The sequence below is a fragment of the Salvelinus alpinus genome, chromosome 6 (assembly GCF_045679555.1).
Source record: "Salvelinus alpinus chromosome 6, SLU_Salpinus.1, whole genome shotgun sequence".
NCBI lineage: Eukaryota > Metazoa > Chordata > Actinopteri > Salmoniformes > Salmonidae > Salvelinus > Salvelinus alpinus.
In genome coordinates this window covers 31,268,316-31,331,295 of record NC_092091.1, presented here as the reverse complement: position 1 = coordinate 31,331,295, position 62,980 = coordinate 31,268,316, and the positions used below count along the sequence as shown (strand labels likewise).

Below are 62,980 nucleotides of genomic sequence, written 5' to 3'. Positions count from 1 at the left end.
GTGCTTGCCTACGGAGCTGTGAGGGGAACGGCACCTCCGTACCTTCAGGCTCTGATCAGGCCCTACACCCAAACAAGGGCACTGCGTTCATCCACCTCTGGCCTGCTCGCCTCCCTACCTCTGAGGAAGTACAGTTCCCGCTCAGCCCAGTCAAAACTGTTCGCTGCTCTGGCACCCCAATGGTGGAACAAACTCCCTCACGACGCCAGGTCAGCGGAGTCAATCACCACCTTCCGGAGACACCTGAAACCCCACCTCTTTAAGGAATACCTAGGATAGGATAAAGTAATCCTTCTAACCCCCCCCCCCCCTTAAAAGAGTTAGATGCACTATTGTAAAGTGGTTGTTCCACTGGATATCATAAGGTGAATGCACCAATTTGTAAGTCGCTCTGGATAAGAGCGTCTGCTAAATGACTTAAATGTAAATGTAAATCTGATTAATAACCAATAATGAAATCATTAAAATCAGTAAAATCTTCAAGCATTGTGTGTGTGTGAGTCTGTATCTGAAAACTAGATGTAAAATTATTGCTTCCTCTGTCCTTGTTTCCTCCACTTCTTGCCTCTAATTGAAAGTGCGTTGTAGCTTGAGGGGAGGAACCTTCACTCCTTTCCCCCAGTGTGTTTTGAGAGGGAGGTGAGGAATGGGGGGAAACAAGGGGAGAATCTCAATTGCATTTCATTGATTCCTCACGTCCTCTCCTCGCTTCCTTCCCATAACCTATTGGATAAGAAGTTGAGAGGGGAAGAACCTCTGACCTTCTCATTCAATGGGTTTTGAGAAGGAGACGAAGAGAGAGGATTCAGATTCTCCCAAGGACAGAGGAAGCAAGTATTTGACAGCTATTAAAGCCCCCATGCAGTCTACGTAATTGCAATTTTTAATCATCACTGTATGTCTAATAAATCACTGTTTGTGTTTACTTAATGAAAATAACTCCAAAATATATATATATTTATTTCCTGGAGCCTCCTTTGGCCCTTGCAATGCTCAATCTCTTGGCATTCTCTCAACCAGCTTCATGAGGTAGTCACCTGGAATGCATTTCAATTAACAGGTGTGCCTTGTTAAAAGTTAATTTGTGGAATTTCTTTACTTCTTAATGCATTTGAGCCAATCAGTTGTGTTGTGAGAAGGTAGGGGGCATATTCAGAATATACTGTAGCCCTATTTGATAAAAGACCAAGTCCATATTATGGAATGAACAGCTACAATAAGAAAAGAGAAACGACAGTCCATCATTACTTTAAGACATGAAGGTCAGTCAATGCGAAAAATTTCAAGAACTTTGAAAGTTTCAGCAAGTGCAGTTGCAAAAACCATCAAGCGCTATGATGAAACTGGCTCTCATGAGGACCGCCATAGGAAAGGAAGACACAGAGTTACCTCTGCTGCAGAAGATAAATGCCTTACAGTTACCAGCCTCAGAAATTGTAGCAGTAATAAACGCTTCACAGAGTTCAAGTAACAGACACATCTCAACATCAACTGTTCAACGGAGACTGCGTGAATCAAGAATTCATTGTCAAATTGCTGCACTGAAACCACTACTAAAGGACACCAATAAGAAGAAGAGACTTGTTTGGGCCAAGAAACACGAGGAATGGACATTAGACAGGTGGAAATCTGTCCTTTGATCTGATGAGTCCAAATGTGAGATTTTTGGTTCCACCCGCTGTGTCTTTGTGAGATGCAGAGTAGGTGAACAGATGATCTCTGCATGTGTGGTTCCTCCCGTGAGGCATGGAGGAGGAGGTGTGATGGTGTGGAGGTGCTTTGCTGGTGACACTGTCTGTTATTTATTTAGAATTCAATGCACACTTAACCAGTATGGCTACCACAGCATTCTGCAGAGATATGCCATCCCATCTGGTTTGCCCTTAGTGGGACTATCATTTGTTTTTCAACAAGACAATGACCCAACACACCTCCAGGTTGTGTAAGGGCTATTTGACCAAGAAGGAGAGTGATGTAGTGCTGCCTCAGATGACCTGTCCTCCACAATCACCTGACCTCAACCCAAGTGAGATGGTTTGGGATGATTTAGACCGCAGAGTGAAGAAAAAGCAGCCAACAAGTGCTCAGCATATGTGGGAACTCCTTCAAGACTGTTGGAAAAGCATTCCAGGTGAAGCTGGTTGAGAGAATGCCAAGGGTGTGCAAAGCTGTCATCAAGGCAAAGGGTGGCTACTTTAAAGAATCTAAATATAATAAGTATTTAACACTTTTTTGGTTACTACATGATTCCATATGTGTTATTTCATAGTTTTGATGTCTTCACTATTATTCTATAATGTAGAAAATAGTCAAAATAAAGAAAAACCCTTGAATGAGTAGGCGTGTCCAAACTTTTGACAGGTACTGTATTTACATACACATCCCTGATTGGCTGATAGTATGGTTTAGAGCCCACCCCTAACCCAGATGAACAGTCAATGGTCTATTATAATCAGATCACATTGTGATGTCATGATGTGGGCCAAAAGTTCCATCAGCACCTGAACAGGTTGAAATTCAAGGCTTTTTTTCCAAATAGCTCTTACACAAAAACCGCATTTATCATCATTATCAGAATTTCAGAGTTTTATTTCAACCTCATAGTAGGGACGGGACGATACCAGTATCGCGATACTCGTTAGTATCGTGGCAATCAAACACTAACGTTGTAAACAAACATCATATGTTGTCATCCAGAGTCACATTTATTAATTTTCCAACCTGTAGCACACAATATTTTTCATACAGCAGGTTATTAAAGGACCAAAGAGTTTGATCTGCTTCATGTTTTCATGTTTGCCATGGAAAAAATATTGTGATACTGATGTCGTCCTGGCCCTACCTCATAGTGTGTGTGTGGAAATACACTATATATATAAAAGTATGTGGACACCCCTTCAGATTAGTGCATTCGGCTATTTCAGCCACACCCGTTGCTGACAGGTGTATAAAATCGAGCACACCGCCATGCAATCTCCATAGACAAACATTGGTAGTAGAATGGCCTTACTGAAGAGCTCAGTGACTTTCAACATGGCACGGTCATAGGATGCCACCTTTCCAACAAGTCAGTTCGTCAAATTTCTGCCCTGGTCAACTGTAAGTGCTGTTATTGTGAAGTGGAAATGTCTAGGAGCAACAATGGCTCAGCCGCAAAGTGGTAGGCCCCACAAGCTCACAGAACGGGACCGCCGAGTGCTGAAGTGCGTAGTGAGTAAAAATCGTTGTGCAACACTCACTACCAAGTTCCAAACTGCCTCTGAAAGCAACGTCGGGAGCTTCATGAAATGGGATTCCATGGCCGAGCAGCCGCACACAAGCCTAAGATAACAATGTGCAATGCCAAGCATCGGCTGGAGTGGCGTTAAGCTCGCTGCCGTTGGACTATGGAGCAGTGGAAACGTGTTCCGTGGAGTGATGAAATCACCCTTCACCATCTGGCAGTCCAACGGATGAATCTGGGTTTGGCAGATGCCAGGAGAACGGTACCATATAGCCAACTGTAATGGTTCATGGTTTGGGCTAGGCCCCTTAGTTCCGGTGAAGGGAAATCTCAACACTACAACATTCAATGATGTCAGGTTTTGGCCAAGACTGTTCGGGTTTTGGTCACTAGATGTCCCCATTGCACCTTTTTTGTACCTTTTTGTTTTTCTTGCTCTAATTATTGTTTGCACCTGTGGGTCGTTCCCTTGTTAGTATTTAAACCCTGTGTGTTCCTCAGTTCCTTGCTCAGTGTTTGTAAGTTAGCACCCAGCCCCAGTCCAAGCCTTGTTTTATACAGATATTTCTCTTGTTGGATTTTCCAGAGGTTCTCTGGTTTAGTTCTTGTGTATTATTTGAGTAGTCTTTTGAGGTTTGTTTTTCCCTGCTGTTTTTTACCACTTTGTGGAGTTTCTTTTGTATTTTGGAGGATTTCCATTTTGTGCCTCTTGGCTTTATTTTTGGACATTGTGGATTTAGTTTCTTTGCCTGAAGATTTTGTTCTTTAATTAAACCACCATCTCTAGTACTGCTGTGTCTGCCTCATCTTCTGGGTTCTGACGATTATTAGTGACTGTTTCTCGCACCGGGTCCTGACAAATGACATTCTAGATGATTCTGTGCTTCCAACTTTGTGGCAAAATTTTGGGAAAGGCCCTTTCTTGTTTCAGCATGACAATCCCCCTTGCACAAAGCGAGGTCCATACAGAAATGGTTTGTTGAGATCGTTGTGGAAGAACTTGACTGGCCTGCACAGAGCCCTGAACTCAACCCCATCGAACACCTTTGGGATGAATTGCAATGCTGACTGTGAGCCAGGCCTAATCGCCCAACTTCAGTGCCCGACCTCAGAAATGCTCTTGTGGCTGAGTCGAAGCAAGTTCCCACAGCAATGTTACAACATCTAGTAGAAAGCCTTCCCAGAATAGTGGAGGCTGTTATAGCACCAAAGCGGGTACCAAATACATATGAATGTATTTGGATGATTTTGGAATGAGACGTTCGACGAACAGGTGTCCACATACTTTTGGTAATGTAGTGTATCGTAAAAAAACAGAAAAATCATGTTTTTATATGCACTGCCCCTTTAACATTTTTAGACAGTGCCAGACTGACTGACTGCACTACCATAATACCCATGGCCTGTCCAGAAACAACTCCTAGCCCCTACTGCCCAGAGTCTAGAAACTAGTTAGATGTGTCACCACTGACTAACTATATCTAGGGGCATGTGTCTAGTCTAGCAATAGATACTGTTGTTTTGGCTGTATGGCATCATTGAATAAGATTACCAATGGTTAGTTAGGTAACTAGGATATATCAGTCAACTAACCATTTACAGTAACAGCAGTTCATTAACAAGTCAATACACACTAAATCTTATGCAGAAATGGAGAAATCTTACTTTATCGTGGCACTGTATGGGCAGCTATTAATCGATTAATTAATAGATAATAGATTCATAGAATGGAGTTAAAAGGGTGAACTCCTACTTTGAAGCACAGAAAGTGTTGGCTATGCACTTAACCAATGGCAGGCATTCCACATTTAAACCCACCCACATGTGAAAATCCACATCTCACATTTAGTTTTGTTTGGTTTTATATGCAAAAATGAAATAGAAGCCATTTAAAAAAAAAATCGAAGCCGCTTTCACGTTCCCGATTGCTCCCTTTTAACTCGGAAAAACAAACGATCAAAACATACATGGACAGTAAACTTAGCCGAGGAATTTTTACATAATGTTGTCCATGACATAAGCTAATTATCCTGAAAGCAGTAACAACATACACACCAAAATGTTGTCAATTCCCTTCACTTTGGCTGTTGTTCAATCGCGTGCACTATCCAGAACCATATCACTGTGACCTTTCCTGAATCAGCTGACGTTGCACGATCATCTCCCCACAAAACTAAACAGCTAGACATCAAATACACCTCAATCAACTATTATGCATCATTATTGAAGAGCCCCGTTAATGACAGTATCGATTTTTGTTTGATCTTGTTAAAGTTACTCTTTCTATTAGAATTATTCTATTTCGCAATCCATACAATATGGAGATGTGCCCATGATAACTGTTTTCACAACATAACATACGGAGATGTTACGAGGTTACAGTGCACTTCCGAGAACTCCATACAAAAAACGAGTCCAACAGCAATATCCAGGAATTTCAACAGGATCATAGTTCATTGTGTAATTCAATTGTTAAATGCTTAGTATATGATATAATGACAAACAGAAGTCTTATGTAAGGAAAGAAAGGTAGTGTTTAATGTCACACGATTTTTGCCAAATCTGTGAAGACTCCAAGCATGAGAAATTGTTTAAACATAGGTTCTGATTTAACTCATGAATTAAATTGAAGGTATCTGTGTTCCCCCTTATATCTTAATGTATTCGTGTAAAAAAACAAGGAAAATTATTAAGCTCCAAACAGTTGTCTATTACAAGAAATGGTACCCTAGTTTATAGAAAGACCCATATGCACAGCAACACAGCTGCCCTAGGGGCAGAGAGAGGAGTGCAGATGCAGCAGCAGCAGGGAGGGAGAAAGGCACATGAAAACAAGAAAAAGTGTGATTTATAATGATCTCACTTTGCTTGAGGACACTGCATACTGAATGAGGGACGGAGTGGGGGAATAAGACAGGGAGAAGGAGAGAAAGAGCAATAAAAGCAAGATTTATATGGAGTTGGCCCTCTTCTGTCACTAGTGATCCCATAGGAGCTGGCAGACTCTCAGGTCTGGTTTCATCGTCATGGAGACGGAGACAGTGCTCCACTCTCCCTGGATGTGTGTAGGGCTAGGACTATAACCCCTGCACTCCTTTCCTGCACGAACCCAATCATATTTTACCCTCTCTGCCTGTGTGACGTCTGGCTGAGCCTCAGGTATGGATTATTTGTAGCAGTAGAAAGCCGAATGAGTGATTCACAGACCTTGAGAGGTAATGACCACTCAGAAAGGCCCAATCTGAAGAACAGAAAGAAACGAGTCCACAACCATGTTATTGGTAATAAACAAGACACACACACACGTGCACACGCACGCACGCACGCGCGCACGCGCACACACACACACACACACACACACACACACACACACACACACACACACACACACACACACACACACACACACACACACACACACACACACACACACACACACACACACACACACACACACACACACACAGATGATGGAGGTGACATGTGCTATTGCCTAGAGGCAGGGGAGAGGAAGGATGAAAGAGACAAGACAAGAAATATGGAGGGAGAAAATCTGACAGCCATGATAATGCATCCAACAATCAGACTCATGTACAGTAAACAGTAACATATACAGTACCAGTCAAAAGTTTGGACACACCTACTCATTCCAGGGTTTTTATTTATTGTACTATTTTCTACATTGAAGAATAATAGTGAAGACATCAAAACTATGAAATAACACATATGGAATCATGTAGTAACCAAAAAAGTGTTCAATAAATCAAAATATATTTTATATTTGAGATTCTTCAAAGTAGCCACCCTTTGCCTTGATGACAGCTTGGCACACTCTTGGCATTCTTTCAATCAGCTTCTTGAGGTAATCACCTGGAATGCATTCCAATTAACAGGTGTGCCTTGTTAAAAGTTAATTTGTGGAATTTCTTTCCTTCTTAAAACTTCTTGCCACTATAGGGGGTGCTGTTTCGCATTAGCATAATTTGCTCAACAGATTAAACGGCTTCCTAATCAATTCTTGCTCGTACAATATGCATATTATTGTTATTATTGGATAGAAAACACTCTCTAGTTTCTATAGCCGTTGGAATTTTGTCTCTGAGTGGTACAGAACTCAATCTACAGCACTTTTCATGATAGGGAGTCAGATTTCAGACATCCTGGCCCCTGATCTGGAGTCAGTTTAAAGGTCCCTGTAAATGCTATGGAGAAACAGACACTTCTTACGTCTTCCCCTGGATGTCAGTACGTGATGACGCTTTGAATGGAGTCGATTGCGCAATCAGGGGCTGCATAAAAGAGCAAATACCGGAAGTAGCATCCCTTTGCTGCCTGCGCCTTGCGCACGGAGGACGTCGGACTCGCCTCCTTCCAAGCGTTTGTTTAGCCAGTAATATTTCTCTGGTCATGTTTTTACTCGTTAGAGGTGTTAAAAACATCATAAGGTAGTTAATTTAAACCGTTTTATAGCAATTTATATCCGTTTAGTGCGATTTTGAGCCATTTATTTCTGAGGCACTTTGAACCACTGGGCACGTTTCCAGTTCATGCCGAACGTTAGTGGGCATTTCCACATGGCAAGAGGACAGCTTTCGACCAAAAGACGATTAGACCCAAGAAAGGATTCTTTGCCCAAGATTCTGATGGAAGAACAGCTCACAGTAAGAACAATTTATGATGATAAATCGTGTTTCTGTCGAAAAATGTTAAACGCTTATGCCGCCATTTTGTTTTGTATAGCTTCGCTTGGCGCAACCTGTATTGAAAAGTAAGGATAATTAAAAAAATGTAAATCAGCGATTGCATTAAGAACTAATTTGTCTTTCGATTCCTGTCAACCCTGTATTTTTTAGTCAAGTATATGATTAGCTTTTGATTAAACTAGATCACTAAAAGATGGCGACCGACATTTCCAGGCTTGTTTTGCTACTATTTTCATTGTATAACCACATTTTTTTATGGCTAAATATGCACATTTTCGAACAAACTCTATATGTATGTTGTAAAATGATGTTACTGGAGTGTCATCGGAAGAATTCTGAGAAGGTTAGTGAAAAAATTAATATATTTTGGCGATGATAACGATATCGCTCTCTTTAGCTTGAATTCATGCTGGGGTAACGTTTGCATATGTGGTATGCTAATATAACGATTTATTGTGTTTTCGCCGTAAAACACTTAGAAAATCTGAAATATTGTCTGAATTCACAAGATCTGTGTCTTTCCAATGCTATGCTTTGTCTATTTTTAAGAAATGTTTTATGATGAGTAAATTGGTAATACACGTTGCTCTCTGTAGTAATTCTAGTCGCTTTGGTGAGATTTGTGATGGTGGCTGCAATGGCAAACTATGATTTATACCTGAAATATGCAAATTGTTCTAACAAAACCTATCCTATACCATAAATATGTTATCAGACTGTCATCTGATGAGGTTTTTTCTTGGTTAGTGGCTATCAATATCTTAGTTTAGCCGAATTGGTGATAGCTAGTGGTGTTGAGAAGAAATGGTGGACAAAGAAAAGTGGTGTATTTTGCTAACGTGGTTAGCTAATAGATTTACATATTGTGTCTTCCCTGTAAAACATTTTAAAAAACAGAAATGATGGGTTTATTCACAAGATCTGTATCTTTCATCCGGTGTCTTGGACTTGTGATTTAATGATATTTAGATGCTACTATTTACTTGTGAAGCTATGCTAGCTATGCTAATCAGTGTGGGGGGGTGGGGGGTGCTCCCGGATCCGGGTTTCTGAGGCAGTAAAAGTTAATGTGTTTGAGAATATCAGTTGTGTTGTGACAAGGTAGGGGTGGTATACAGAAGATAGCCCTATTTGGTAAATGACCAAGTCTATATTATGGCAAGATCAGCTAAAATTAGAGAAACAACAGCCCATCAAATCAAATCAAATCAAATTGTATTTGTCACATGCGCCGAAGACAACAGGTGTAGACCTTACAGTGAAATAATTACTTACAAGCCCTTAACCAACAATGCAGTTTTAAGAAAAAATACGTGTAAAGTAAAAAATAGATGAGGTAAAAAATAAAATAACAGTAACAAATAATTAAAGAGCAGCAGTAAAATAACAATAGCGATGCTATATATACAGGGGGTACTGGTACAGAGTCAATGTGTGGGAGCACCGGTTAGTCGAGGTAATTGAGGTAAGATGTACATGTAGGTAAAATTAAAGTGACTATGCATAGATAACAAACAGATAGTAACAGCAGCGTAAAAGAGGGGGGTCAATGATAATAGTCTGGGTAACCATTTGATTAGCTGTTCAGTAGTCTTATGGCTTGGGGGTAGAAGCTGATAAGAAGTCTTTTGGACGTAGACTTAGCGCTCCGGTACTGCTTGCCATGCAGTAGTAGTAGAGAGAACAGTCTATGATTAGGGTGGCTGGAGTCTTTGACCATTTTTAGGGCCTTCCTCTGACACCGCCTGGTATAGAGGTCCTGGATAGCAGGAAGCTTGGCCCCAGTGATGTACTGGGCCGTACGCACTACCCTCTGTAGGGCCTTGCGGTCGGAGGCCGAGCAGTTGCCATACCAGGCAGTGATGCAACCAGTCAGAATGCTCTCGATGCTGCAGCTGTAGAACTTTTTGAGGATCTGAGGACCTATGCCAAATCCTTTCAGTCTCCCGAGGGGGATGACAGTTTGTTGGTGATGTGGACACCAAGGAACTTGAAGCTCTCAACCTTCTCCACTACAGCTCTGTCAATGAGAATGGGGGCGTGCTCGGTCCTCCTTTTCCTGGAGTCCACAATCATCTCCTTTGTCTTGATCACGTTGAGGGAGAGGTTGTTGTCCTGGCACCACAGGTCTCTGACCTTCTCCCTATAGGCGGTCTCATCGTTGTCGGTGACCAGGCCTACCACTGTTGTGTCATCGGCAAACTTAATGATGGTTTTGGAGTCGTGCCTGACCATGCAGTCATGAGTGAACAGGGAGTACAGGAGGGGACTGAGCACGCACCCCTGAGGGGCCCTCATGTTGAGGATCAGCATGGCAGATGTGTTGTTACCTACCCTTACCACCTGGGGGCGGCCCATCAGGAAGTCTAGAATCCAGTTGCAGAGGGAGGTGTTTAGTTCCAGGGTCCTTAGCTTAGTGATGAGCTTTGAGGGCACTATGGTGTTGAACGCTGAACCTGTAGTCAATGAATAGCATTCTCACATAGGTATTCCTTTTGTCCAGGTGGGAAAGTGCAGTGTGGAGTGCAATAGAGATTGCATCATCTGTGGATCTGTTGGGGTGGTATGCAAATTGGAGTGGGTCTAGGGTTTCTGGGATAATGGTGTTGATGTGAGCCATGACCAGCCTTTCAAAGCACTTCATGGCTACAGACGTGAGTGCTACAGTTCGGTAGTAATTTAGGCAGGTTACCTTAGTCTACTTGGGCACAGGGACTGTGGTGGTCTGCCTGAAACATATTGGTATTCCAGACTCAGTCAGGGACAGGTTGAAAATGTCAGTGAAGACACTTGCCAGTTGATCATCGCATGCTCCAAGTACACGTCCTGGTAATCCATCTGGCCATGTGGCCTTGTAAATGTTGACCTGTTTAAAGGTCTTACTCACATCAGCTACATAGACATGATCACACAGTCATCCGGGACAGCTGGTGCTTTCATGCCTGTTTCAGTGTTACTTGCCTCGAAGCGAGCATAGACGTAATTTAGCTCATTTGGTAGGCTCGTGTCACTGGGAAGTTCGCGGCTGTGCCTCCATTTCCCATTACTTGAAGACATGAAGCTCAGTCAATACGGATCATTTCAAGAACTTTGAAAGTTTCTTCAAGTGCAGTCGCAAAAACCATCAAGCGCAATGATGAAACTGGCTCTCATGTGGACCGCCACAGGAAAGGAAGACCCAGAGTTACCTCTGCTGCAGAGGATAAGTTCATTAGAGTTACCAGCCTCAGAAATTGTAGCCCAAAAAAATGCTTCACAGAGTTCAAGTAACAGACACATCTCAACATCAACTATTTAGAGGAGACTGTGTGAATCAGGCCTTCATGGTCGAATTGCTGCAAAGAAACCTTGATGACAGCTTTGCACACCCTTGGCATTCTCTCAACCAGCTTCATGAGGAATGCTTTTCCAACAGTCTTGAAAGATGTCCCACGTATGCTGAGTACTTGTTGGCTGCTTTTCCCTGACTCCGCGGTTCAACTCATCCCAAACCATCTCAATTGGATTGAGGTTGGGTGATTGTGGAGGCCAGGTCATCTGATGCAGCACCATCACTCTCCTTCTTGGTCAAATAGCCCTTACATAGCCTGGAGGTGTGTTTTGGATCATTGTCCATGTTGAAAAACAAATGATAGTCCCACTAAGCGCAAACCAGATGGGATGGTGTATCACTGCAGAATGCTGTGGTAGCCATGCTGGTTAAGTGTGCGTTGAATTCTAAATAAATCAATGACAGTGTCACCAGCAAAGCACACCCACACCATCACACCTCCTCCTCCATGCTTCACGGTGGGAACCACACATGCGGAGATCATCCGTTCAACTACTCTGCATCTCACAAACACACAGCGGGTGGAACCAAAAATCTCAAATTTGGATGGTCTAATGTCCATTGCTCGTGTTTCTTGGCCCAGCAAGTCTCTTCTTCTTATTGGTGTCCTTTAGTAGTGGTTCTTTGCAGCAATTCGACCACGAAGGCCTGATTCACACTGTCTCCTCTGAATAGTTGATGCTGAGATGTGTCTGTTACTTGAACTCTGTGAAGCATTTATTTGTGGTGCAGTTAACTCTAATGAACGTATCCTCTGCAGCAGGTAACGCTGGGTCTTCCTTTCCTGTGGCGGTCCTCATGAGAGCCAGTTTGATCATAGCGCTTGATTGATTTTGTGACTGCACTTGAAGAAACATTCAAAGTTCTTGAAATTTTCCAGATTTACTGACCTTTATGTCTTAAAGTAATGATGGACTGTCGTTTCTCTTTGTTTATTTTAGCTGTTCTTGCCATAATATCGTCTTGGTCTTTTACCAAATAGGGATATCTTCTGTATACCAACCCTACCTTGTCACAACACAACTGATTGGCTCAAATGCATTAAGAAGTAAAGAAATTCCACAAATGAACATTTAACAAAGCACACCTGTTAATTGAAACACATTCCAGGTGACTACCTCATGAAGCAGAGATGCAGAGTTGAGTTGCAAAGAAAAAGACCTATCTCAGACTGGCCAATAAAAAGAAAAGATTAAGATGGGCAAAAGAAGAAAGACACTGGACAGAAGAACTCTGCATCCTGGAGTCGCCTCTTCACTGTCAATGTTGAGACTGGTGTTTTGCGGGTGCTATTTAATGAAGCTGCCAGTTGAGGACTTGTGAGGCGTCTGTTTCTCAAACTAGACACGCTAATGTACTTGTCCTCTTGCTCAGTTGTGCACCGGGTCCTCCCACTCCTCTTTCTGTTCTGGTTAGAGCCAGTTTGCCCTGTTCTGTGAAGGGAGTAGTACACAGCGTTGTACGAGATCTTGAGTTTCTTGGCAATTTCTCGCATGGAATAGCCTTCATTTCTCAGAACAAGAATAGACTTGTTCAGAAGAAAGTTCTTTGTTTCTGGCCATTTAGAGTCTGTTATCGAACCCACAAACGCGGATGCTCCAGATACTCAACTAGTCTAAAGAAGGCCAGTTGTATTTCTTCTTTAAGCAGAACAACAGTTTTCAGCTGTGCTAACATAATTACAAAAGGGTTTTCTAATGATCAATTAGCCTTGTAAAATGATAAACTTGGATTAGCTAACACAACGTGCCATTGGAACACAGGAGTGGCGGTTGCAGACAACGGGCCTCTGTACGCCTATGTAGATATTCCATAAAAAATCTGCCGTTTCCAGTAGAGGTCGACCGATTAATCGGCATGGCCGATTAATTAGGGACGATTTCAAGTTTTCATAACAATCGGTAATCGGCATTTTTGGATGCCAATTATGGCCGATTACAATGCACTCCACGAGGAGACTGCATGGCAGGCTGCCCACCTGTTACGCGATTGCAGCAAGGAGCCAAGGTAAGTTGCTAGCTAGCATTAAACTTATCTTATAAAAAACAACCAATCTTAACATATCACGAGTTAACGACACATGGTTGATGATATTACTAGTTTATCTAGCTTGTCCTGCGTTGCATATAATCATTGTGGTGCCTGTTAATTTATCATCGAATCACAGCCTACTTCGCCAAATGGGTGATGATTTAACAAGCACATTCGCGAAAAAAGCACTGTCGTTGCACCAATGTATACCTAACCATAAACATCAATGCCTTTCTTAAAGTCAACACACAAGTATATTTTTTAAAACCTGCATATTTAGTTAATACTGCTAACATGAATTTATTTTAACTAGGGAAATTGTGTCACTTCTCTTGCGTTCTGTGCTAGCAGAGTGTAACGATCGTCTGTTGAAGAAGGATCGGCCAAAAGCGCAGCGTGGTAAGTGTTCATGCTTTTTTTTACAACTGAACACTAATAACAAAAATAACAAAGAGAATGACCGAAAACCGAAACAGTCCTGTCAGGTGCAGAAACACAAAACAGAAAATAACTACCCGCAAAGCATCGGTGGGGAAAAGCTACCTAAGTATGATTCTCAATCATAGACAACGATAGACAGCTGCCTCTGATTGAGAATCACACCCGGTCAAACACAAAGAAATACAAAACATAGAAAATTAACATAGAATGCCCACCCAAATCACACCCTGACCAAACCAAAATAGAGACATAAAACGCTCTCTACGGTCAGGGCGTGACACAGTCAGGGTATATGCAGCAGTTTGGGCCGCCTGGCTCGTTGCGAACTGTGTGAAGACCATTTCTTCTTATTAACAAAGACCGTAATTAATTTGCCAGAATTGTACATAATTATGACATAACATTGAAGGTTGTGCAATGTAACAGCAATATTTAGACTTAGGGATGCCACCCGTTAGATAAAATACGGAACGGTTCCGTATTTCACTGAAAGAATAAACGTTTTGTTTTCTAAATGATAGTTTCCGGATTTGACCATATTAATGACCTGAGGCTCGTATTTCTATGTGTTTATTATATTATAATTAAGTCTATGATTTGATATTTGATAGAGCAGTCTGACTTAACGGTGGTGGGCAGCAGTAGGCTCGTAAGCATTCATTCAAACAGCACTTTCCTGCGTTTGCCAGCAGCTCTTCGCTGTGCTTCAAGCATTGCGCTATTCAAGCATATCAACTCCCGAGATTAGGCTGGCAATACTATAGTGCCTATAAGAACATCCAATAGTCAAAGGTATATGAAATACAAATGGTATAGAGAGAAATAGTCCTATAATTCCTATAATAACTACAACCTAAAACTTCTTACCTGGGAATATTGAAGACTCATGTTAAAAGGAACCACCAGCTTTCATATGTTCTCATGTTCTGAGCAAGGAACTTAAACGTTAGCTTTCTTACATGGAACATATTCCACTTTTACTTTCTTCTCCAACGCTGTGTTTTTGCAATATTTAAACCAAATTGAACATGTTCCATTATTTATTTGACACTAAATTTATTTTATTTATGTATTATACTAAGTAAAAATTAAAGTGTTCATTCAGTATTGTTGCAATTGTCATTATTCCAAATATATATATATCAAAATCGTCCGATTAATCGGTATCGGCTTTTTTTGGTCCTCCAATAATCGGTATCGGTATCGGCGTTGTGTCACGTCCTGACCATAGTTCTTATGTGTTTTGCTTGTTTTAGTGTTGGTCAGGACGTGAGCTGGGTGTTGTGTGTCTAGTTTGTCTGTTTCTGTGTTCGGCTTAATATGGTTCTCAATCAGAGGCAGCTGTCAATCGTTGTCCCTGATTGAGAATCATATATAGGTGGCTTGTTTTGTGTTGGGATTTTGTGGGTGGTTGTTTCCTGTCTTTGTGTTTTCTCTGCACCAGCTAGGACTGTATCGGTTTGCCACATTTTGTTATTTGTTAAGTGTTCACTGTTTATTAGTTTTATTAAACATGTTGAGCACTGGCTACGCTGCGTGTTGGTCCGATCCCTGCTACACTCTCTCTTCTCGTGAAGAGAGGGAAGGCTGCCGTTACACGGTGAAAAATCATAATCAGTCGACCTCTAGTTTCCAGCTACAATAGTCATTTACAACAGTAACAATGTCGACACTGTATTTCTGATCAATTTTATGTTATTTTAATGGACAAAAAGAATGGCTTTTCTTTCAAAAACAAGGGCATTTCTAAGTGACCCCAAACTTGTAAACTGTATATATAAACGGCATAATCAAAAGTATGTGGACACATGCTCGCCGAACATCTCATTCTAAAATCATGGGCATTCATATGGAGTTGGTCCCCATTTGCTGCTACAACAGCCTCCACTCTGCTGGAAGGCTTTCCACTAGATGTAGGAACATTGCTGTGGGCACTTGCTTCCATTCAGCCACAAGAGCATTAGTGAGTTTGGGCACTTATGTTGGGCGATTTGGCCTGGCTAGCAGTCTGCGTTCCAGTGCCTTCAGAAACTATTCACACCCCTGGACTTTTTCCACATTTTGTTGTGTTACACACTGAATTTGAAATGGATTAAATAGAGATTTTCATTTCATAATGTCAAAGTGGAATTATTTTAGAAATGTTTTGAGATTTAATAAAAAATGAAAAGCTGAAATGTCTTGAGTCAATAAGTATTCAATCTCTTTGTTATTGCAAGCCTAAATACTGAGAGGAAGGAAACAACTCCGGGATTCCACCATGAGGTCAATGATGACTTTCAAACAGTTACAGATTTTAATGGCTGTGATAGGAGAAACCTGAGAATGGATCAACAACTTTGTAGGTATTGTAGTCCAAAATACTAACCTAATTGACAGAGGGTAAAGAAGGAAGCCTGTACAGAATACACATATTCAAAAAGATGCATCATGTTTGCAACAAGGCACTAAAGTAAAACTGCAAAAAATGTGGCAAAGCTTCTTGTCTAGAATACAAAGTGTTATATTTGGGGCAAATCAAACAACACATTACTGAATACCACTCTCCATATTTTCAGGCAGAGTGGTGGTTGCATCTTGTTATGGGTATGCTTGTAATCAATATGAACTGGGGAATTTTTGGGGGATAAAAAATAACCGGAATGAAGCTCAGCACAGGCAAAATCCTAGAGGAAAATCTGGTTCAGTCTGCTTTCCACCAGACACTGGGAAATGAATTAACCTTTCAACAGGACAATAACCTAAAACACAAGGCCAAATCTACACTGGAGTTGCTTACAGTACCAAGAAGACAGTGGATGTTACTGAGTGGCCGAGTTACAGTTTTGACTTAAATCTCCTTGGAAATCTATGGCAAGACCTAAAAATGGTTGTCTAGAAATGATCAACAACCAATTTGACAGAGCTTGAATAATTTTGAAAGGAATAATGGTAAAATCTTAGAGACTTACCTAGAAAGACTCACAGCTGTAATCGCTGCCAAAGGTCCTTCTACAAAGCATTGAGTCAGGGATGTGAATAGGGATATAGATAGGTGCAGTGAAATGTGTTGTTTTACAAGGTCACCCATATGGCAGCCCTGGAGCAAATTAGGGTTAAGTGCCTTGCTCAAGGGCACAGCATGATTTTTCACCTTATCGACTGGGGTATTCAAACCAGCAACCTTTCGGTTACTGGCCCAATGCTCTAAACGCTAGGCTACCTGCCGCAGACTAGTTCTCATGACAAATATAAACATGTGAAAAGCAATATCACAACATTTCACATAACTTAAGTAAGGAATATATTATTCACACTAGTGATGGAAAATTGAATAATTTCAAGAACTAGTGGTGGAGTAGCAAACACATTACACTTCCCTGTCAAAATGTATCGACTTTTCTAAGAGAACTACATACAAGATTACTTTAAATGAATGAATAGCTAATTCATTAATTTGGGGGAAATGCTCTTTGAATTTTGAGAAGAACATTTATCAAATGATATCCTTAATTCAATAGTGCACTTATTTATTCATACAACACAGAGGTAATTTCCAATAGAAAATGAGTAGTACAGATTTGACGCAAAGGTCTGTGTAGATTAATTTAAACTAGAGCAGAGGTTAATTGAAATGTAGTACTAAAAATCATTAAACATCTGTTGGGTTTAACAAAAAAATATCCAACATTCATTTATTTGCGAAAAGATCACTTTTAAGAGATCTCCATCTGTATTAACTTGATAAAACGTTCTAACTCAACACCACATCCTGGGGCAAAAGCTTTCAAATTAGATTTGGGATCAGAGCTGAATGTCAATGAATGCTGGATGTGTGTGTGTGAACATGTGTGTCAGTGTATTAGCTTCTCCTCTGAGAGCTGAGATTCAGCTAATCAATGGCCTTGTGGGAAATTCAACCAAGAAATCAATTAACTTCACTCCAGTGATACTGTCAATTATGGGATAGGTGAATATGGAACAGCAACCTAGTAACAATAACTCCTTTTATCTGTCTTTTTGATCTCCTCATAAATCAACCCTAATCTTAAACATTTGGGCTGTGGTACTACTATTAGAATTCCCTCTAGTATGGAGATAGAGTTTGCCCTAATAGTAGACATTGCAGGATAGAGTTAGTGGAGCTGTTGAGGGGCCTTGGACAGGAGTACGATCTATAGCTCTCATCAGGGGCCCCTCTTTTGAAAGAGTTTCATGGTTTTATTGCCATAAGGGGTAAAATGACAGCAGGTGTTGGCTGGACTTCAAGTAATAAAAAGCCTGCATTTGAAGGCTATATATGATAGACATACACAGAATAAATATTAATTCAATCATAGACATAAAACGACTAAATTACCACCTGCAGTTCTATAACAAAGAGTATAAAAAAGAATCCTAGACATACACAAAACAGTTTGTAATCTGAACATGAATTTAATTTGTTGAGATAATAAGGAGATACAGTATCAAGGTGGGTGTGAATGTGGATGGAATTCTTTTCAGAAAATCAAGACACACATTTATCAAATAGACAATGCAGAATGATGGAAGGTGATATTCTCATCATGTATGCTCCTGTATTCCACCACTTTTCGACCTCATTTTTATTATCTCCAGCACAATACCAACGTCTACATGTGTGAAATGGTGCATGTCTTTGTTTTGTAGAAGAACATAAAAAAAAGGTTCTACCTGATGACACCATCAAAAGTTCAAACATAAAAAAAGGGAATTTCAAACACTGAGCTTTGCAGTGATGAGGAGAGCAATAAAATACCCTCCCTCTAGCTAGTAACTTGTTGCAGGTTTTGAACATCATAGTTTTTCTAACTTTTAATCCTACCTCTGTGATGTCACAGAGAAGCATTTTTGGGGGGGATCTTTCTTCTCAACTTTTTACACAGATCATAGAAATGTATCGTTTTCACATACACTACATGACCAAAGGAATCTGGACACTGGGTCATCGAACATCTAATTCCAAAATCATGGGCATTAATATGGATTTGGTCCCCCCTTTGCTGCTATAACAGCCTTCACTCTTCTGGGAGGAAGGCTTTCCACTCGATGTTGGAACATTGATGCGGGGACTTGCTTCCATTCAGCCACAAGATCATTAGTGAGGTCGGGCACTAATGTTGAGCGATTAGGCCTGGCTCGCAGTCTGTGTTCCAATTCATCCCAAAGGTGTTTGATGGGGTTGAGGTCAGGGCTCTGTGCAAGCCACTCAAGTTCTTCCACACCAATCTCGACAAACCATTTCTGTATGGACCTCGCTTTGTGCACGGAGGCATTGTCATGCTGAAACAGGATTGGGCCTTCCCCAAACTGTTGCCACGAAGTTGGAAGAATGTCTAGAATGTCTTTGTATACTGTAGCGTTAATATTTCCCTTCACTGGAACTAAGGGGCCTAAACCGAACCATAAAAAACAGCCCCAGACCATTATTTATTCTCCACCAAACTTTACAGTTGGCACTATGTATTGGGGCAGGTAGAGTTCTCCTGGCATCCGCCAAACCCAGCTTTGTCCGTTGGACTACCAGATAGTGAAGTGTGATTCATCACTCCAGAGAACGCGTTTCCACTGCTCCAGAGTCCAATGGTGGCTAGCTTTACACCACTCCAACACTTTGCATTGCGCATAGTGATCTTAGGCCATGGAAACTCATTTCATTAACCTCCTGACAAACAGTTCTTGTGCTGATGTTGCTTCCAGAGGCAGTTTGGAACTCAGTAGTGAGTGTTGCAAACGATGACAGATTATTTTTAAGCACCACGCGCTTTAGCACTCGGCGGTCCCATTCTGTGAGCTTTTGTGGCCTACCACTTCACGGCTGAGCCGTTGTTGCTCGTAGACGTTTCCACTACAGAATAACAGCACTTACAGTTGACCGGGGCAGCTCTAGCAGGGCAGAAATTTGATAAACTGACTTGTTGGAAAGGTGGCATCTTATGACAGCGCTATGTTGAAAGTCACTGAGCTTTTCAGTAAGGCCATTCCACTGCCAATGTTTACCTATGGAGATTGCATGGCTGTGTGCTCTATTTTATACACCTGTCTGCAACGGGTGTGGCTGAAATAACCAAATCCATTAATTTGAAGGGGTGTCCACATACTTTTGTATATATAGCGGATATAGACACTGGTATGGTGCTGGAGATAATGAATAAGAGGTTGAAAAGTGTTGGAATTGCCCTTCAAATTATCTCCTTCAGCAATCCACCCTTACACAATAAATTCTCCAATAGTTTTCTGTTACATTTGGCAAATGAACAGGTACAGATGTAGGATCTTAATTTGATCACTCTTTTGGTACTGAGAATTTTTCTGCACCGCAGGAAATGCAGATGAGCTTCGTGATTTACATAAATTCCCTGAAAATCCAAACCAACACACGGTTATATTAACAGTATTGCATTTTTCATGTAGCCTACTTTTGGCCAGCTAATAACATGTTCAAATCCCGTTGCTGCAGGATTATTTAGCTGTGACAATATATGTAAAATTAAGATCCAACATCTGTACCTCCATTTATTATAATAATAATTTATTCATTTCTATAGCGCTTTTCATAGAATCTCAAAGCACTTCAAGAGTAAAAAAACAAACAAGCAATATATCATGACAGGTCAACCAACTCTTTTAAAGCTGCATCCGCCGAAGATGGAGAGGGTCAGTTCATGGCTTGAGTGGAGAGAGTTGGTCAGAGGATGGTAGATGAAAGTGATGGAGTCTGCTGATGATCTTGTAGAGGGCAAATCTGGGAACCAGTCTGACTCTTATAGCCACTGGAGTTCTCCTCTTCCACTCTGTGTAACACCCACTTGGCACTTATTTGCCACTTCAGCTGGTGGAATGTAATTAACTTGGGAAGATAAAACAACCACCTAATGCAATTCAGATAGCAGCAGAAATGGAATTCCTAAATTAGAAATGGGATGACAAACAAATAAACATGATAACAGTATAAATATTGAACGCGCTGCTTGCTGGTGGCCAGCACACTAATTTATAGCAATTTCCATCACACTCCTGGCTCCTGGCACTGGGAATAAAGCTCTATTAGAGGATGGGTGAGAGGACTGGGGGAGTGAGGACAATGTACATTCTGGCTCTGTGATACACAGATAAATCACACCATTATAGGGTGTAGAACATGAGCTAGGAACAGGGCTGTATGGAATTTTTATTACATTTTTAACTTTATTTTTATTGGGATCCCCATTAGTCTGTTAGAGGATGGGTGAGAGGAATGGTGACAGTTAGTCTTACTGGGGTCTGACACATTACGAAAAAGACATTACAGACTAAATCTTTGACAATTTACATACATTTAAAAACATAATGTAGTGTGCCTATATCAGTTACACATACACGTCAGTACATGCACACAAAAAGTAGTACACATGGGGGAGAGGCGTTGTGCTTTATTTGCTTTTTGAAAACAGGTTTGCTGTTTACTTGCGTATTCCTCCAAAGCTCAGCTGTCCTTAGTCTGCACAACTCTGTCAGGACCTAGGATCAAGAGAGACACTTAAGTGTTTTGGTACTATATCTCTTGACACAATGATGAAAATAATCATGGCCTCTGAACCTTCAAGCTCCATACTGGACCCTATTCCAACTAAACTACTTAAAGAGCTGCTTCATGTGTTTGGCCCTCCTATGTTGAACATGGTAAATGGTTCTCTATCCACCGGATGTGTACCAAACTCACTAAAAGTGGCAGTAATAAAGCCTCTCTTGAAAAAGCCAAACCTTGACCCAGAAAATATAAAAAACTATTGGCCTATATCGAATCTTCCATTCCTCTCAATTTTTTTGGGAAAAAGCTGTTGCACAGCAACTCACTGCCTTCCTGAAGACAAACAATGTATACGAAATGCTTCAGTATACTTGTGAAGGTGGTAAATGACCTTTTAATGGCGTCAGACCGAGGCTCTGCATCTGTCCTCGTGCTACTAGACCTTAGTGCTGCCTTTGATACCATCGATCACCACATTCTTTTGGAGAGATTGGAAACCCAATTTGGTCTACACGGACAAGTTCTGGCCTGGTTTAGATCTTATCTGTCGGAAAGATATCAGTTTGTCTCTGTGAAGGGTTTGTCCTCTGACAAATCAACTGTACATTTCAGTGTTCCTCTAGGTTCTGTTTTAGGACCACTATTGTTTTCACTATATATTTTACCTCTTGGGGATGTCATTCGAAAACATAATGTTAACTTTCACTGCTATGCGGATGACACACAGCTGTACATTTCAATGAAACATGGTGAAGCCCCAAAATTGCCCTCGCTAGAAGCCTGTGTTTCAGACATAAGGAAGTGGATGGCTGCAAACTTTCTACTTTTAAACTCGGACAAAACAGAGATGCTTGTTCTAGGTCCCAAGAAACAAAGAGATCTTCTGTTGAATCTGACAAATAATCTTGATGGTTGTAAAGTCGTCTCAAATAAAACTGTGAAGGATCTCGGCGTTACTCTGGACCCTGATCTCTCTTTTGACGAACATATCAAGACTGTTTCAAGGACAGCTTTTTTCCATCTACGTAACATTGAAAAAATCAGAAATTTTCTGTCCAAAAATGATGCAGAAAAATGTATCCATGCTTTTGTTTCTTCTAGGTTAGACTACTGCAATGCTCTACTTTCCGGCTACCCGGATAAAGCACGAAATTAACTTCAGTTAGTGTTAAATATGGCTGCTAGAATCCTGACTAAAACCCAAAAAATTTGATCATATTACTCCAGTGCTAGCCTCCCTACACTGGCTTCCTGTTAAGGCAAGGGCTGATTTCAAGGTTTTACTGTTAACCTACAAAGCGTTACATGGGCTTGCTCCTACCTATCTTTCCGAGTTGGTCCTGTTGTACATACCTACACGTACGCTACGGTCACAAGACGCAGGCCTCCTAATTGTCCCTAGAATTTCAAAGCAAACAACTGGAGGCAGGGCTTTCTCCTATAGATCTCAATTTTTATGGAATGGTCTGCCTACCCATGTGAGAGACGCAGACTCGGTCTCAACCTTTAAGTCTTTACTGAAGACTCATCTCTTCAGTGGGTCATATGATTGAGTGTAGTCTGGCCCAGGAGTGTGAAGGTGAACGGAAAGGCACTGGAGCAACGAACCGCCCTTGCTGTCTCTGCCTGGCCGGTTCCCCTCTCTCCACTGGGATTCTCTGCCTCTAACTCTATTACAGGGGCTGAGTCACTGGCTTACTGGTGCTCTTCCATGCCGTCCCTAGGAGGGGTGCGTCACTTGAGTGGGTTGAGTCACTGACGTGATCTTCCTGTCTGGGTTGGCGCCCCCCCCCCCCCCCCACCCCCCCCCCTTGGGTTGTGCCGTGGCAGAGATCTTTGTGGGCTATACTCGGCCTTGTCTCAGGATGGTAAGTTGGTGGTTGAAGCTTTCCCTCTAGTGGTGTGGGGGCTGTGCTTTGGCAAAGTGGGTGGGGTTATATCCTTCCTGTTTGGCCCTGTCCGGGGGTATCATCGGATGGGGCCACAGTGTCTCCTGACCCCTCCTGTCTCAGCCTCCAGTACTTATGCTGCATTAGTTTATGTGTCGGGGGGCTAGGGTCAGTTTGTTATATCTGGAGTACTTGTCCTGTCTTATCCGGTGTCCTGTGTGAATTTAAGTATGCTCTCTCTAATTCTCTCTTTCTCTCTTTCTTTCTCTCTCTCAGAGGACCTGAGCCCTAGGACCATGCCTCAGGACGACCTGACATGATGACTCCTTGCTGTCCCCAGTCCACCTGGCCGTGCTGCTGCTCCAGTTTCAACTGTTCTGCCTGCGGCTATGGAACCCTGACCTGTTCACTGGACGTTCTACCTGTCCCAGACCTGCTGTTTTCAACTCTCTAGAGACCGCAGGAGCGGTAAAGATACTCTTAATGTTCGGCTATGAAAAGCCAACTGACATTTACTCCTGAGGTGCTGACTTGCTGCACCCTCGACAACTACTGTGATTATTATTATCTGACCATGCTGGTCATTTATGAACATTTGAACATCTTGGCCATGTTCTGTTATAATCTCCACCCGGCACAGCCAGAAGAGGACTGGCCACCCCTCATAGCCTGGTTCCTCTCTAGGTTTCTTCCTAGGTTTTGGCCTTTCCAGGGAGTTTTTCCTAGCCACCGTGCTTCTACACCTGCATTGCTTGCTGTTTGTGGTTTTAGGCTGGGTTTCTGTACAGCACTTTGAGATATCACCTGATGTACGAAGGGCTATATAAATACATTTGATTTGATTTTGATTTGATATGAGATGGAAGGGAGTTCCGTGCAATCGTGGGGCTGTATAGTACTGTATGTTTCCTGGAATTTGTTCTGTACCTGGGGACTGTGAAAAAAGTTGACTATGCAAACAATTTGGAATTCCCAACACAATGTTTCTTATAAAACAAGAAGCGATGCAGTCAGTCTTTCCTCACCCCTTAGCCAAGAGAGACTGGCATGCATAGTAATATTAGCCCTCTGATTACAATGAAGAGCAAGATGTGCCACTCTGTTCTGGGCCAGCTGCATATGACTGGACAATAATCAAGATAAGATAAGACTAGAGCTCACAGGACTTGCTTTGTGGAGTATGGTGTCAAAAAAGCAGAGCATATTTTTATTACGGACACATCTCTCCCCATCTTTACAACCATTAGATCTATATGTTTTGAACATGACAGTTTACAAACTAAGGTAACCAAGTAATTTAGTCTCCTCAACTTGAAAGCCACACCATTCATTACCAGATTCAGCTGAGGTCTAGAACTTAGGGAATGATTTGTACCAAATACAATGCTCTTAGTTTTAGAGATTTTCAGGACAAATTTATTACTGTCCACCCATTCCAAAACAGACTACAACTCTTTGTTAAGGGTTTCAGTGACTTCAATAGCTGTGGTTGCTGATGCGTATATGGTTGAATCATCAGCATACATGGACACACATGCTTTGTTTAATGCCAGTAGCAGGCCATTGGTAAAAATAGAAAAGAGTAGAGGGCCCACTGAGCTGGCCTGCGGTACACCACACTTTACATGTTTGACATTAGAGAAGCTTCCATTAAAGAAAACCCTCTGAGTTCTATTTGAATCAATAGCTCTGAATCCACGATATGGCAGAGGTTGAAAGCCAAAACACATACACTACCGGTCAAAAGTTTTAGAACACTTATTGTAGAACAATATTGAAGACATCAAAACTATGAAATAACATACAGTGGGGAGAACAAGTATTTGATACACTGACAATTTTGCAGGTTTTCCTACTTACAAAGCATGTAGAGGTCTGTAATTTTTATCATAGGTACACTTCAACTGTGAGAGAAGGAATCTAAAACAAAAATCCAGAAAATCACATTGTATGATTTTTAAGTAATTAATTTGCATTTTATTGCATGACATAAGTATTTGATACATCAGAAAAGCAGAACTGAATATTTGGTACAGAAACCTTAGTTTGCAATTACAGAGATCATACGTTTCCTGTAGTTCTTGACCAGGTTTGCACACACTGCAGCAGGGATTTTGGCCCACTCCTCCATACAGACCTTCTCCAGATCCTTCAGGTTTCGGGGCTGTCGCTGGGCAATACGGACTTTCGGCTCCCTCCAAAGATTTTCTATTGGGTTCAGGTCTGGAGACTGGCTAGGCCACTCCAGGACCTTGAGATGCTTCTTACGGAGCCACTCCTTAGTTGCCCTGGCTGTGTGTTTCGGGTCGTTGTCATGCTGGAAGACCCAGCCACGACCCATCTTCAATGCTCTTACTGAGGGAAGGAGGTTGTTGGTCAAGATCTCGCGATACATGGCCCCATCCATCCTCCCCTCAATACGGTGCAGTCGTCCTGTCCCCTTTGCAGAAAAGCATCCCCAAAGAATGATGTTTCCACCTCCATGCTTCACGGTTGGGATGGTGTTCTTGGGGTTGTACTCATCCTTCTATTCCTCCAAACACGGCGAGTGGAGTTTAGAGCAAAAAGCTATATTTTTGTCTCATCAGACCACATGACCTTCTCCCATTCCTCCTCTGGATCATCCAGATGGTCATTGGCAAACTTCAGACGGGCCTGGACATGCGCTGGCTTGAGCAGGGGGACCTTGCGTGCGCTGCAGGATTTTAATCCATGACGGCGTAGTGTGTTACTAATGGTTTTCTTTGAGACTGTGGTCCCAGCTCTCTTCAGGTCATTGACCAGGTCCTGCCGTGTAGTTCTGGGCTGATCCCTCACATTCCTCATGATCATTGATGCCCCACGAGGTGAGATCTTGCATGGAGCCCCAGACCGAGGGTGATTGACCGTCATCTTGAACTTCTTCCATTTTCTAATAATTGTGCCAACAGTTGTTGCCTTCTCACCAAGCTGCTTGGCTATTGTCCTGTAGCCCATCCCAGCCTTGTACAGGTCTACAATTTATCCCTGATGTCCTTACACAGCTCTCTGGTCTTGGCCATTGTGGAGATGTTGGAGTCTGTTTGATTGAGTGTGTGGACAGGTGTCTTTTATACAGGTAACGAGTTCAAACAGGTGCAGTTAATACAGGTAATGAGTGGAGAACAGGAGGGCTTCTTAAAGAAAAACTAACAGGTCTGTGAGAGCCGGAATTCTTACTGGTTGGTAGGTGATCAAATACTTATGTCATGCAATAAAATGCAAATTAATTACTTAAAAATCATACAATGTGATTTTCTGGATTTTTGTTTTAGATTCCGTCTCTCACAGTTGAAGTGTATCTATGATAAAAATGACAGACCTCTACATGCTTTGTAAGTAGGAAAACCTGCAAAATCGGCAGTGTATCAAATACTTGTTCTCCCCACTGTATATGAAATCATGTAGTAATCAAAAAAGTTGTAAACAAATCTAAATATATTTTATACAGTATTTGAGCTTCTTCAAAAAGCCACCCTTTGCCTTGATGACAGCTTTGCCTTCACTATTATTCTACAATGTAGAAAATAGTAAAAATAAATAAAAACCCTGCAATGAGTAGGTGTGTCCAAACTTTTGATTGGTACTGTACTTCCATACATTTTTTCAACTGGTACCATGGGACCTTCAGACGAGTCTCTCGAGTCCTAGAGCAAAACAACATGTACGTGTTCGGGAGAGTCTCACCTTTGTACAGGGGTCATATTAGTGTTTCGCCAAAACTGTTTGGGCGCTACAAACGATTTTGTGAGAAGACCGATTTTCAGGATGTCTCACGGTCTGACAAACACCACTCTAGCTTTTTCACCTTTCACCACATATGCGGAAATGCTACATAGGCGGATGTGGTGGATTGAGATGTATTCAATGCAAAAAAAACATATCTTTAGTTTAAACAGACAGATTTTTAAGGTAATTAGATTTCAGCGGGGTCACGGACATCGACCTTTGGGGGTTTTAACAGGTGTTCATCAATAATTGGAAAAAGCAATTTCATTAATGCAGCATCTGGAAACTCATAATCAATCACATCAGACCAACAAATATTTGAACATCATCCACATAAGAGTCACAGCAAATACTTTTGTATTATCTTTTATATACACTACTTTAGGCCCAACTTTTGGAACCTTGGCTTCTGTCATGTTGTATAATGATAGGAGACAGGCGCAGGAATAAGAAAATATTTGTTTTTATTTCCCTAACCAAAATATAGTACGTCATGAAAATGACGGGGACAAAGCCCAAAACAAACACACACATATATATAAAAACACAGGGATGTAACCCAAACAAAAGAGCGAGGTGTAAACCTCCAATAAATACACGGCACGAGACCCGTAATAACAATACACGGGAACAGAGGGCAAAACTATACACATACTAATCAGGGGGAATGGGAATGATGGTGGTAATGATCCAATTCAGTGACGCCTAGAAGGCCGGTGACATTGACCTCCAGAACTGGTGAACGGAGTGAGCAGCAGTACTGGGGAGATCCGTGACAGCTTTCCTGGATATAGCCACTATATTGTGATCACTGCATCCAATGGGTATGGATACAGATTTGGAGAAAAGTTCTACAGTGTTAGTAACATGTAATCAATACATGTGGATGATATAGTTCCTGTAGTGTTTGTAAACACCCTGTTAGGTTGATTAATAACCTGAACCAGATTACAGGCACTGGTTACAGTGAGCAGTTTCCTCTTTAGCAGGCAGCTTGAGGAAAACCAGTCAATATTCAGATCCCCAAGAAAGTAGAGAAGTCTGTTTACATCACGTACACTATCAAGCATTTCACACACATTATCAAGATATTGACTGTTAGCACTTGGTGGCCTATAGCAACACACTAAAATAATAGGCTTTAGATGAGGCAGGTGAACCGGCAACCACAACACTTCAATAACACTTGACATGAGATCTTCTCTAAGCATTACCAGGATATGGCTCTGAATATACCGTATACAGCAACATATAGACTAGAAGCAGCATCCTCATTTTTATAGGACAATAAGGGGGGCTAGTATAATCTCAAAAGCACTTGAAAAAGAAGCTATGGGGAGTGATTTAGCCAGCATACTGTATCATATTACTCCTTAACAGAAGCCAGTAGTTTTGTACACTGATCTCCATTTCATATCCACATCCAACGCATTTAGTTTCCCTGTGAAACATAGCTGTCGCATACTGTTCTTTGTAAACTGCCTGAGAATATCTGATCAGGTGAAATCCACACTAGGGTTCTCCCACTATGTTCTGAACACAGCTGCACACCAGTCCCTGACGGACAAGACAAAAACAGGTCCACACAACAAAGATTATAAAAAGATTAAGCGTTTATTTTTTATATTATAAAGATGTACAAGATTTGCTTTCTTATAAAATAAGAATGCTTTAAAATCAATATCATTACCATTCATTTATATCTTTACAATTCTCTTCAGAGTAGCAATCTAACGACATACCGCATAACACACACGCATAACACTCCGGTGCAGCTGCTACACAACATCCTCACACAAAATGTAATCTTACATTTTGAGCTGAAGACGGACGGAACCGGTAAGAAATGTTTTAAAAAATGACACCATCTTTAACCTTTTACTGTATGAAAAAGTGAGTAAGAAAAGGAGGTCCATCTGGTTTTTATGGAATCTTAACAAGGTTGAAAATAAGTTTTGCATGTAGAAGTTGACCTGGTTTGTATTCTGAGGATGGTGACCGGGTGGTCCTAACCTCAACGTTGTGAAGAGCACCCGACGTTCGGAGGTATAATCACCTGTTTGACCAGGTTGCTGTAGTAGACCCTTAACAGACCATTTAACATGGTGCTATTAACCATTAAAGGTACATTTCTAAATTGCTCAACTTCATATGCATCATCTCCAGCACCACCCCAACCTGAACATATGTGAAAATTGCACATTTCTATGTTTTGTAGTAAAAAAGATAGAAAACCAGGGTTTCCAATGACATCGTGTGATTTTAACCAATTATGAGTAGGCATTGCCTACTAATTGGTTGACGATATCATTGGAAACCTATCTTCCTCTGCGGTTTTTACTCCAAAACATAGAAACGCGCAATTTTCACATGTTGATGTTGGGGTGATGCTGGAGATAATGAATATGAAGTAATTTTTTTATTTTATGTTCCTTTAAGTACTGGTCTATGAATATATTCCAACAGATACAGACATAAAGATATATACGTTTGACGAAACCTTCCATTTAACTTTGGTTACCAGAAAGTATTACTTGATAATACCCTTTTATATGAACATTAAGTTAGACAAGAGTGTCAGGTGTTGGAAGTGGAAGTGGAAGTAGGAAAAACAGACATCAAGTGTACTAGTTAGCCTATTCAATCATGCAAGTGTGCCTGGGCCAGGCTCCAATCCCTCTCAGATCCATCTATGGCCCCAACCCTCCATGCAGAGAGTCATCTACCATACGCAGTGCACCATCGGAAGACATCGGATGGCTAGTAGATTGTCAAAGGTTGCCAGCGGCTTGGACACACATCCCAATTTCATCATTATCTAAAAGACAAAGAGGAAGAGGGGACGGGGAGAGAGAGATGGGGATCATGTTAAAACCAAAGATTCATTAGATTGCAGTAGCCCGAGAGAGTCGTTGAGTACACTCAGAGCCCAGGAGTCACAGGTCAAATCATCTTTCTTCATTTAACGGGATGGGCGAGAAACTGAGCACATCACTTTCGCAGTCATATTACTAAATTGCCATTTCCATTAACCCAAGCCAGTGACCTTTGACCCTGAACACTAAAGTACAGAGGGGGGATAGAGATCATACACTTGAATCTGGCACATGCAAAACACAAAACAGCCATACAACAGCATTCAGCAGGATCACCATTTAAGCATAAATGGAGACAAGTTGCTCGAATCTTCAGCGACAGGTTAGACTAATTCCCATTACAGACAAGTTTAAAGCAGCAGAGTAAAAGCGTTGGAAATCAGAAGCCTTCAGCTTCACCCTCCTGCCTGTGCCTAGCTCCATTAACATTACCCTCTCTGCTCTCATTGCCTAAATGAAAGGGCTTGAGGCACACATAAGATCAAATAAAAATGGATCGAACAGCAAGGCTGTTAGAGACAAACAGGCCAGCACTGGAAGTCTAGACAGAACAGTCTAGACAGCGTGGTAAGGAGGGAGAGAAAGACAAGTGTTTATTTTATCCAAAGAGTAAGAAGAGGGAACAAAACACAGAGAGCAGAGAGACAGTCCAGAGAGATTGAGAGCTTTGTCTGAAGCCTCTGCTCTCATGTCCTGGGGGAGTTCCGTTCCGTTCTGTCAGACACAAATTAAACTCTTCCCCCCTACACCTCCCCAGTGTTTGACAGCTGACTCGGCACAGGAGTCTGGTTGTGTGTGTGTGTGTGTGTGTGTGAATGTGTGTGTGTGTGTGTGGGGGGGGGGGGGGGGGGGGGGGTCTTTAGGGTGTGTTTCACATCGCCACAGTCCAAGTGACTGGGTAGAGCTGTGGGGGCGTTAGGAGAGAATAGCAGATTGGGCAGATTAGATTAAAGGGTTTAGTGGCTCTCTCACACAGTCTAGAGCTGTGGGAGAACCTGTTTTAGAGGCATTCAGCATACTGGCTCAACACAAGAATTAATAGAAGAACACATCATGCATGCCTGTGATTTAAACATGAGGGAAAATAGATCTGTCAAAACAAAGGGCAAATAAGTGAAGGTGGGATGCAGAGTGGAGAGAGACAGAGAGAGAAAAGGTCTCTGATACTAACCCTCTTGGTAGGCTCCATCAGCCATGACCAGGTGAAGGATGTTGGGGTACAGGTGCTGGTGCTCATGTTGTTCAGTAACATGTCGATGTTCTCATCCTCAACCTCATGAATTGCCTTTAATGGTACAATGACATGAACATTCAATTACCATCCGTAATTTCTGGACGATAGATCATAAATGACATCATGAGGGTAGAGGGTAAGCAGGTCCCATCCATACCTTGATCTTGTTGTAGGCCTCTATAAAGTTCTCAAAGCCTATCTCCTGCTCCAGGTTCAAACGCAGCTCCTCCAGACGGCTGTAGATGCTGTTCAGCTTCAACATCCTCCTCCTCACCACGGTCGTCTGGTGTTCACACACACACAAGCCTATTGACAATCTGGTTCTGACTGCGTGCATTGTAACTATTGTGCGTGTGGATAAAAGAAGGATTACTAAATGTACCTGATTGCCATTCTTCATGGAGCTGGCTCTCACTGCTGTGGTGCTCCTCTTCTTCCATTCTTCATGGAGCTGGCTCTCACTGCTGTGGTGCTCCTCTTCTTCCATTCTTCATGGAGCTGGCTCTCACTGCTGTGGTGCTCCTCTTCTTCCATTCTTCATGGAGCTGGCTCTCACTGCTGTGGTGCTCCTCTTCTTCCATTCTTCATGGAGCTGGCTCTCACTGCTGTGGTGCTCCTCTTCTTCCATTCTTCATGGAGCTGGCTCTCACTGCTGTGGTGCTCCTCTTCTTCCATTCTTCATGGAGCTGGCTCTCACTGCTGTGGTGCTCCTCTTCTTCCATTCTTCATGGAGCTGGCTCTCACTGCTGTGGTGCTCCTCTTCTTCCATTCTTCATGGAGCTGGCTCTCACTGCTGTGGTGCTCCTCTTCTTCCATTCTTCATGGAGCTGGCTCTCACTGCTGTGGTGCTCCTCTTCTTCCATTCTTCATGGAGCTGGCTCTCACTGCTGTGGTGCTCCTCTTCTTCCATTCTTCATGGAGCTGGCTCTCACTGCTGTGGTGCTCCTCTTCTTCCATTCTTCATGGAGCTGGCTCTCACTGCCGTGGTGCTCCTCTTCTTCCATTCTTCATGGAGCTGGCTCTCACTGCTGTGGTGCTCCTCTTCTTCCATTCTTCATGGAGCTGGCTCTCACTGCTGTGGTGCTCCTCTTCTTCCATTCTTCATGGAGCTGGCTCTCACTGCTGTGGTGCTCCTCTTCTTCCATTCTTCATGGAGCTGGCTCTCACTGCTGTGGTGCTCCTCTTCTTCCATTCTTCATGGAGCTGGCTCTCACTGCTGTGGTGCTCCTCTTCTTCCATTCTTCATGGAGCTGGCTCTCACTGCTGTGGTGCTCCTCTTCTTCCATTCTTCATGGAGCTGGCTCTCACTGCTGTGGTGCTCCTCTTCTTCCATTCTTCATGGAGCTGGCTCTCACTGCTGTGGTGCTCCTCTTCTTCCATTCTTCATGGAGCTGGCTCTCACTGCTGTGGTGCTCCTCTTCTTCCATTCTTCATGGAGCTGGCTCTCACTGCTGTGGTGCTCCTCTTCTTCCATTCTTCATGGAGCTGGCTCTCACTGCTGTGGTGCTCCTCTTCTTCCATTCTTCATGGAGCTGGCTCTCACTGCTGTGGTGCTCCTCTTCTTCCATTCTTCATGGAGCTGGCTCTCACTGCCGTGGTGCTCCTCTTCTTCCATTCTTCATGGAGCTGGCTCTCACTGCCGTGGTGCTCCTCTTCTTCCATTCTTCATGGAGCTGGCTCTCACTGCCGTGGTGCTCCTCTTCTTCCATTCTTCATGGAGCTGGCTCTCACTGCCGTGGTGCTCCTCTTCTTCCATTCTTCATGGAGCTGGCTCTCACTGCCGTGGTGCTCCTCTTCTTCCATTCTTCATGGAGCTGGCTCTCACTGCCGTGGTGCTCCTCTTCTTCCATTCTTCATGGAGCTGGCTCTCACTGCTGTGATGTGCCTCTTCTTCCATTCTTCATGGAGCTGGCTCTCACTGCTGTGGTGCTCCTCTTCTTCCATTCTTCATGGAGCTGGCTCTCACTGCTGTGGTGCTCCTCTTCTTCCATTCTTCATGGAGCTGGCTCTCACTGCTGTGATGTGCCTCTTCTTCCAGTCCGTTGGTGAGTGTGTGTCCTGCCTCTTCATCACCTGGATTCCCATTAGAACTCTCCTCCTCATCATCCTCAGCCATCCCGTTCAGCTCCTCCCTAACCCTAACTCAGCAGAATCGTCATCATCATCACCATCATCATCATCCAAAGCAGGGTTGCCGTTGAAGCAATCTCCTCCCTCTTCCTCTGGAGGGCTCCCGTTAAGACCCAGAGCCCACCTCACCACCTTCATCATCCCTCTGCTCTTCCTCGCTGCGCTCCTCTTGTAGGAGTCTCTCCATGGAAGCCCTTAGCTCCCTCAGGTCATCATCCTGATACACACAGAGAACACAGGTCATATTACTCACAGCTTCATTGTACACATGGTTTCATACTGCACAAAGCATGTTCCTCATGACACAGAGAAGTCAACTTAAGTGTCTATGTATCAAACATATACTCATGGTGTTTGTGTGTGTGTCTAGTGCAAGTGTGTCGCAGTGTCTTACTCCTCATTCTCTGATTGTTCATCCTCCTTGGCCTCTTCTTCCTCCATTGTCTCTATCTCCAGGTTGTTGTTGTTGTCGTTGTCAGGGGCAACAGCCCCGTTGACCCCTCCTGCCTCCTCTAATGAGCTGAACAGTCTGCTGAGGTCTGGGAGAGAACAGGTCCGCAGCATCTGAGGACACACACACCACACAGCCAGCAAGTCACACTCCTATACACCCACCGTGACTAACTAAATATCACACATGCAAATTCTTAGCGCCAGCTCAAGACTTTCATAACTCAAAAGTTTACACCAGGATTTTTTTTGTTACACCAGGATTTTTTTGTTGTTGCCTTAAATAAGTTGTAGTGCAGCCAGGTCAGGTGCCCAGAAGCTCAAGAAACCGAATAGAATTGTAATATGTGAAAAATGCCTTTAACTACTGGATCAGAATCCCGAAATCAGGACAGTTGCTGCTCAATATGCGATATTTGACTAGAAAGGCGTTGTAAACAAAAGGCAAGTTTCCGGGACATCATTTTAGGCGGAAATTGAGATGATGGGTCCGATCATGTTTGAGGACATGGGTGTGCATGTGAGTGTGTGTGTGTGCGCATGCGTGAGTGAGTGAGTGTGTGAGGCAGGCCGGTGGAGTGGCCTCTGGTATGATGACACATCAGGGATGTGGAAGAATCGCATTAATAACGCTGTGTCCAGGGAGAGCCATCGCTGAAAACACACATGCAGGGCTCCGATCTGGACCTGAGCGTGCAGGCACACACACACACACACAGTTCAAAGTTGGAACTCTGCACAGACACACAGTCCCTACAAAAATAACAGGGAACTTCGCCTGTCTCTCCCTGGGCCTCTCCCCGGTAGAGGTTATGAAAGATGCAGGAAGATAAATGTCCTCTCTCTCCCATCAGGCTCTCTTCCAGAACACGTGATTAATGGGGCTGGCTCCATTCCAGAGCCCTTTATTATTAAAGACTGAATCAGAGCCTAAAAATACCACAGAACCTCCGCATTTCATCAGGCACAGTCAGAAAGGTCCGAGTACATTTTCTGAACATCTACCACAGCTGTGCATCACATCACTGTAGAGGACAGAATAATAGATCTCATATGACTGGAAGGCCCTGGGATAGACCAGCGTCCTGTCCAGAGGGTGTACTTGTAGCTTCAAGCTGCCTCACGCTACCGAAACAGGAGACTGATCCTACGAGTCGTTCTGGCTCGCACAAGTCAAGGTTCGTACAAGGCTACTTACTTACGGGAGCGGCAAGTAACCTAGCGGTTAAGAGCATTGGGCCAGTAACTGAGAGGTCGCTGGTTCGACTCCCCAAGCCGACTAGTTGAAAAATCAGTCATTGTGCCCTTAAGCAAGGCACTTAGCCCTAATTGCTCCTATAAGTCGTTCTGGATAAGAGAGTCGGCTGAATGACTAAAATGTAAATTGTGATTTATATATGATACTGGCTGATAGAAATGAGCCATTTCATTTATTCATTTTATGGAGGAAATATGCTTGTTACTTGTGTTGTGATTGTGTACTATTATAGAAGGATGTTCAGGGACAGGGTTACAATATTAGTGCGACTATGAGAATGTTATTACTTCGTTATTCATAATATTTCCTTTATAATTCCACATCCATCCACTCTCTTTAGTTATTATCCCCAGTCTCCATGAGGAGAAGTGTTGTTATTCACCTTGGGGTTGTTGGCGTCGAACTGGCCCGCGGAGAGGCTGATGAAGAGGGCGTTGTGGTGTTTGGAGCGGAGCGGAGAGACAGAGCGAGAGCGTGAGGCCAGAGAGGAGGACGAGTTCTCCATGGACGACTGGGCTGACATAAGAACCAGAGTTGCAGTACGACGGTGGGCCGGCGAGGAGCACAGCTTCACAAACAGAGGTTCCTCACACACTGGCACAATAGCTAGACGGAGGGAGGGAAAGAGAAAGAAAGAGGAAAAGGCAGCTGAGCATGGGACACCAGCTTCACCGAAAAGGCAGTCTAGTTGTAGCAGTGTCTCTCTCAGTTTACCTGACGATTTGGGTTGTTTCTCTGCCCTCTCTCCAACCTCCTTCGTTTCTGCTGGTGTTACTCTGCCCTCTGGTGGCCTAATAGGGAAGTCACACACAAAATACAACGCAAGTATCCATTAGGAATTCTGTATTCATAAGGCTGGTTTTGCAAGACATAATTCTTTATAATTGACTTTCATGAACATGTCCTAAATAATCCAAGAAAATGGCTAAACTTCATTACAGTTCAAGTCACATTTTAGTCTAGAGGTTTTTAATCCAATGTTAATAATGTCAATGAAAATCACATTAGGTCACTAGGAATAGGCATATACTTGGATTAGATGTATGTCATGTCGCTCCAGTGGAGGCAGTAAACCCTCACGTCAGCAGCAGGGCCTGTTTCCATGCCTGCTCTACGCCAGCTGGGGGATTTGCAGCCCGCTTTTGGCCCTCTTCCAGGACCACTCACTCCAAGTCTGCTGGATCTGGAAAGAACACCAGAACATCTGCCTGAGTGATTTAGATGGGCTGATATATTCCACTGCCTGTATGTCTCTGGATAAAGTGTGTCAGTAACTGATAACCTGTACAGTACGTAACCCACTCACCCGCTCTCTCTATAGGTTTGGGTGGCGTCTTCAGCATCTCTTCTAACATAGTCTGCCTCTTCTCCTGACCTGTCACTTCTACTAAGGTCGCCCCCACTTCCTGACCTTTGGCCTCTGTGTTCTGAATAACAGGTGCCACAGCAGGTGGGCTTGGCTCTGGGCGCATCACTTGCTTAGTTCCACTCACACCACCCATCTCAGCCATTCGCTTAAGGTTGTCTTGGGAACCAATCAGAATCATTAGTCGTTAATACTTAGGCGTGGAGTCTGTACTGGATGTGTATGGTGGTAGTGAGTGTGTGTGTTGGTGGGTAAATGAAGGACTCACCGGTGAGTTTCTCTTCACAGATGCCGACGTTCCCCAGCAGCTGAGAAACGCTTTTCTGGGGACATCGTCCATCCGAATGACCTCGCCCACTGTCTGCTCTACAACACAAACAGACAGCCATTAGGATACATGTAAGATATAGTGTGGATGTAGGAGATATTGTCCTGGGATGCATGCATGTAGTTTATTCACCAGCGGTCCTGATACACGTCTCCTCTATGGTCTGCTGAGCTACGGAGAGAATGGGTGCGGGCTCCCATTTCTTCCTGTCCCCACCAGAGGACAATCTCTCTTCTGGAGACCGAGCCTGAGAGCCTGGGGAAAGGGGAGAGGAAGAGAGATGGAGCTTCAAGGGATAGCGTCAAAGAGGTGAGAATACAGTGCACAGAGTAAGGATCCACTGCTGCCATTAATCCACCAACTCCAACAGGTGTTAGACCCTCATCCGCTACAGAAAAGACTATCTAAGAGTCAGGTTGGAGGAAAGGCAGATGGTGTAACTCACCAGTCGTTCTGATACAGGTCTATTCTGAATAAAAGAAAGCATACAGTATCACTGTGTACTTTGCTAAACTTTAAAGAAGAAACAAAAGAAATAGAAACATACACTTCAAAAAATCACACAAAATTGTACCTAGTAGTTCAGGGATGACTATTTCAGTTTTAAAATGAACTGGTCATTGAAGTTGTTGCAGCTCCAGTTTCTGTGGACCTTTCATTGTTGAAGTTGACCCTATTATTAAACAAACCAATTCAGAACAGCATTCTTGGTAGCTGTGAGCAGTCAGAGAGCAGTATATATATTTTGTTGAATTCTAGCACTAAGAGAAAATCTATAACTTATCGTTGATGTCACGTTCCTGACCTGTTTTCCTTGTTTTTGTATGTGTTTAGTTGGTCAGGGCGTGAGTTGGGGTGGGCATTCTATGTTATGTGTTTCTATGTTGGGTTAAATGTGTTGCCTGATATGGTTCTCAATTAGAGGCAGGTGTTTGACGTTTCCTCTGATTGAGAACCATATTAAGGTAGGCTGTTCTCACTGTTTGTTTGTGGGTGATTGTTCCTGTGTCCGTGTCTACCACACGGGACTGTGTTCGTTCGTTCGTTCGTTCGTTCGTTCGTTCGTTCGTTCGTTCGTTCGTTCGTTCGTTCGTTCGTTCGTTCGTTCGTTCGTTCGTTCGTTCGTTCGTGTAGTCTGTACCTGTTCATGCGTTCTTCGTGTATATGTAAGTTCTTAAGTTCAGGTCTGTCTACGTCGTTTATTGTTTTGTAGTTTGTGTAAGAGTTTTACCGTCTTTGTGGAAATAAATTCATCATGTATTCATCACCCGCTGCGCCTTGGTCCACTCTCTCACCAAAAGACGACTGTTACAGTTGAGCATAGCCGACTAGTACACATTCAAGCCCCAGATGGAGAACTTGATAAAAATTGCTTCTTCTTTTATGGAACTATGGCGGTCCGCAAACAAAAGTACTCGATTGTAATACTTGAGTAAAAGTAGAAATGACATTTTATACATGCCCCTGTCTTTCCAGAAAAGAAATAAAACCATACCATCTGGTTTGCTTAATAGGAATTCTATTAAGCAAACCAGATGGTATGGTTTTATTTTTTTTCTGGAAAGACAGGGGCATGCTCCAACACTCAGACTTTAGTGAGTCTGCCAGATCAGAGGCAGTAGCGATGACAACGTGTTATATTAATAGGTACATGAATTGGACCATATTGCTGTCCTGCCTGAGCATTCAAAATGCAACTTGTTCTTTTAGGTGTCAGGGAAAATGTATAGGAGTCAAAGTACATATTTTCTTTAGGAATGTGGTGGAGTAAAAGTTGTCAAAAATATAAATAGGGTACAGATACACCAAAAAACAACTTAGTAGTACTTTAAAGTAGTTTTTCTTAAGTGCTTTACACCACTGGCTGCCACCTACTGTACCACACCCCTCAGCTGTGCAGACAAAACAGGAAATGTCATTTTTCAGAACGAATAGGAATTCAGATCGTTGCACTATACCCGAACCAGCCCTGACACACAAGATAAACATTAGTCTCGGCCACAATCTCTAAAATGGCGGAGGCTTGTTCATTATTTGGTGAAGAACAATTCACTTGTTCAATTTGTCTGGATCTACTGAAGGAGCCTGTGACCATTCCTTGTGGACACAGTTACTGCATGGGCTGTATTAAGGCACTACTGGAGTCTAAATGACCAGACACGTGTCTACAGCTGTCCTCAGTGTAGACAGATATTCACCACAAGGCCTGCTCTGAACAAAAATACCATGTTTGCAGAGGTAGTGGAAAGACTGAAGAATACTGAAGAACTCCAAGCTGACCCTTCTCTTCCTAGTTATGCTGAACCAGGGGATATTGTGTGTGATGTCTGTACTGGGAGAAAGCAGAAAGCCATCAAGTCTTGTCTTCTGTGCCTGGCCTCGTACTGTGAAACACACCTCAAGCTTCATGACAAGCTAAACCCAGGAAAAAGACAGGCTTGAGGAAGCCTCCATACAGCTTCAGGAGAAGATCTGCTCCCAGCATGAAAAACTGCTGGAGGTTTACTGCCGTACGGATCAACTTTGTATCTGTTATGAGTGTTTGATGGGTGTACACAAAGGCCATGAAACTGCTGAAAGCACTGAAAAACAGGAAAGCTCTCTGAGACTGCTTCTACATGTTTTGTATGACTTTTTTTTTTTAAGTCCTGAATTAAACATTTGAAACTGTAGCCTATGCTTCAGTATCCACACTGATAAAAAAGATAGGACTTAGTCTGAAGTCCACATAGCAAATAAACAGTAGCTAGAGAGTAAACAAAACACTGCCCTAACCTCCCAAGGTTTAAAGCACCATTCCAATGAAATCCCATATAAGTTTTACTCATAAGAGTTTTGGATCTACAGAAAGAACTGAAGGAGGCTCACAAGAAATTCAAGCAAGTAATCAAGAGGAAAGAGAAGGAGCTATTGCGGTTGAAGCAGGCCATGGAGTCTCTCACAGTGAGTATTGATGAGAGAACTTCAACTTCTGACAACTGAAGCTCTTCTCCAACCAATCATCTGATAAGTTCAGTGTTCAGAGCTGTATGAGAGGTCTGTATGAGAAGACTGCTGCTCTCTCTCCCACTCTCTATTTGTGTGTGCCTCCCTACAGTACTCAGCAAAGGTAGCTGTTGAAGATAGTGACAAGGTCTTTGATGAAATGATCCGCTCTGTTGAGAAGTGGCACTCTGATGTGAAAAGACTGATCAGATCACAGGAGATTGCTGCTGTGGGCCAGGCTGAGGAACAGGTTGACCAGTTGCAAAAGGAGATTGCAGAGTTGAGGAGGAGAGATGGTGAGCTTGGGCAGTTGTCAAAAACAAAAGATTCTATTATTTTCCTCCAGGTAATATTGGCACTATCAAGACTCCTGGATACAATGACTCTTCATTCAAATGTTTTTTTTGTGTGCCAAATTCACACAGAATTCCTCTGGTACTTTGTTTCACTTTGAATTTGTCAGGATCCAACTTGTATATTAAGATTGCCTGTCTGTGTCTATAGAGCTGTCAATCAATCCTAGCCCTCCCTGGATGCGGAGACTCATGCAGCATCAATGTCAGCCAACAAGTGTCTTTTGAAGACGTGAAGAAATCTGTGGCTGAACTGAAACAGCGATTGGAGGACATCTGCAAAGGGACCTTCGTAAAAATCTCTAAAAAAGGTTTGCAACAAACAAACCAAACTTTCAAATCCCTTGTTACACTCAAACCATCTCCACTGACCAATCAATAGCTTTCCTTCATTTAATTGAGTAAACCTAATTAAAAAACAACAAATAAACAGACTTCTGTATACATACCTGAATCTGTATAGAATGGCTAAATTACATTGTTATACTCACTAGGACTATATATCAGTTTCCACAGTACAGGATGTTCATATACTGCAGACATCAAAGCCCAGTCCACGTGAGCCAATTTTCACCACACATTTGCACTAAAATTACATCAGCACAATCACAGTTTATCTTGAGACTAATGCAACATAATTTACTGTCTTTGGTTCATTATTTCTGTATCCCTCTAGCTCTACCCCAAGTAAAAGAAAAGGTTGTGGAGAGTAAAGTACCAACAACAAGGGAGGAGTTTTTGAAATGTAAGTATGGAAGACAAACAACAGACAGACAGGCAGACAGATCAATAATTTTTGTACGGGTTCATCATATCTGATTTCTTACCATCAGATGCCTGTCAGCTCACATTGGACCTAAACACCGCACATAAAAATCTCCTTCTCTCCAAAGACAACAAAGAGGCTGTATGGAAGGATGTGGCGCTGCCTTATCCTGACCACCCAGAGAGATTTGTAAACAATGCTGTAGTACTGTGTAGAGAGGCTCTCTCAGGCCGCTGTTACTGGGAAGTTGAATGGAGTCGAGGACAGGTTATTATGGGTGTTGCATATAAAGGGATAAACAGAAAGAAGTGTCCTAGTTATGATAATTTTGATTGGATTTTAAACTTTCATGAACAGACCTGGAGTTTGGATGTGTTTGGTCACTGTGTTTGGGAGAATACTAAACAGACTAAACAACTACCTTTTTGGCCCTCTAAGAAAATAGGGCTCTACTTGGATCACAAGGCTGGATCGCTAACGTTCTATAACATTACTGACACAATAACCCTCCTCTATAGAGTACAAACTACATTCACTCAACCACTCTATCCTGTTTTCTGGATAAAAATACAGTCCAGGATGAAATTGTGCCGCATGAAATAAATGAAAATTATTATTATAAAAATATGATGCTTTTGTGAAAGCAATGCTAGACAGAACGTGCAGTGTAGCAAAGAAGGAAGTTTGAAATCCTCTTTTTACATTGAAAAGAAGTATGGGGGTTTGTCTGTTGGGGATTATAAACGGCACCCACTTCTAACGGCAATCATTTACACCAAATTATACAAATTAAATGCTGTATGAGTAAGAAAGAAGTATACCAATTGCATATAAGAATGAATAAGAAATAAATGAATAGTAATATCTGTGTCAATGTTCTTTAATGCTCAAAAAGAAAAGCTTATATTTGAGAATTTAGGCCTCAGGCTATACAACATTGGTTATAAATCTTCTTATTTATTTATTTAGTATTTATTTATTTATTATAAAACAGATATACTGTACGTTCCAATGTGATACAGAGTTGCTGAGAATGAATAACTTAAGATGCCTCACCAAACTAGACTAGTAGTACATGATGATACAGTAAAATGAAAATGCCCATCACCTCACCTGCACAAATAGTTGAATAGTTGGGGAGGACCGTTGCCTACTGACCCACACTAGAAACAACATGTTTTATTTTAACCTTCATTTAACTAGGCAAGTCAGTTAAGAACAATTTCTTATTTACAATGAAGGCCTAGGAACAGCGGGTTAACTGCCTTGTTCTGGGGCAGAACGACAGATTTTTACCTTGTCAGCTCAGGGATTCGATCTAGCAACCTTTCGGTTACTGGCCCAACGCTAGGCTACCTGCCGCACCAAATGTAAGTCAGTCCAACACACTCTTTGCCAATAAAAAGCACAAACTTAGAAACTAAGATTTATTGAAATAAATACCAATGTCTGATACAGTGTAGTTCATTTCTAAAATCCATAGAACCTGAGAAATGATCTACAACAGAAAAATATTTATATCAAAGCAACACCAGAGTTTTCAAAAACACCCATCTTTGGCAACGCCATAGAGATCCTATTAAATTATTAGCTACACGGAACAAAAATATAAATGCAACATGCAACATTTTCAAAGATTTTAGTGAGTTGAAGTTCATATATGGAAATCAGTCAATTGAAATAAATTCATTAGGTCCTAATCCATGGATTTCACATGACTGGGAATACAGATATGCATCTGCTGATCACAGATACCTTTAAAAAAAAGGTAGGGGCGTGGATCAGAAAACCAGTCAGTATTTGGTGTGACCACCATTTGCCTCATGCAGACACATCTCCTTTGCATAGAGTTGATCAGGCTGTTGATTGTGGCCAGTGGAATGTGGTCCCATTCATCTTCAATGGCTGTGCAAAGTTGCTGGATATGGCGGGAACTCGAACACACTGTCGTACACGTCGATCCAGAGCATCCCAAACATGCTCAATGGATGACATGTCGGGTGAGTATGCAGGCCATGGAAGAACTGGGGCATTTTCAGCTTCCAGGAATTGTGTACAGATCCTTGCGACATGGGGCTGTGCATTATCATGCTGAAAGATGAGGTGATGGTGGCGGATGAATGGCATGACAATGGGCCTCAGGATCTCGTCACAGTAGCTCTGTGCATTCAAATTGCAATCGATAAAATGCAATTGTGTTTGTTGTCCATAGCTTGTGCCTGCGCATACCATAACCCCATCACCACCATGGGGCACTCTGTTCACAACGTTGACATCAGCAAACCACTCGCCCACAAGATGCCATACACGCTGTCTGCCATCTGTCCGGTACAGTTGAAACCGGGATTCATCCATGAAGAGCACACTTTTCCAGCATGCAGTGGCCATTGAAGGTGAGCATTTGCCCACTGAAGTTGGTTATGACGCTGAACTGCAGTCAGGTCAAGACCCTGGTGAGAGCGATGAGCATGCAGATGAGCTTTCCTTAGATGGTTTCTGACAGTGGGTACAGAAATTCTTTGGTTGTGCAAATTCAGTTTCATCTGCTGTCAGGATGACTGGTCTCAGATGATCCCGCAGGTGAAGAAGCCAGATGTGGAAGTCTTGGTCTGGCGTGGTTACACGTGGCCTGTGGTTGTGAGGCCTGTTAGACGTACTGTGAAATTCTCTAAAACAACGTTGGAGGCGGCTTATGGTAGAGCAATTAACATTCAGTTATCTTGCAACAGCTCTGGTTAACATTCCTGCAGTCAGCATGCCAATTGCATGCTCTCTCAACTTGAGACATCTGTGGCATTGTGTTGTGTGACAAAACTGCACATTTTAGAGTGGCCTTTTACTGTCTACAGCACATGGTGCACCTGTGCAATGTCATGTCAAGTGGATGGATTATTTTGGCAAAGGAGAAATGCTCACTGACAGAGATGTAAACAAATGTGTTTTTGAGTTAAGATTTATTTACGTATGGAACATTTCTGGGATCTTTTATTTCAGCTCATGAAACATGGGACAAACACTTTACATGTTGCGTTTATATTTTTGTTCAGTGTAGTATTCTAATTCCTAATTCCAACGCCACCGAATATGTCACATGACAGTGGAGTGCGCATGCCCATTCTGACTTCACCAATGCTAAGCTAACCAGTTAGCTAGCGTGCAACGTCAGTGCTGACTAGTGTTTATGGAGTGAAGATGGCACCTTTTCCCGACGAGGTGGATGTTTTTACTGGCCCACATTGGCGAATGAAACAGTTGGTAGGACTTTACTGCGAGAAGGTGTGTATGGAGGAATATGAATTGAGAATATGCTCAAAAAGCTAGCTATCGTCTGCTGCTATCGCAGTGGTTTAGCTAGCCTGAGAAATGGGTGTGTTTTTGGCATAGTTTTTGGCATTAGTTAGCTACAGTATGTCAGTCGCTGGCTAGTTGGGAAAGGTCTCAACCAGTTTCTTAGCAAGCTAACCTAGCTAGGTAATGACAGGATAGCCAGTGTAGCTAACTTGGCTATTTAGTAGGTAACAAACACGTTAGTTCTAGCTAGTTACGTGGCTGCCGAAGACGAGTCTGAAGTTTTCTAGCCCTTTTGTTATGCAACACGATATCTTAGCTAGCTAGCTAAACCATTACAGTGTGGCTAGCTAGTTAATATTGTTTTCCCTTTACCTAACGTCATAACATGGTATGAGCAAAACACAATACAATTCATGCATAACTTAGATAGCAAGCTAAGTTACTTTGTGCCCATCCAAGCAATGAACAGCGGAATGAACGGTTCTGCGGGCATTAATCAATCAAATGTATTTATAAAGCCCTTTACACCAGCAGATCTCACAAAGTGCTTATACAGAAATCCAGCCTAAACCCCCAAAGAGTAAGCAAGGAATGCAAATGTAGAATCACGCTGGCTTGGGAAAAACTCCCATGAAAGGCAGGAACCTAGGAAGAAAACTAAAGGAACCAGGATCCAAGGGGTGACCAGTCCTCTTCTGGCTGTGCTGTGTGGAGATTATAAGAGTACAGATCCAGATCGTTCTTTAAGACGTCAAATAATAATTAGTGGTTATAGAGGGTGCAACATGTCAGCAACTCATGAGTAAATGTCAGTTGGCTTTTCATAGCCAAGCACTCAGAGGTCGAGACAGTAAATGTGGTGGAGAGGGAGAGGGAGAGAGCAGCAGGTCCGGTACAAGTTAGCACATCCAGTGAACATGTTAGGGTTCCATTGCCGCAGTTAGAACAGCAGAAACTGGATCAGAGTATGACCATGCGGACTGGGGACAGCCAGGAGACGCATGATCCTAGGGCTCAGGTCCGCCGAGAGAGATGGGAGAATTAGAGGGAGCATACCTAAGGTCACGTTAATGAGGCTTAGTTCCACTCATACAGGCATGTCCACAGTTCTGTTGCTATGGTTGTGTGCAGGTATGCTATTACGATCTGAGAAACTTTGACATGTTATTTATTTCCTTTATACCACAGCTGTCACAGACCAACTTCTCCAACAACAATGACTTCCGCTCATTTCTTCAGTCACTGTGTGCCACCTTCAAGGAGTTCAAGATGCACGAACAGATTGAAAACGAGTGTATCATCGGCCTGTTGCAACAGCGCAGCTGCACTGTGTATAACGTGCACTCCGATAACAAGCTCTCAGAGATGTTGTCCCTGTTTGAGAAAGGGCTGAGAAGCGTTAAGGTGACTCCACTAATGATATCAGCAAAAGTACTGCCACCAACATAACATTTATGAAGACTCACAAATAATACCTTTTGCTCCTTGGACTTTGTGTTGTGTATCACTGAGTCATGTCTGCACTGAAATGATAGCCTATCCCTGTAGTGATTCAGCCTTCAGACATGTCATTTTAACAACAACACGTTGTTGGATAAGGAAGGTCTTGGTTTCCTGTAACTGAGAAACGCTCAACACTGTTCTCTTATATCGAGGCGGAGTTTAGTTTTGATAACTGGTTGCGGGATTTACTAGCAACAATATTGAGTCACCATCAGTCGAGTCTTGTAAAAATGTCAATTCTGAAAACACTTACCTGTACCTTTGTTTGTCCTGTACAACTACAGTCCTTCTGTTTAGCGAATACAACCACCGACCTTTTCGTCGTTGCTTGTACTTACTATCCGGTATCCTTGGGATCTCCCAACCCTAAACCCTAACTTTAACCCCTAACCTTAACAATTTAAACTTAAATGGGGTAGGGACGTCCCAAGGATTCCGGATAGCACAGACCCAATTGCATCTCGGCTTACGTAGTACGAGCAACAAGGAAAAAGTTGGCGGTTGTAGTCGCTAAAGGTTAATTAAAAGTATGAATTTCAGCACCCCGCGGAAGTACTGCAGTTGTATTGGACAAACATAGGTATAGGTAAGTGTTTTCAGAATTGACATTTTTACAAGAATCGACTGATTGTGGCTCAAAGATGTTGCTAGCAAATCCCGTGAACAGTTAACCGTCTCGATATAAGACAACTGAGTTGAGCGTTCCTCAGCTAGGTTTCATGTTACCTTTTTTATTTTTTACCCCTTACATTAGTGAAACTAGTGTTTCTAAACTCAACACATGATTGAACAATAATAATTATGCCTCAATTCCTTTAAAGGGAATCTGTTCAATTCTTGGCATTATTTTGGAAAAGCCTAAATGGACTTTCCTGACCTGTAAAACGTCAGTTTTAGATTTTGGTTAGTCGTTTTACTGATCAGGAATGACCTTATAGCCTCCCTCGTTATGCTGATTGTATACAGTAGCCTATATTTGGTGTTAGGAGGAGCTGTATTTTGTAGCTTGTAGGGAGCACCAAGCAGGACACAAATTGCATGGGCCTGTGAACATTACAGGGAGACTCTGTTTATAGATGCCACAAGCTGTTTTGAGAGAGAGAGACTGCTGGCCTATTTTGGTTCCAGGCAGAATTGTTCCTGTGACCTGGTTCCGGAGCTTTTGGAGACAAATGTTGTAGCCATGTACAAACAAGAAATGGCCTGTCCTGGATGGTGCAATTGTGTACATTTTAACATCTGCTTTGAGTCTGTCCCAATCATAATCTGCTCTTACCAAATGGTGGAATTTCCTTTGTAAGAGCAGAATTTGGAAATCTGTACTTGGTCTTCAACCAGGACAGGAAATGTTTTAATTTCAGCTCAGATAAACAAGACTTTGTTTAATTGTTTGTAAATGCAATTATAATACTTTTTGGTTAAGTCTCTGCAGATTCATCAATGGAATATTGGATGAAAAAAAGTTACGGATGGTATTTTTCAGTTTCGCCTGTTAATAATTTTCTTATCCTACAAGTGAAAGTATTTGTTAGAGTATTTTATTGGTCTGTTCACTCTTGAGTGTTACGATTGTGTGGTTTGATTTGACTGAAGCTGAGGATTGATGGCATTTATTTAATTTGGGTGAATGACAGTCAGTCGTGTATGATGTCATGATTACGATATAATTGCAGAGCGAGTATGAGCAGCTGAACTATGCCCGGCAACTGAAAGAGCGACTGGAGGCATTCACACAGGACTTCTTACCCCACATGAAGGAGGAGGAAGAGGTATGATTAAATAATGTAATAATTAAGTTGAGGTATTCGGATGTAGAACTTACTGTGTAAATGATTAGGTCACACTTTATTTGGATAGTCCATCTGTTGATCCTCTACATATGGTCATACGATCAAAAATTGATCTGTTGATAAGCAACTGCTTGCTAAGGTTAGGGTTAGAATAAGGGCTAAGTTTAAGATAAAGGTTAAGGTTACTAGATGGACTATCCAAATAAAGTGTTACCAATTATTAATACATGTTTGTTATATAGTGTTCTGTCCATGAATGGGTACTGTCACAAAACCCATAACTAGCCTACGGATATTGTTGCACTCACTTTTAGTGGTCCTAGGCCTAGTTACATGGTCTGTAACCTGAATTAATGTGTGCATTTGTGAGAAATAAGAGTATGTGCCCAGCTCTGTCTTGACTCCTTTGGGTCGGCGAGCACAAGCGGTTTATTAGTTGTTCAGATAGTAACGAAAATAACGTACAAAACAGAAACCTACAAACAGGCATGCCCAAACTAGACTCAAAATCAAACGAAAAGCCGCATGGCTGCCAAACAAACCCAGCAGCATCAAGGCTTGTAAACTGGGACACTGACTGACCATCACCCTAATTGTCAGCACATGATGTGCTAATCAACCAGACTCAGCATCTGGACAAGGATGCTGCTGCCTCCTGGGGGAATGGAGTGTGTGGAAGTGTAATCTGGATAGTGTGTTTTGTCTATGTCCTAACAGTAACCTTCCCTCCATATCTTAACAGTACCAGCAAATAATATATTCTGTTCAACTGTTGGTCTTTCTGTCTAGCTCATAATAATGGATTGCTTTATATGTGTTTGTTATGTAATGGGGTCTATTCCAGGTGTTCCAGCCCATGCTGATGCAGTACTTCTCCTATGAGGAGCTGAAAGACCTCAAGAAGCAGGTGATGGCACAGCACTGTAGCCAGCAGCGATGGGACTGTGCAGCGGAAGTGCTGAAGGGGCTCAGTCTGTGGAGCCAGGCAGAGGAGCTGCACAAGGCCTTCAAGTATGCTGACCACGAGAAAACTGATGGTGAGTCACAGACCCCTTTATTGCTTTCTCTAGAGTGCACACCTACATCTTGGTGACGGCTATGATTCACCTGTATTCTCCCCAGCATACACAGCCTCCTCCATATGACATCTATCGCCATGCAATCCCTTTACCTAATATCTCCTTCCGCAACACACTTCTCAACTTCAACTTAGTCATAACTACGCTATATTGGAGGATGTGGTCAGTACATTAGGAAATGTGTTGGCCAAATTTCCCAGAACCAAATGTTTGTCGAGGAGTGGCTTTAATGCTTACCAAAAACATTTCTACAGACGGCTGAATCACACTTCTGTTTCTGTGTTATTGCTGTGGTCTAGCAATTATTCTTATTATTTTTACCCCGAACTGTAGAGGAGCATTACTTAAGTAACTTTTTATAAGCACTTGAGTTCAGTATGTATTGTACACTACACGACTATTAAAAAAAAAAAAAGAAGAAGAAAAAAAGAATACAAATAAACTCTGGTTATCAATCCTCAGAACTAGAGAAAGAGCTGTGCTCCACCCACATCTCCCAGCTACCTACAGAGATCCTGCTGCATCTGTTCCGCTACCTGGGTCCTGAGGACCTGTGTCACTGTGGCCAGGTGTCCTCAGCCTGGTCCGACCTGGCCAAGACCGGCTCTCTGTGGAGGCACCTCTACCCTGTACGCTGGGCCAGAGGTACAGAAATATCAGTGTTGACCTTTTATACTTTTATCCTCACTGATGGTGTAGCAGTCAACACTGTAAAAGCTGCCAATAAAATATTTTGACACTTGTTTTTCCTCTTAAAGAAATAAGACAGTGATAAGAAATAAGACAGTGCCATCTGTCTGTTTCCCAGGGGATCACTATCGCGGCCCCCCAGCTGATCTGAATCAGGAACCGGATGAGGAGTGGGTGAAGAGTCTGCAGGATGAGGGCAAGGCCTACCAGGAGTGGGATGAGGATGCAGATGTGGATGAGTCTGGTGAGCTCTTTCAGCCTCCTAACTAGAGGTCGACAGATTAATCGGAATGGCCGATTTAATTAGGGCCAATTTCATAACAATCGGTAATCGGTAGTTTTGGACTAATCTGTATATATTTTTTTTATTATTATTATTTTTTCTTACACCTTTTATTTAACTAGGCAAGTCAGTTAAGAACACTTATTTTCAATGACGCCCTAGGAACGGTGGGTTAACTGCCTTGTTCAGGGGCAGAACGACAGACTTTTACCTTGTCAGCTCGGTGATTCGTTTTTGTAAACCTTACGGTTACTAGTCCAACGCTCTAACCACCTGCCTTACTTTGCACTCCACGAGGAGCTTGCGTGGCAGGCTTGACTACCTGTTACGCGAGGGCAGCAAGAAGCCATGTTAAGTTGCTAGTTAGCATTAAACTTATCTTATAAAAAACAATCAATCTTAACATAATCACTAGTTAACTGCACATGGTTGATATTACTAGTTTATCTAGCGTGTCCTGCGTTGCATATAATCGATGCGGGGCCTGTTAATTTCTCATCGAATCACAGCCTACTTCGCCAAACGGGTGATGATTTAACAAGCGCATTTGCTAAAAAAGCACTGTCGTTGCACCAATGTGTTCCTAACCATAAACATCAATGCCTTTCTTTAAAATCAATACACAAGTATATATTTTTAAACCTGCATATTTAGTTAATATTGCCTGCTAACATGAATTTCTTATAACTAGGGAAATTGTGTCACTTATCTTGCGTTCCGTGCAAGCAGTCACGGTATATGCAGCGGTTTGGGCCACCTGGCTCGTTGCGAACTGTGTGAAGTCCATTTATTCCTAACAAAGACCGTAATTAATTTGCCAGAATTGTACATAATTATGACAACATTGAAGGTTGTACAATCTAACAGCGATATTTAAACTTAGGGATGCCACCCGTTAGATTAAAATACGGAACGGTTCCGTATTTCACTGAAATAATAAACATTTTGTTTTTGAAATGATAGTTTCCGGATTTGACCATATTAATGACCAAAGGCTTGTATTTCTGTGTGTTATTATGTTATAATTAAGTCTATGATTTTATATTTTATAGTGCAGTCTGACTGAGCGGTGATAGGCAGCAGCAGGCTCGTAAGCATTCATTCAAACAGCACTTTCGTGCGTTTGCCAGCAGTTCTTCGCTGTGCTTCAAGCATGGAGCTGTTTATGACTTCAAGCCTATCAACTCCCGAGATTAGGCTGGTGTAACCGATGTGAAATGGCTAGCTACTTAGCCGGGTGCGCACTAATAGCGTTTCAATCGGTGACATCACTCATCACTTGAAGTAGTTGTTCCCCTTGCTCTGCAAGGACCGCGGCATTTGTGGAGCAATGGGTAACGATGCTTCGAGGGTGGTTGTTGTCGATGTGTTCCTGGTTCGAGCCCAGGTAGGGGCGAGGAGAGGGACGGAAGCTATACTGTTACACTGGCAATACTAAAGTGCCTATAAGAACATCCAATAGTCAAAGGTATATGAAATACAAATGGTATAGAGAGAAATAGTCCTATAATTCCTATAATAACTACAACCTAAAACTTCTTACCTGGGAATATTGAAGACTCATGTTAAAAGGAACCACCAGCTTTCATATGTTCTCATGTTCTGAGCAAGGAACTTAAACGTTAGCTTTTTTACACATATTGCACTTTTACTTTCTTCTCAAAACATTTTGTATTTGCATTATTTAAACCAAATTGAACATGTTTCATTATTTATGAGGCTAAATTGATTTTATTGATGTATTATATTAAGTTAAAATAAGTGTTCATTCAGTATTGTTGTAATTGTCATTATTCCAAATAATTGTTCAAAATCGGGTATCGGCTTTTTTTGGTCCTCCAATAATCGGTATCGGTGTTGAAAAATCATAATCGGTCGACCTCTACTCCGAACGGTGTCAACCCCAGTCAGTCTAATGTGTTTGTCAGGAGTACATCTAAAGGATTGATCCAGGGAAAATGCATAGCTTGATTGAAGTGACAGTGTTTACAGATTTGGATGAACTGTTCCAGATTTTCTGGATGTCTTGTCCTATTACCTCATCTCTGGTGTACCCATTTTCTCCCTTGTTTAGATGAGACTTGTGAAGACTCATTGGCTATAAGCTCAGCTCAGAGGGAGAAGATGCTACTGAATGAAATGATCCAGAACCTTCTGCCAGCTGTGGGTTCCTCTGTCAGGTCCATCGTTCTGGCCTACAGCTCTACGGTCTCCAGTAAGATGGTATGAATATTCATGATCATATGCCTAGAACATCAATAAAGCAGTGCTACTAATACAAAGCTTCCTATTCTCTAAGTAATGAGAGAAGCTGGCGTGTGAATGAAGGATGTTTCAGACTGACTAGGCTCTACATGGCAGAGTGTAGGTTAATGATCTGTATGTATACAGTACCAGTCAAACATTTGGACACCTCCTCATTACAGGGTTTTTCTTTATTTTTGACTATTTTCTACGTTGTAGAATAATAGTGAAGACATCAAAACTATGAAATGACACACATGGAATCACGTAGTAGCCAAAACAGTGTTACACAAATGTTTTATATTTGCGATTTGCCTTGATGACAGCTTTGCACACACTTGGCATTCTCTCAACCAGCTTCATGAGGTAGTCACCTGGAATGCATTTCAATTAACAGGTCTGCCTTAAGTTAATTTGTGGAATTTCTTTCATAATGCATTTGAGCCAATCAGTTGTGTTGTGACAAGGTAGGCGTTTATGCAGAAGATAGCCCTATTTGGTATTAGACCGGGTCCATATAATGGCAAGAACAGCTCAAATAAGCAAAGAGAAATGACAGTCCATTACTTTAAGACATGGTCAGTCAATCCTTCAAGTGCAGTAGCAAAAACCATCAAGCGTTATGATGAAACTGGCTCTCATGAGGACCGCCACAGAAAAGGAAGACCCAGAGTTACCTCTGCTGCAGAGGATAAGTTCATTACAGATACCAGCCTCAAAAATCGGCAATTAACTGCACCTCAGATTGCAGCCCAAATAAATGCTTCAGAGTTCAAGTAACAGACACATCTCAACATCAACTGTTCAGAGGAAACTGCGTCAATCAGGCTTTCATGGTCAAATTACTACAAAGAAACCACTACTAAAGGACACCAATAATAAGAAGAGGCTTGCTTGGGCCAAAAACCACGAGCAAAGGACATTAGACCAGTGGAAATCTGTCCTTTGGTCTGATGAGTCCAAATGTGAGATTTTTGGTTCCAACCGCTGTGTCTTTGTGAGACGCAGAGTAGGTGAACGGATGATCTCCGTATGTGTGGTTCCCACCATGAAGCATGGAGGAGGTGGTGTGATGATGCTTTGCTGTTGACACTGTCTGATTTATTTAGAATTCAATGCACACTTAACCAGCATGGCTACCACAGCAATCTGCAGCGATATGCCATCCCATCTGGTTTGTGCTTAGTGGGAGCATCATTTGTTTTTCAACAGGACAATTACCCAAAACACACTTCCAGGCTGTATAAGGGCTATTTGACCAAGAAGGAGAGTGATGGAGTGCTGCATCAGATTCATGGTGGGGTGGCAGGTAGCCTAGTGGTTAAAGCGTTGGGCCATTAACTAAAAGGTTGCTGGATCGAATCCCTGAGCTGACAAGGTAAGATATCTGTCGTTCTGAACAAGGCAGTTAACCCACTGTTCCCCGGTAGGCTGTTATTGTAAATATTAATTTATTCTTATCTGACTTGCCTAGTTAAATAAAGGTTCAGTATTTTTTTAAATTATCATTTGACCTGTCCTCCACAATCACCTGACCTCAACCCAATTGAGATGGGATGAGTTGGACTGCAGAGTGAAGGAAAAGCAGCCAATAAGTGCCCTGCATATGTGGGTACTCCTTCAAGACTGTTGGAAAAGCATTCCAGGTGACTACCTCATGAAGCTGGTTGAGAGAATGCCAAGAGTGCAAAGCTGTCAAGGCAAAGGGTGGCTACTTTGAAGAATTTAAAATATAAAATATATTTTGATTTGTTTAACTGTGTCATTTCATAGTTTTGATGTCTTCACTATTATTCTACAATGTAGAAAATAGTAAAAATAAACAAACTCTTGAATAAGTAGGTGTGTCCAAACTTTAACTGGTGCTGTATGTGTGTCTGCTGCCACAGGTGCGTCAGCTCCTTAGTCTCTGTCCTAATCTCACCCACCTGGACCTCACTCAGACTGATGTCACAGACTCCGCCTTTGACAGGTATGCCATCCATAGCCAGACCAATTATGCTGAAGACTACAGGGTATGATTAACTATTGAACTTGTCTCTCTTCTCCCCTAATTGATTTGATTTCTTTTCACTTCTTTTCTGTCAGTTGGTCATCTCTGGGGGCATGTCCGTATCTTGAGCACCTGGACCTATCAGGCTGTGAGAAGATCACTGACCACACCCTGAAGAAGCTGTCCATCTCTCAGAAACGATCTGACCGGCAAGCCAAGCTTCTGAAGAGCCTGCCTCCCATCAGTCTGCTGGACGAGCGGAGCCTCCGTTTGGCGGGGGGCAGCCGGCAGGCCCTGATCTTCAAGCGGCGTACGGGGAGACTGTTCAGCAGCCCCTCCAGGGTCTGGGTCCTGGACCCTTCGGAGCTGGCCGACATCGAGGATGCAGCAGAGTGGAACCGCCCCTCAGTGTCTACCCCTGAGGGGCGAGGCTTTGTGGCGACGAAGCCAGGAGGTTCGTGTTGCTGCAGGAGGAGTAGGAGGCGGGGCCTCAGGACAAGCTATAGCACCTCCTACTGGCAGCAGCAGTATGGGCTTGGGGAGGCCTGCTGTGGCCATTCAACCTGCTGCACTGGTGAGATGGCCCTGAGGACTTATGGAGGGCTGCAGTGTTTGTCTTACACCACCAGGGGCAGTGCAGGCGCAGAGTTTTGGACTAAATGCTCCTCTGGGGGCCAGCGGTGCCTGGAGCTTTACAACAGAACTGATCAGTCAGACGCTCGGCGCTCGCTGAGATTCCTCAGCCTCTCTGGATGCTATCGGGTTACAGACCTGGGCTTGAGGTAAAACTGCTTGGGATGCTGTTCTTCAAAGAAACGACAAACATGCATATGTATTATACCTGTGGATAAATTCTGTAAATCTTTTTTTGGTTTACTGATATTGACTGTGAGTAGGTACAAATGATTGTGTATTATATATTCTAAGTGTGTGTTTCAGGGCGCTGTCTCAGCGTGGAGGTCTTCCTCTCCTGGAGCATCTGAACCTGTCTGGATGTCTCCTCATCACTGAGGTTGGGCTACAGGAGCTGGTGTCAGCTTGTCCTGCCCTCAATGATGAACACTTCTACTACTGCGACAACATCAACGGTAACGTACACACACAAAACGCACAACATTAGGGAAAACTGTGGGAAAACACCCTCTTATCAGGCAACGTATTCATACAAGGATATGAGTGATGCACAATTTTATACATTTCTTGAATTTAATTTATTTTACAATACAAAACGACCACATGTGGACACAAAACGACCACATGTGGACACAATGCATTTAAAATGATTGGGGATGACACAACAACGTTTAACAACGTACTTCCATTGTGGTCTTCTTATTAACGATTATGTAGAGTAACCCTTTTTTTTTTTTTTTTTTTTTAATTTCTGTCTAAAATTACATAACTAACTGCCTGTAGCTCAGGACCTGAAGCAAGGATATGCATATTCTTGATATCATTCGAAAGGAAACACTTTGAAGTTTGTGGAAATGTGAAATTAATGTAGGAGAATTTAACACATATCTGGTAAAAGATAATACAAACAAAAAAAATGCGTTTTTGAAATGCAAGAGAAAGGCCATAATATCATATAGGAGTTTAGGCCACCAGATGGCAGCAGTGTGTGTACAAAATGTCAGACTGATCCAGTGAATCATTGCAATACTGCACAATATTTTCTATCAAGTCTGCCCAAATATGCCGAATTGGACAATTGATACGTTTTCAAGTACATAACTATAGAGATCATACAAACATGATATGGTAATACAATATATAAGCTTACACACTCCTAAATAATGTCATACATGATGGATATTTAGCTTCCCTAAAGAAAAAACACTAACCTTCACACATCTAGATGGTCGAGCGGGGTGGGTGTGGAGCCAGAGACAGCAGGGGTTGAAATTGTAGAACCCAGTTCCTACATTTGAATATAACATTTTATTTTATCAAATAAAACTATGCTACATTTGATGTCTGGGACCCTCAGGATAACAAGTCAGAGCAAGATTACTGAATATTAGACAGTGCAGTTAGATTAACAGGAATTGAAGCTTTCTGCCCATATAAGACATGTCTATGTCCTGGAAAGTTTGCTGTTACTTACGTCATTCTAGCCACATTAGCGCACATTAGCAACAACTGTCCCGGTATAGGGACAACGATCCTACAGGATCCTTAAGAGGTTTTAATAAAACTAAGAAATTGATTATAACGCTATTGTAGAGTTCGTTCACAATGTATTGTGCCTACTCATGGTGAAGACTGGTGCTCATGCTGGCAAGTAACAACCCATGTGAGTTAGATCAGGGGTTCCCAAATGTTTTTGCTTCGAGACCCACCAATTGAGGTGTCGTTTGAGTTGCAACCCATCATAAGGGTTGAGCACTGAAAAAACATACACTGAGAATAAGTAAAAAATATATAATCTTGGCAGCGGAGAGAACATTTAGCAGTTTTAAAGCAAATTTCCTGCAATTCTGAACATTTTGGCATGGAGCTGAAAGAACATTTAGCTGTTTTTAAGCTAGTATCCTGCATTTTACGCATTTTGACATGGCTAATGCTGTGTTGTGCTCTAACATTGATTTTGTTATAATGGGGGTCTGATTGTCTAACTTATTTTGTTGATTGTAAGTTCTGAAAGATTATTGGCAATTACACTGAGAAAAAAAAATCCTCAAGAAATTGTATTTAAACAAATCTATAAAAATGCTATGCACAAAAAATGTTATCCTGCGCCTCTCTGTAGCATGTAATGCCAGGTCATTTAGTTTTGGCTGTGGATTGTATTAAAGGTGCAATATGCAGAAATCACTCTGCCATTTCCTGGTTGCTGAGATTCTAATAGTTTGTCTAATTTTAGTTTGTGACAAAACAAGCAATGTATAGTGTAGAGAATATTTTTACCATTTAAACCGCTGTGAAATATCTTTTCAATAACAGAAAATATTGTATTTTCAGCTGTTTTGAAGCTGGTGTACCAGTATATATACACCTGTTCTGAAAGGCCCCAGAGTCTGCAACACCACTAAGCAAGGGGTACCACCAAGCAAGTGGCATCATGAAGACCACGGAGCTTTCCAAACAGGTCAGGGACAAAGTTGTGGAGAAGTACAGATCAGGGTTGGGTTAAAAAATATATCAAACTTTGAACATCCCACGAAGCACCATTTTAAAATCCATTATAAAAAAATGGAAAGAATATGGCACTACAACAAACCTGTCAAAACTCACGGACCAGGCAAGGATGGCATTAATCAGAGAGGCAACAAAAAGACCAAAGGTAACCCTGAAGGAGCTGCAAAGTTCCACAGCAGAGATTGGAGTATCTGTCCATAGGACCACTTTAAGCCGTACACTCCACAGAGCTGGGCTTTACAGAAGAGTGGCCAGAAAAAAGCCATTGCTTAACTTCTCTAGGATATGTGGGATGCTAACGTCCCACTTGGCCAAAAGCCAGTAAAAATGCAGAGCGCCAAATTCAAAATATATTACTATAAAAATCGAACTTTCATGAAATTACACATGAAAGACACCAAATTAAAGCTACACTTGTTGTGAATCCTGCCAACATGTCTGATTTCAAAAAGGATTTATGGCGAAAGCACACCAAACGATTGTTAGGTCAGTACATAGCCACAGAAAAACACAGCCATTTTTTCCAGCCAAAGAGAGAAGTAACAAAAAGCAGAAATAGAGAGAAAATTAATCACTAACCTTTGATGATCTTCATCAGATGACACTCATAGGACTTCATGTTACACAATACATGTATGTTTTGTTCGGTAAAGTTCATATTTATATCCAAAAATCTGAGTTTAGGCGGGACGCTACTGTCTCACTTGGCAAAAAGCCAGAGAAAATGCAGAGCGCCAAATTCAAATGAATTACTATGAAAATTACTATAAAAATCAAACTTTCATTAAATCACACATGAAAGTTACCAAATTAAAGCTACACTGGTTGTGAATCCAGTCAACATGTCAGAATTCAAATAAGCTTTTCGGCGAAAGCAAACGATGCTATTATCTGAGGATAGCACAATAGTAAACAAAGACAAGAGAAGCATATTTCAACCCTGCAGGCGCGACACAATGCAGAAATAAAAATATAATTCATGCCTTTGACGAGCTTCTGTTGTTGGCACTCCAATATGTCCCATAAACATCACAAATGGTCCTTTTGTTCGATTAATTCCGTCGATATATATCCAAAATGTCCATTTATTTGGTGCGTTTGATCCAGAAAAACACCGCTTCCAAATTGCTCAAACGTGACTACAAAATATCTCAAAGGTTACCTGTAAACTTTGCCAAAAAATTTCTGGCTACTTTTGTAATACAACGTTAGGTATTTTTTAACGTTAATAATCGATAAAATTGAAGACGGGATGATCTGTGTTCAATACAGGATTAAAACCAACTATAGCCAGCTTTCTGGTCACGTGCTTCTATCTAACAGGACACTTAATGTGACTTTACCTCAACCAATTTCTCAAGACTGTTGACATCCAGTGGAAGCGGAAGGAGCTGCAAGCAGGTCCCTTAGAAATCTGGTTTCCCAATGAAAACTCATTGAAAAGTGACCTCAAAAAAATCAATGGTTTGTCCTCGGGGTTTCGCCTGCTAAATAAGTCCTGTTACACTCACAGACATGATTCAAACAGTTTTAGAAACTTCCAAGTGTTTTCTATCAATCTACTAACAATATGCATATCTTCTGGGGATGAGTAGCTGCAAGTTGAATTTGGGTATGCTTTTCATCCAAACGTGAAAATGCTGCCCCCTATCCTAGAGAAGTTAAAGAAAAAAATAACCAAACATGTTTGTTGTTCGCCAAAAGGCATGTGGGAAACGCTATGTCTGGCGCAAACCCAACACCTCTCATCACCCAGAGAACCTCATCAGCATCATGCTGTGGGGATGTTTTTCATCGGCAGGGACTGGGAAACTGATCAGAATTGAAGGAATGATGGATGGCGCTAAATACAGGGAAATTCTTGAGGGAAACCTGTTTCAGTCTTTCAGAGATTTGTGACTGGGACGGAGGTTCACCTTCCAGCAGGACAATGACCCTAAGCATATTGCTAAAGCAACATTTGAGTGGTGGGCCTAGTCAAAGCCCAGACCTCATTCCAATTGAGAATCTGTGGTATGACTTAAAGATGGCTGTACACCAGCGGAACGTATCCAACTTGAAGGAGCTGGAACAGTTTTGCCTTGAAGAATGGGCAAAAATCCTGGAAAATCCGGGGCGACTCCGGGATGCTGGCCTTCTAGGCGGAGTTGATAAGAAAATGCCATATCTCAGACTGGCCAATAAAAAGAAAAGATTAAGATGGGCAAAATGATAGACACTGGACAGTGAAACTCTGCCTAGAAGGCCAGCATCCCGGAGTCGCCTCTTCACTTGACGTTGAGACTGGTGTTTTGCGGGTACTATTTAATGAAGCTGCCAGTTGAGGACTTGAGGCATCTCAAACTAGACACTAATGTACTCGTCATCTTGCTCAGTTGTGCACCGGGGCCTCCCACTCTTTCTATTCTGGTTAGAGCCAGTTTGTGCTGTTCTGTGAAGGGAGTAGTAGTATACAGCGTTGTATGAGATCTACAGTTTCTTGGCAATTTCTCGCATGGAATAGCCTTCATTTCTCAGAACAAGAATAGACTGACAAGTTTCAGTAGAAAGTTCTTTGTTGCTGACCATTTTGAGCCTGTAATCGAACCCACATGCTGATGCTCCAGATACTCAACTAGTCTAAAGAAGGCCAGTTTTATTGCTTCTTTAATCAGGACAACAGTTTTCAGCTGTGCTAACATAATTACAAAAGGGTTTTCTAATGATCAATTATCCTTTTAAAATTATAAACTTGGATTAGCTAACACAACGTGCCATTGGAACACAGGAGTGATGGTTGCTGATAATGGGCCTCAGTACGCCTATGGAGATATTCCATGAAAAATCTGCTGTTTCCAGCTACAATAGTCATTTACAACATTAACAATGTCTACACTGATCAGAAATACAATTTTATGTTATTTTAATGGACAAAAAATGTGCTTTTCTTTCCAAAACAAGGACATTTCTAAGTGACCCCAAACTTTTGAACGGTAGTGTATATAACTCGCATTTCTATGTGAATTTGGTCGCAGGATTAAAGAATCTCTCTATGGGGCTTATCCGGAAAGACTAATAATGAATGTGCTTTGATAACCCTCTGTTATAACAATCATACCTAACCTCACCTGGCTGTCCAGCACATTTCCCAGTGTAAGTTATGTAACAGTCCTGCTGATCTTGTGAGGTGCAAGGTAAGTGGGCCTTTAGGTAGCTAGTCTTCTACACCTGCATTGCTTGCTGTTTGGGGTTTTAGGCTGGGTGTCTGTACAGCACTTCGAGATATTAGCTGATGTACGAAGGGCTATATAAAATAAACTTGATTGATTGATTGATAGTCGGCGAAATACATTTACTGTTGAGTGTCACAACTTAATGTTTAACTCCATAGTGTAAACAGTACCTTTTGACATTGTTTCTTAACCAGTCGGAAGAGTGGGCGGTAGCCCTACTTGGGAGGAGTTACATTTCCTGTTAATAGGTGCATTGGTTTTAACTTGACCAGGCCATTGGAATTTGAGACCATTACATTGGCCCTGAAGTGCAAACTCCGCCCAGCCGGCGCACCGGCAAGGTAAAACGAATGGGCACAGCAGTACATAGCCTATGAGTGAGTGATTGACTGTTCTGACTGTGGCCTCTCTCTGCAGGTCCCCATGCTGATACGGCCAGCGGCTGCCAGAACCTGCAGTGTGGCTTCAGGGCGTGCTGCCGCTCTGGAGAGTGACCTTTGACCTAACCTTACTCTTTATGAAACCCCCCCACCCCCATCTGCACTTTAATCCTCACCTGGGAACATGCCATTCATTGTATTTTGTCACTTCAGATAGTTTCTACATGAAATGTTAAGTAAAAAGTAGATTCCTGACATTGCCATTTCTATCTGTATTTCTTGGAAACACATTAATTTAGAAAATAAAATATATGGGTGTTGGATGAAGTATCTGCAAATGTATATTCTGGTTACTTATTTTTGTGGTTTTGAGAAGGTGATTTGTTTTACACTTATGTTTGAGTTGCAAAAAAGCAGATGGTATACGTGAGTACTTGTTTCTGTACAACCGGTATCCTGTCGTTTCTGACTAGTTCCACCTCCTCTGCTCCTACTTGCTTGTTTTAGATCACTAGTTTGCGGTTACTGTAGTCTTACTTGGTTTATTGAAAATAGAGAAGTCAGGAACATCAGATTATTCACTGTTGTGATTTGAGGTCCCTTCGTAGGAAAATAAGCACCCACTAAATGATTTATTATTACACACAGCTGACATACATTTTAAAATATACATTTTTGTTGTAAATAGTGTTGATTCACACGGTGGAAGATGCTGTTGCAGCGTAATGGGGTTTGTCAGTGACGGTTAAGAATCTGAGGGTGCTGCACATTTCACTACGAGACCATACACATTCAACAAAGTTTAAAATGGTATATTGGTTGTGGTCCTCTTAACCAATTTATGTATATTAATAAAACAAATGTATGATAACGCTATTGTAGAGTTCCTTCATGTAGTGTGCCGACTCATGGTGAAGACTGGTTCTTATGCTGGCAAGTGGCAACCCATGTGAGTTAGATCAGGGGTTCCAACACTTTTTTGTTTGTTTTGAGACCCAGGTGTCTTGAGGCGCGACCCACCATTGAGCGGTGTGAAAACATACACTGACCAAAGAATGAGTCAAAAATTATCTTGGAAGCAAAGTTTTAAAGCTAATTTCTTGCAATTCTATACATTTTGGCAAGGAGCTGAAACAACATTTTGCAGTTAAGATAATTTCCTGCAATTTTAAGCATTTTGACATGGCTAATTGTGTTCTTATGCTCTAACATCATAACAAAATCAATGGGAGCCTGATTGTCTAGGTTTAATTTTGTTGATTGTAAGTTCTTAAAGATAATGGGCTATTCTAAAAAAATATTTAGGTCACCCTGGTGGTCAGTTAACTGGTAGAATTGTGTCAGATGGGTACAGGCATTTCAGGAATAAAGAGTTATTGTGGTTTCTGGCTGCAGTATCTCTGATTTCAACCTTTAAAATGTCTTTCACAATCCTTATTTTTTTCCTTTGTGGCTGGAAACATTAGATTGTTCTGATTTAATATTTACTTAAGTATTTTCCCTTTGTCACTGTTCTTCACTGAATCAATGGTAAGGACTGTGAAATTCACCCACATTCACATAAGCACTCCCAGGGCAGAGGGTTACAAAACAATCAGATATAGAATGAACAAATGGAGCCATTTTGAAAAATAGTCCCTACTCTGAAACCCACTGTGATTGCTATACATAGCACATCCATTGTCAGGAGACAAATAGCCTGTTCGAACAATCTGCATGAGAAGTTCTATTGGTTATGTGCAATTTCAAAAGCAGAACAATAAAATTAACTTGGATTTTAAAAAGTGTTGCTGTATGTGTTAGAGGATTCAAACAATAGTAGTATTTCACATAATTAAGCAATAAGGCACGGAGGTGTGGTAAATGGCCAATATACCACGCCTAAGGGCTGTTTATCACGATGCAACGCGGTGCCTTATTGCTATTATAAACTGATTACCAACATAATTAGAGCAGTAAAAATACATGTTTTGTCATACCCATTGTATACAGTCTGATATACCACAGCTATCAGCCAATCAGCATTCAGGACTAGAACCACCCAGTTTATAAAGTTCATTATAAACTGGGTGGTTTGAGCCCTGAATGCTGATTGGCTAAAAGCCATGGTCTTTTTTTAACGCCTCAAATTACGTTGGTAACCAGTTGATAATAGCAATAAGGTAACTCTGGGGTTTGTGGTATAGGGCCAGTATACATACAGTGGGGAGAACAAGTATTTGATACACTGCCGATTTTGCAAGTTTTCCTACTTACAAAGCATGTAGAGGTCTGTAATTTTTATCATAGGTACACTTCAACTGTGGGAGACGGAATCTAAAACAAAAATCCAGAAAATCACATTGTATGATTTTTAAGTAATTAATTTGCATTTTATTGCATGACATAAGTATTTGATACATCAGAAAAGCAGAACTTAATATTTGGTACAGAAACCTTTGTTTGCAATTACAGAGATCATACGTTTCCTGTAGTTCTTGACCAGGTTTGCACACACTGCAGCAGGGATTTTGGCCCACTCCTCCATACAGACCTTCTCCAGATCCTTCAGGTTTCGGGGCTGTCGCTGGGCAATACGGACTTTCAGCTCCCTCCAAAGATTTTCTATTGGGTTCAGGTCTGGAGACTGGCTAGGCCACTCCAGGACCTTGAGATGCTTCTTACGGAGCCACTCCTTAGTTGCCCTGGCTGTGTGTTTCGGGTCGTTGTCATGCTGGAAGACCCAGCCACGACCCATCTTCAATGCTCTTACT

The 62,980-nt window shown here is 42.1% G+C and overlaps 2 protein-coding genes and 1 long non-coding RNA gene across 6 annotated transcripts; 1 reads left to right on the top strand and 2 right to left on the bottom strand.

Moving 5' to 3' along the window:
• Positions 1 to 28,468: 28,468 nt before the first annotated feature.
• Positions 28,469 to 31,389, bottom strand: LOC139578554 (uncharacterized). Its single transcript, XR_011675571.1, has 3 exons — positions 31,143 to 31,389; positions 30,923 to 31,036; positions 28,469 to 29,693 (listed from the first exon to the last, which is right to left on the bottom strand). It is a non-coding gene; the product is annotated as an uncharacterized lncRNA (long non-coding RNA).
• Positions 31,390 to 32,691: 1,302 nt separating this feature from the next.
• On the bottom strand, positions 32,692 to 35,998 carry LOC139578553 (serine/threonine-protein kinase Nek1-like). The gene is made up of 4 exons (XM_071406294.1): positions 35,538 to 35,998; positions 35,206 to 35,429; positions 33,510 to 33,679; positions 32,692 to 33,332 (listed from the first exon to the last, which is right to left on the bottom strand). The coding sequence occupies exons 2-4, from the start codon at positions 35,344 to 35,346 to the stop codon at positions 33,320 to 33,322; spliced, it is 324 nt and encodes a 107-aa protein (XP_071262395.1). The 5' UTR covers positions 35,347 to 35,429; positions 35,538 to 35,998; the 3' UTR covers positions 32,692 to 33,319.
• A 7,691-nt stretch (positions 35,999 to 43,689) lies between these two features.
• Positions 43,690 to 61,098, top strand: LOC139578538 (F-box/LRR-repeat protein 5-like). 4 transcript variants are annotated; one of them, XM_071406259.1, is made up of 11 exons: positions 43,690 to 43,897; positions 45,101 to 45,316; positions 47,089 to 47,184; positions 48,050 to 48,242; positions 48,747 to 48,929; positions 49,093 to 49,218; positions 51,332 to 51,480; positions 53,391 to 53,473; positions 53,590 to 54,276; positions 54,434 to 54,582; positions 60,265 to 61,098. In XM_071406259.1, the coding sequence occupies exons 1-11, from the start codon at positions 43,814 to 43,816 to the stop codon at positions 60,339 to 60,341; spliced, it is 2,043 nt and encodes a 680-aa protein (XP_071262360.1). In that variant the 5' UTR covers positions 43,690 to 43,813; the 3' UTR covers positions 60,342 to 61,098. The 4 variants fall into 4 exon arrangements, with proteins under 4 accessions (XP_071262360.1, XP_071262361.1, XP_071262363.1 ...); XM_071406260.1 differs by lacking the exon at positions 60,265 to 61,098 and adding an exon at positions 56,459 to 60,258; XM_071406262.1 differs by lacking the exons at positions 43,690 to 43,897; positions 45,101 to 45,316 and adding an exon at positions 45,344 to 46,887.
• Positions 61,099 to 62,980: the final 1,882 nt, after the last annotated feature.

Coding starts and splice junctions, on each gene's coding strand:
- LOC139578553 (XM_071406294.1), bottom strand. CDS start 35,346: ATGTCAGCCCAGTCGTCCATGGAGAACTCGTCCTCCTCTCTGGCCTCA. Junction 33,680..35,205: donor TCGACGCCAACAACCCCAAG/GTGAATAACAAC, acceptor GTGTGTCCTCAG/ATGCTGCGGACCTGTTCTCT.
- LOC139578538 (XM_071406259.1), top strand. CDS start 43,814: ATGGCACCTTTTCCCGACGAGGTGGATGTTTTTACTGGCCCACATTGG. Junction 43,898..45,100: donor TAGGACTTTACTGCGAGAAG/GTGTGTATGGAG, acceptor TTTATACCACAG/CTGTCACAGACCAACTTCTC. Junction 47,185..48,049: donor ACATGAAGGAGGAGGAAGAG/GTATGATTAAAT, acceptor GGTCTATTCCAG/GTGTTCCAGCCCATGCTGAT.